This window comes from Arachis stenosperma, chromosome 2, assembly GCF_014773155.1.
Source record: "Arachis stenosperma cultivar V10309 chromosome 2, arast.V10309.gnm1.PFL2, whole genome shotgun sequence".
Taxonomy (NCBI): domain Eukaryota; kingdom Viridiplantae; phylum Streptophyta; class Magnoliopsida; order Fabales; family Fabaceae; genus Arachis; species Arachis stenosperma.
The window spans coordinates 9,228,912-9,295,136 of record NC_080378.1 but is presented as its reverse complement, the minus strand read 5'-3'; the positions used below and the strand labels follow the sequence as shown (position 1 = coordinate 9,295,136).

At 32.4% G+C, this 66,225-nt stretch overlaps 5 protein-coding genes, 1 long non-coding RNA gene and 2 pseudogenes across 6 annotated transcripts; 3 read left to right on the top strand and 5 right to left on the bottom strand.

Annotated features, from left to right (window-relative positions):
• Positions 1 to 19,460: 19,460 nt before the first annotated feature.
• Positions 19,461 to 20,050, bottom strand: LOC130960953 (putative cyclin-D6-1). Its single transcript, XM_057886514.1, has 3 exons — positions 19,933 to 20,050; positions 19,694 to 19,824; positions 19,461 to 19,604 (listed from the first exon to the last, which is right to left on the bottom strand). The coding sequence occupies exons 1-3, from the start codon at positions 20,048 to 20,050 to the stop codon at positions 19,461 to 19,463; spliced, it is 393 nt and encodes a 130-aa protein (XP_057742497.1).
• A 313-nt stretch (positions 20,051 to 20,363) lies between these two features.
• LOC130962501 (uncharacterized) lies at positions 20,364 to 21,826 on the bottom strand. Its single transcript, XM_057888706.1, has 3 exons — positions 21,418 to 21,826; positions 20,708 to 21,327; positions 20,364 to 20,483 (listed from the first exon to the last, which is right to left on the bottom strand). The coding sequence occupies exons 1-3, from the start codon at positions 21,824 to 21,826 to the stop codon at positions 20,364 to 20,366; spliced, it is 1,149 nt and encodes a 382-aa protein (XP_057744689.1).
• A 52-nt stretch (positions 21,827 to 21,878) lies between these two features.
• LOC130962500 (uncharacterized) lies at positions 21,879 to 24,283 on the bottom strand (annotated as a pseudogene).
• A 155-nt stretch (positions 24,284 to 24,438) lies between these two features.
• LOC130962499 (putative cyclin-D6-1) lies at positions 24,439 to 25,202 on the bottom strand (annotated as a pseudogene).
• Positions 25,203 to 27,405: 2,203 nt separating this feature from the next.
• LOC130960300 (uncharacterized) lies at positions 27,406 to 28,688 on the top strand. Its single transcript, XR_009079060.1, has 3 exons — positions 27,406 to 27,420; positions 28,211 to 28,362; positions 28,593 to 28,688. It is a non-coding gene; the product is annotated as an uncharacterized LOC130960300 (long non-coding RNA).
• A 19,829-nt stretch (positions 28,689 to 48,517) lies between these two features.
• On the top strand, positions 48,518 to 49,377 carry LOC130961876 (uncharacterized). The gene is made up of 2 exons (XM_057887913.1): positions 48,518 to 48,729; positions 48,815 to 49,377. The coding sequence occupies exons 1-2, from the start codon at positions 48,632 to 48,634 to the stop codon at positions 49,071 to 49,073; spliced, it is 357 nt and encodes a 118-aa protein (XP_057743896.1). The 5' UTR covers positions 48,518 to 48,631; the 3' UTR covers positions 49,074 to 49,377.
• A 4,144-nt stretch (positions 49,378 to 53,521) lies between these two features.
• Positions 53,522 to 54,720, bottom strand: LOC130962859 (metalloendoproteinase 4-MMP-like). Its single transcript, XM_057889016.1, has one exon. It carries the CDS (start codon positions 54,699 to 54,701, stop codon positions 53,625 to 53,627), a length of 1,077 nt encoding a protein of 358 aa, XP_057744999.1. The 5' UTR covers positions 54,702 to 54,720; the 3' UTR covers positions 53,522 to 53,624.
• Positions 54,721 to 62,940: 8,220 nt separating this feature from the next.
• Positions 62,941 to 65,606, top strand: LOC130962498 (uncharacterized). The gene is made up of 8 exons (XM_057888705.1): positions 62,941 to 63,307; positions 63,404 to 63,430; positions 63,918 to 63,943; positions 64,063 to 64,158; positions 64,255 to 64,374; positions 64,504 to 64,602; positions 64,803 to 64,862; positions 65,565 to 65,606. The coding sequence occupies exons 1-8, from the start codon at positions 62,941 to 62,943 to the stop codon at positions 65,604 to 65,606; spliced, it is 837 nt and encodes a 278-aa protein (XP_057744688.1).
• Positions 65,607 to 66,225: the final 619 nt, after the last annotated feature.

Sequence of the window (66,225 nt, the reverse complement as noted above, 5' to 3'; positions counted from 1 at the left end):
TATTATAAATGAACTGATTACTCTATCATTTTAAAATAATTTTTTGATTTATTTAAATAGTATCTCATAATTTGATAAGTTAAAGATTAATTTGTTACGAATTTGAGTTCTATTTAAAATTTTGTTTCTGATCAATAAATTATTGTATGCACAAAATAAAGTTCGAATTCTCGACACTTATTTAAGCAAATAAATAAGCTGACTACTCGATTAATCCAAGGTGGTTTATCACCTTAAAATAGTTAATCGTCTCAAAGCTAACCACTATAATAATGAACGCCGTTGATTTCACATATAAATTATTAATGATCTTGACTGCTACGGCGCACGTGTTTCGCATGAGATGACCCCACAAAATGTACATAGGACATAGCTTTCCGTCCATGGAATTGTAGAGCACAGTAGTTAAGCCCTCACTTCGTAGTTCTATTTATGGCGTAGGAGACTTTGTAGTCCTATACATGACTCACTTTGTAGTCCTTTCTTTTGTTCCTTTTTCCGTTTCCCTTTTTGTTCATCCAAATTTATTTATTGACGATTACGTCCCTTTTCCAAATACGACAAAACCAACACACCCACTTGTGAACATGATGATCACTTTTTCTTTGGGTATTACCGTCTTTTCGCTCTTTGGCTGGTGTAATAGTTTCACCGTTACGCTTACCGCTTTGTATTTGGCTATTTGCTGGATCCTTTTTCGGTGAAAAAAAATGGGATAATATTAATTGTTTAATTTTATTTTTTATTATTTTTTTATATTTATTTTTTATCTGACTTATAAAATTTATAGTAAAAAATTATATTTTATTTTTTTAAATATTAAAAAAATAGAAAAGATTCATTTTTCACTTTTACGACAAATATTAATGCCTTTCAAAAAAAGAGTATTTTTTAATTTTAAATTATACTTTTTAAATATCAATTATTTATATAAACTATAATAAATAAAGAATTAAAATTTATTTAAAAAATACAGTATTTTTATTTAATAAAACAAAAAATATTTAAAAATAAATTGATAATTATAAACAAATTTACTCGCAATTCATTTTATGGGATTGTTGATTTTTAAATATTTTTATTAATTAAAAAATAATATATTTTTTTATCAATTTAAAAAATTTTAGTTGTTGAATATATTCTTTTAGAAAAAAAAAATAAATCTTTTTATAATTTATTCTTTCTAATAGTAAATTATTTTTTAGAAAACATTCTATTTTTTCCTTTCTATGTAATGTATGTATCTAGTGGGAATATTGAGTCTATTTTTTTCAACCTAAGATACCTGTCTTTCTCTCTTTAATGAAAAATTATACTCCCGCTAAAATTATGTGAATCAACCAGCGAAATGAGAATTTTTTTTCTTTGAACTTTATTTCTTTTTCGAATTATTCGTCAGAGCAAGCATTTCCATTCAAGAATAGTGTCATTGTTCTTCACTTCTTCTCCACAATCATTGATTTGATTCTGTATTTTTTTTATATATCAATTATGATTTCGACACCCGTTTACATCAATTTTATAAGTATATTTAATTACTTATTGTGATGTAACAAAAGTAGCTATTTACTTGCCAAAATTACTATTTCATCCAATAAAAAATATATAATAAAATAATTATATAAAAAAATTTATACTATATTAAAATTATATTCGATCTTTTATGTTATGGTGTCTATGACTATAATAATTAAAATATTTATACTGTATTAAAGTTATATATTTTTTATATTTTATTAACACTTTTTACTTTTATTTTTAAATTAAAAATATTATTTTAATTTTAATAATATTTTTTAAATATTATTAAAATTATATAATTCTCATAACCACTATAACTATATAGATATCATAAATTTCACCTCATATATATATATATATATTTTGAGTGATTAAAAATATATATGCCTATTGTTTCGTGTTAGAAACATGCAGCAGATTGGGGTATAATTTAATTCAGTGAGAATATTGTATGTGGTGTTTGTTTGAAGCTGGACGCTGGTGCTTTGTCCTTCATAATATATATTAGGGTGCGGAGCCGGTGTGTCTGTCATGTATAACTTAACGGAGGTTCAGAGGATTTGTTTCAAGGTTAAAAAATATATTTTTAGAAAAATATATATATATTTTTTATAGATATCAAAATATGAAATTCAAAAAAAAAAAGACAAAAATTATTATAAAAAAATAGTTCCAATAAAGTCTGCATAAAAAATTAAAAAAATATATGACAGAATAAAAAAAAAGAAAATGATATTTCAACTGGAACTCATATCTTTTTTTGTCAATCTATCTGCACAAGCATTCGTTTTTTAGAGTTTATAAACGATATTTTAATTGCTTAACCTACTCCAACAACTTTTAATAGTCGAAACTAATACTCTTATAAAAATTAACTTGATAGTTTTTTTAAAAATAGAGACTTATTGCTACTTTAAAATTTACTTCCATACAAACATTCATGTATCCAAAGTTTAGAGTTAAGTCCAACCCTAATAGAATATTTTAGAGCTCTACTAAAATCATCGTATAGCTATCTAGATTTGCATTATAACAAGTCAAAAACTTATTTTTATGGTCTTTTAATATACCTCTACAAGCCGCTAAGTGCACAGCCAAATCATGAATTTTACCTTCATCTACTGCATTGTCCCTCTAAAAAATATGTTTGTTGCGACGAGACCAAAAAAAACATAGAGTGCAAGTAAACAATAAGGACTAAAGACCGCCTTAGTAATGGAATTAAAATGATAAGTTCTTTAACAATGAGAAAAAGAGGAGTTGACTAAAGAACATACCAGAACTCAATAAAGCGTCAATGCTCTTCTATGTATTCTTTGTGACTTTGCAATCACAAAAGACATGAAGCAAAGACTCTTAAAAAAAATTACATATCGAACAATTAGTATCCTCTTAGGTCATGTACTTGCAAATTTGAATTTTATTTGTCAAAAAAGCTTCATTAGTAATTAATCAAAATAAGGTACACAACATTTTTTAGAAGGCTTCAACTTTTTAAATTCTCAAAAATAAATTAGTTATAGAATTTTCAGGAACGTTCAAGTAAATAGAACATGCTGACTTATATTAAATTGATCGTTAAAATTAAGAAATCATGCTATCTAATCATCTCAAAATTTATTTATAGAGTCTTTAATGATGAAAAATTTGAGTATGTTAAAAAATATTTACTTAAATATTAAAATTTTTTATTTAACTTTACAATTGATCGAAAATTATTTTAATAGTTTCAAGAATAAATTAAAAGTATAATCTTTTCTTTTAAAAGAATAAGTATAAAAAATCGATTTTCAATCAGTAAATATTAACTAATTTTTTATTGTAAAATTATTTTTTTTTCAATCCTCAATTTTTGGAGGATTTAGAGTTTAATGTTAGAATATATAGTTTCAAATTTAAGATTTAAAATTTAGTATTTAAGATTTAATATTTATCATTTAAAATAAAAAATAATTAATATTGGCTGCAAAATAATTGATTCTTTAATTGAGTTTTTTAAATAACCTCAGTGTCAATAAAAATATGAGTTTTTTTGACAAAAGAAATAATAATTTTATATTTTAATTTTTATTCTCTTGACATGAAAATATTAAATATCTAACTTTTATATGGAACAAAAATGTTATATTTTAAGCAATAAAATATTTTTGAAAATAAGTTATTCTTTAAAACTAGATTTTAAAACTTCAAACAAACATCAGAATAATTTACTTTTTATGAATAATTTCTTAAATAAATTGAAATTCCTTGGTAACGCCCACTTAATGTTTTTTTATTTATTTTAAAAGTTTATCTTCCACATGCTTAGTAGTGATCGAGATAAATAATAGGTTCTAATACGTAACTTGATAAACACTATGTGTGTTAGTAAACTTAGTATGAATATGGAAATAAAGAAGACAAAACATGTGTTAGGTTATTTTAGAAATGGAGAGTGGTAGGTAAACAATGACTATCTTGAACAATATGAACAACCACCAATCAAATAAAAATATATTACATCCTAATTTAATACTATTAATTAAATTTAAGATTTATTTACTCTTTTAACTCTATTAATTTATATTATTCATATATTGTTCAAAAATGTTGTTAATTACCTATATTTTTTTTTAGAAATTAATTGAACAGGTAAATTGTATAGACTACAAAACTCAGCATTATTTGGAAGAAGTAATTAAGAGCTCTAATTCAGGCGGACAGTTACATATTTAACATTGTTGATATCCATTGGCGTTGTGACCATTTGATCATAAAATTGATAACCACCATTAACACATGTCGTTTACACTTTAAAATTATTAGTGTGTAATTAAGTTGAGCTAATTATGACTTGTAATAAAATGACAAATTGATGAAACACCCATCAGTAGTGCACATTAAAATAAAGGTGGAAACTCATGTGCAGTTGACTTCACGTGAAGTTGATAGTTGAGAGCCGTTAGATGATTTGACTGATTCCAAAAAAATTTTTCATCTAACGACTCTCAACTATCAACTTCACAGTGAAGTCGACTGTACCTGAGTTTTCACCTAAAATATCATTGTTCTAGTATCTTTCATAACTTAGGGATAAATTATCTTCTCTCCCATAATATAATTTAACATGCCTATTTTAACCATTTTTAACACATAATAAAATAATCAGATATTTAATTAATTTAATACATAATTAAAATTTCGGTAAAAGTAAGTTTTCACAACATACATTAAATGTATTTTAGATAAAAATATGTAATGTACTAACTTAATTATTTATAGTTTAATTTATTTTATATATTAAATACATATAGAAATAGATTTATAATAATAATACATGAAATTCGCTAGTTTATAGAAGATATTGGATTAATTTAAAAAAAAATGCCTGTGGATGGATAACATATTATTTTTACCTTTATAACTGAGTAGGTTTACCTAAGAATTCAAAGACTAGGTAGCTAGTTGGGAAGGCAAGCTAAGGGGGTAATGGAGCTGCTTTATTTGTCATTGAGGGGAGAATGTAAATAGGATGAGGATGATGAGGACGGGTGATATAAATTAAATTCCGTGTTGGGTTGTGAGGCGATGAAGCCAAATTGGTGGATATGTGATCGTTATCATTCATCCTTTTGTTGGCAAACAAGAATCTGCGAATTGCGATGCGTGTTTCACACCCTTCGTACCTAGCTACCATGCCCATTTCATCTTATTAATGCAAATTCCATAACCCTTAAACCGGACAAAAGTGGTTGAAAAGGGAACTATTGCAAAATCACAATAGTTTAAATTGAGAGTAAATGATCAAATTTGTTTTTGAAATATCGTTTGTTATTTAAATTAGTTCTTAAAAGATTTTTTTAATTAAATTTATTTTTAAATGTTTTAAGTTAGTCATATTAGTTATTCTGTCACTTTCGTTGTTCATGACGTGAGAATTGCTGATATAGCATATTAAGTGATGTCACAATACATACTTAATAGTTCTAATTGAGTGTTAAGACATAAATTTATCAAATTAGATCAATTCAACTTTAAATTGAGGGATTTTAATGCCACAAAATTTTTTTCAATTTGGGATTGATTTGATCTAATTGCATAAACTTATCATGTTAATAGCTACTTAAGACTACCAGGGGTGTGCTGTAGTCAGTGTGGTGTTATTTATCGTGTCACATCAGTAAATTTTGACGCTGGCAATACTAAAAATAATGGAAGGACTAATGTAACTAACTTAAAATCTTTAAAAGACGACGACTTTGATTAAAAAAATTTTTCGAGAATCAATTTGGAGAACAAATGATCTTTTAGAGACGAATTTGATCATTTACTCTTTAAATTAAATTAAATAAAAAATAAATTTAAATTGGTATAATACACATCATATTCTTTTGAATAAAATTATAAAAAATGCTAGAAGAACATTACAATTTATTATGTTTTGCCCGCTTTTAGTTATCAATCAATTTTTTTACTCTAATAATTCAATAACACATTTAACCAATACTTTTAATCATTGATAATTAACTGTTGATTAAAGATAATTAATTTTAATAATTTTCTAGCATATTTCTCGTTATATTAAAAAAAATAAACTAATATCACCAAAATCATAACAAATTATATCATTTTTACTTGCTAAACTGATCCAAATCATATTGTAAATAAAATCTTATAATAATACGCATATTTCGTTGTTAATACTAACAATATACGTTTATAGTTTTTGAATACATATGCAAATGAAATAAAGGTAATACTTTTGTTACCATATACGTACGTGTATTAATATCTCGTTTGTAATAAATATTGAAAGAGAATTGAATGTTTGAGCGGAAGCTTAAGAAGCTCATCACGTGGCTTCTCACCTCCTTAGATTCTTTGTTCAATAATTGCATACTTGAGTGTCAGTTTGCTTACTAACTGTTAGAATTATTCTCAAAAAAATAAATAATATTTGATAGTATAAGTCTAAACTTTTTTGTCCGACAATAATTACTATTAGATTTTATAATAGATTACTTGTTTGAAAAATCTGACCACCAGTAGATAGTAATTTATTGGAAACAATGAGTGAAAAACTCCATGAATTAAGTTAAAATTGTATGATTTAGTTTATGAACCCATTATATCGTTATAAATTATATTAGACATCAGCTGATTGGTTTTTGTAAGAGAATTCCGGTGTCATAGTATTTGTCGTTGGAGGTGACGTCACCGAAACAGTGAACTGTTGAGCGGATAAAGATGACGTCTTGCCGTATACACAGAGACATAGTTGGAGTTAGGCATCATGATGAACGGCTGTTCTGATGTATCCGCAATCTGTGACGTTACCGGAGTAGTTGAATTAGAGAGAGAGGATACATAATTCCTAGAGGTATTGGCAGAAATCCTCTTTCAACCACGACCACGACCCCTAGGCTGATCCGCAACACCTCTACCTGTCGTCAGGTCTGCAAAGAGCATACCAATTAAAAATTTGTTAAACATATTCACAACATCATTCAAAATGCTTAATCAAAATAAACTATACTAAATTTAGTTAAAGAAATATATTATCTGTGAAAATCAAATAAAACAAAAGAGGTAAGAGCACATTCCAACTTCACAAACATTTAGCAATATATACTACTAAATGTATAATTTTATTCGTATGCAAATAAAAAGTCATCCATAAATCATTTAAAATGATCTCATATTTGATTTTTTTTTAAATTTACTGTCATTTTAACTCTTAAAACATATTGAAAATTAATGCGACATATTATTGGAGTCTTTAATCAAAACCAACCAAAGAGAAAAAAATCAACAATAATCAACACAAGTAAACAATAATAAGAAATTCAGAATAACAAATCAACCTTATAAATTATAATAACTAGTTCAGAATAAATCAACAATAATAAAAACATGTTTTATTAAAATTAAAACTAAACAAATTCAGCACCTAAGATAAGAATTTTAGAAAATGCTAAGTTCAAAACAAGTTCAGTGTCCTAAGTTCAACACTAAATAAGGAACAGAAATAAGAACATGTTCCAATTAAAATTAAAACGAAACAAGTTCAATACCCTAAGTTCAGAATTTTAGAAAATCCTAAGTTTAAAATAAGTTCAGTACCCTAAGTTCAGAACTAAATAAGGAATAGAAATCGGAATATGTTCTAATTAAAATTGAAACTAAACAAGTTTGGTACACTAAGTTCAGAATTTTAGAAAATTCTAAGTTCAAAATAAATTTAGTACCCTAAGTTCAAAACTAAATAAGGAACAGAAATCAGAATATATTCTAATTAAAATTGAAGCTAAACAAGTTCAATACCCTAAGTTCAGAATTTTAGAAAACCCTAAGTTTAAAATATGTTCAGTACCCTAAGTTCAGAACTAAAAAAGGAACACAAATCAGAACATGTTCTAATTAAAATTGAAACTAAACAAGTTCAGTTCCCTAAACTTATAATTTTAGAAGACCATAAGTTCAAAACAAGTTCAGTACTCTAAGCTTGGAACTAAATAAGGAACAGAAATCAGAATATGTTCTAAGTAAAATTGAAACTAAACAAGTTCAATATCCTAAGTTCAGAATTTTAGAAAATTCTAAGTTCAAAAAACGTTTAGTACCCTAAGTTTAGAATTGAATAAGGAACCAAAATCAGAACATGCTCTAATTAAAATTGAAACTAAACAAGTTCTGTACCCTAATTTCAAAATTTTTAAAAATCCTAAGTTCAAAACAAATTCAGTACCTTAAGTTTAGAACTAAATAATCAACAATAATCAGAAGTCTCAAAATACTAAATAAATCTTATAAATTATATCAACAATTCAGAATTTCAGAAAACCCTAAGTTTAGAAGCATTACCTAAAGAAGAGCACCAAAGATGAGAAGAAGAAGTGGCATAGATGGCAGCGGCGTAGCAACTCATTTAGAATCCGATAGCTACAATGGTGATGACGAAAACAATTAGCAGTGGCTCCTAGAGAGGAGGAGGCTGACGAGGAGATGAGAGGGGTAAAGAGAGAATGGGAGACATGAGGGTTAGAAAGAGAGAAAAATTTGAATGAGGTGAAAGAGGGTTCATGCTTCCAATTTACAGCACAATTACCGTCGCTTTATCGTCAAAAAAATCTGAGGTAACATTTTGCGGGTCGCCAAAACGAAGCATTTCACCAAGTGGGTTTACTGTCAGATTTTTTTGCCCGTAAATCCGACCCTAAAGGATTCGACATTTTTTTTGTAAATCTGACCCTAAAGGACGTGCCATTTTTTTTGTTTTCCCTCCAATTATTATCGGTGAATTTACCGTCGAAAATGCAAATCCACTGGTAATAATTTAACCTAACAAATTCGACGCCTTGGTGCGGATTGAATACCATAAACTAACCAGCAAGTGCACCGGGTCGTACCAAGTAATAGCTCAGGTGAGTAAGTGTCGATCCCACAAGGATTAATGGATTAAGCAACAATAGTTGAGTGATTAGGCTAGTCAGATAAGCTAAATTGAGTGATTTTGAGTTCAAATAGCATAAAGCAGTAAATCAGAGAGTGCAAAAAAAGAAACAGTGAATGGTTGGTGAAATAAATATGAGAAAACAGTTAAGGATTTGGAGATGTTTACATTTCTGGATTAACAATTCTTATCAACTACTTTAATCAAACAAAGATTCAATTCACGGCAAACCTTAAGTGATTAAACCCTAGTTCCTTAGTAATTTAATCTGATCTAACTCAATCAACTACCAATTCTTTAGTCACTTAATTCAAATTAGAATATTAAGTCCAATTCTAGTTTATTAGCTACACAAACCCTAAGTACCCAAAAATAAGGAGATTATATGTCAGTATCCCGTTAAATCCAGATAATTAGAAAGTTGTGAGGAATTGATTCCAAGCTTTAATTCTAGTGATATAACTTTTCCAAGATTCAACAAGAATTTAAATAGAAAAGAGTTATCTTCCAATATACTCTAATTCCTAGGATGAAGAACGAAATCACTCCTTGAATTTAAATCAGTACATTGATTAAGAGTAGATTGACAATAGTATTAATCCACTAAAATAAACAGAGCTCCTAACTTTAACAGTGGAGGTTTAGTTGCTCATGGCTCAGAGAAAAACCTCAAATAAAAGTGTGAAAGTGCGGAATGAGGAAGAAGAAGAGAAGAGAGTTCGAAGGACTGAATCTTTTCTCCTTTTATATCTAATCCTAATTGATACAAAATAATAATTCTCAAACCCTAAAAATTATAAATTTCTAATTTAAAAATTTAAGTTTAAAACCAAATTAAGCCTTCCGAAGAACTTGTGGACATGGGGATGGCGCTAAACGTCGGGCAATGGTGTTTAGCACCACTAAACAAAATGTATCTTCAACTTTTCTGGACCCCTGGCGCTAAACGCCAGGCAGTAGTATTTAGCGCCACCTTCGCAGAGTAATGGCACGAGTTATAATGCGCCTGGCGCTAAAGCCGAGATGTGGCATTTAGCGCCAGCTTCACAGAATCCTCGCACAAAGAACAAGGCCTGTGGCGCTATATGCCGGGTGGTGGCATTTAGCACCAGCTTGACAGCACCAAATTTTCTCCTTTTTCTTCTGCATAAACTCTGTCACACTCGCCTGAATTTCACCTGAAATGAAGAAAACAATAATGCAACTAAAAGAAGCATCTATGATGGTCTAAAACACCAAAATCTCATAAACACTCAAGAAATTCACATCTAAATTATTAAAAAAATTATAGGAAAGATGCTCACGCATCACTTTTACTAGTGGTAAATCTGTCGGTAAATCCATGGCTACTCTACGATGCTAAAATCTGCCGGTAAAATTATAGAAAAAATTTTTCTCTTAGTGTTTGGAGGAGTATTTCTCCAAGATTTCAAAGATCAAGATTCAACAATTGAAAGTTCAACTCAAATCAATTAAGAAATAAGGTTTAACTACTGTTGATTATTTGCAAAAAATTCAACAAATTTGTTGATTCTCTTACTGGTTGTTCACATTCTTTCTCTGGAAGATCATATTTATGTGATATCCAATGATCTAACTGAAGATGCAATGTTTATCTCATCAATTATGGCAAAATCTAGTTCTGTTTCTTTTATTGAAGTTGAGGCGTTCCTTCTAGCGCATGAGTATATGCTTGATCCTTTTCGGAAAATAGAGCTTGGCCTAGTCTTCTCATTAAAGTAATCGATATCTCACTCAAAGAACCCAATTCAATAAAGGCAATTTCGAGAAAAATTTTGGACCAAAAAGTGGTAGATCTGCTTGTTCCGTTAGAGATGGTCAATCTTCATATCAAGTTTTTTGCCCTAATGCCCTGTTTGAAACAAGCTTGGCCACATAGATTTGTCCTACTTCCATAGGTTTGACCATCCTTCCAACTTACACCTTTGAATTCAACCGCTTCTTAATCTTCAACATTGCCTCCTTCTTCATCTTTTTATAATACAAAAGCTTATATTTTCACTTTCTCTGCCATGTCTGATTCATCATGGTTCTTTGAAACTAGTGTTACTTATCATACCAAGGCAGACTAGTAATATTTTCACTGTATTCGAATACATAATGATCTTGATCAGACCTCTTAAGTAATGAGTCAACTATACTTATTGCTCATTTGGTAAAACATATATTGTCTTTCTTTATGATAATCGTACATTTCTTTTAAATAGATTGCTGCATGCTCCCAGATTACACAGAATCTTCTTAGTGTTCAAACAATTCACTCATTGGTGATTAAAAATTAATCTCGAATTATAACAGTAGATGTGTTAGGGTAACTGAGTTTGCTAAGTAATTTTGTTAGTTTGGGTTTGTTATTTCACTAAAATTAGGTTTAGAGTTTCGTATTCAGTGTTTTGATTTGTATATATATATATATATATATATATATATATATACTGTTATAACTGAGGATCCTCGTACCGTTTCCATCAAAATTAGAATGTCGCATAAAGTACAATAATTAGATATGGAAGACCAATAACTGTGATAAAATAGAAACTAAAATAGATCGTATGTAACACCATACCACAGAAAGTCTTACGCTATAGTCGTAAATCAGAGGTGGCGAGGTATTGCAACATCTAAAATGGAAAAGTACATACGTATATTCAAAAGATAATTTAACTAGGAGCCTGTGAAAAAGGATAAGCAAAACAAGAATCGCATCTCACTCGACAACGTCAAAGATAAAAGCGTCGATATACAGAAATGAAATATATATATATATATATACATAGGATCCAAAAGGAGATACATAACAAGTAATACTCTCGACCTACGAAAAAAAAAACCGGCTAAAAAGTATATTACAGAACCAGAAAGATAACCAAGGTACAATACTACTTCTCCAAAATCAACCTCTAAGAGGGGTCTACAAAATACTATACAAAAGTGGAGAAGTAAACATTACTAAACACAAAGTACAAAATATAAAGGAGTCTTCGCTGTCCAAGAGAATCCAGCATGCTCAACGAGGTGCATCACGTCCTATATATGAAAAACAACAAAACCCACAACGGGTGAGAACTCGAAGGTTCCGAGTAGGGTAACAGTTTCAAAATAGAAATGATGTAACAGCACATGAACCCTTTAGGCAATCCTAAACTCCAACTCCCAAGATTCAAGCCTAAGGTCTTGCTAATCCAAACAAGATAAACAAACTAAGTCGTCATCTATATCAGTGGTCCATATCCTCTACTATTCACAACATATCTCAACATTCCTCTATTTTTAGTATCACAACCAATCAGTATATAGTTCAACAGTATATTCAATAGTAGCAAACACAAGTAATAGGGTGCAAACACAACTAAAAGCAATTACATCATACATAGCGATTAACAGTTAAACAGATATATTCACTTAGACAAACCAAACACAAGATGCACACTCAAGCAATTGCACATAGATGCACATGATGCATACCTATCCTACTGACCATAAGCTTACATGTCGGTTAAACTGCCAAAACCCAACGCATTCAATAGCTAACCCGGACATTGTCTCCCTGCCGAGCATCCCCAAGAGGCATAACCTGGACTTATCTCATGCCGGTCTAAAAGGGATAGTGCCTTATCACCTTCTCCGTGGAGGTGGAGGTGTCGCTTTTTGGGAGGCGTGCCCGACACCCTTACCACCAGAGAACTACGAACAAGCGAGATTAACCACCGTTCTTACCCTGGTATAACTCAACTTATTGCACAAATGGGAATCACCACCGTCCTTGCCAAGAGCAAATATCAGTTAGTATGCAAGCGATATTCACCACTGTTCTTGCCAGTACAGTAATTTAGTTCTCAATCAGCCAACATTAAAGTCTTTAATCAGTTTTATATATTCAGCAGGTCCATTAACCACAACCTTTCATCAATTATCATTAACTTCGATCCACAATCTCATTCAATATATCAATTTAATCCATCCCATATACTCACACTCATTTTAAAACCTAGAAACTAGTTATCAAACCTTACACAGGGGTTACAGAATTTTACAAGCTTCCCAGGAAAGCCAAACAGTCAAAAATAGAGAATTTTTGAGAAAACAGGACCTGTGCGTACGCATCACCCTTATGCGTATGCACTGATCAAAAACAATTCCTAGCTTGTGCGTAGGCATCACCTTATGCGTATGCACAACTTGAAAACTCCCCTTGGCATGCGTACGCATGAGCACTTACACTCGCTCTGACTTGTGCATGTGCACACAAGCTAAAATTCTGGTTTTTTGCATAAGTCTCAATTTTCAGGTTTTAATGCCAGTTTTCAATCAGTTAAAACTTTCTCTACAAAATTCTATTTTTCTCAATTCTTAGATAGTTTTAAAGATCTTCACTAGCTTTAATTTAAGAAAAATTTTAGTCAATTCCGAACTACGAGCGCCAAGTTATGACCCGTTGAAATTGGTTAAAGTTTTTACCAATTTTCATAAATCACCAATTTCACCAACTCCTATATTCCATTCCTTTCAAAACAACCCCAAATCATTCCTCAAAACTTATTTATCAATTTCCAACAATTCTAAGCCTATGCAACCCAATTCTAACTCATTTAGCACATCCCATCAACTATATCCATTTACAACAACAACACACAACACTCATACAACAAAGAATTCACATCATTTATTCAATCACAATATATTAAGACTCAATCATGCTCTTTTTTGCAAATTCACACTTTATCTCAACAATAGTTAATCATCAATCAACCAATTCATTCAATCCTATCCTAAGGCAATTAGCCTAGGTTTTCACATACTATTACATAGTGCTTACTCAAAACTAAAACCCATACCTTATCGTATTCTAAATATTTTTATCTCTCCCAATTATAAATTTAATTTTTTAATCGTCTTCACTCATTATCAATTTATTTATTTATTATTTAACTGGATTTTACATCGTACCTCATCAAAGGTTAGGGCATCGATATGTCGACGCAATCATAATATCCTAGCATGGTGATAGTCTCTGCTTTTTTGTCCAAGTCCTACTAACCTACACATGGTGTATAAAGTATACTCAAGATAAGTATTATTATCATTACCTATAAAATATGAATAATAATGATAATAATAATTATAAAATTAATTAAAGTAGTAACTAAATCGTACTTTAATTAAAAGATCTTAAATTATTTTTTTAAAAATTATTAATTACCTGACTGCAAGTGGAAACTTAAGGATGTTATACCCAATCGAACAAAATGACTGGAATCTTTGGTAAATCCAGGATGGTACAAGTGGTATGCACCCTACAACGTCAGTCACATCACGCCCAGAAGCAGTGCAAAGTGAGTGGTCTGTGTATGCTAGGAGTGCAGACTCCCAAGACAACTGCCTGCAACGGTCAAAATCCTCCAGCAACAGTAGCCATCTAAGGGAGACAAGTGTAGCTGACTTGTCTATGAACAAAAACCTCCCGATAAGCATCATTATGTAGCACATGGCATACTTATGGAAAGTATCTGGATCTGTCTCAACTGGAATGTGTGAAACCCTGTTCCTGATCCAAGTCATCCTCAAATCGAAAACCTGCTTTCTGTCCTTTGGGTGTGGTGGCGGCCCATCACCAAGAAAATTCTCAACCTACTCCCAAGTGGGGTGTCCATATTACTGCTGAAAGTCTCTGGTACAACCCGATTAGCTCACCGTCAATGCGAAGACCAAGATGGTAAGCAACTTCTTGGAGTGTAATGCTGATCATACCCTATGAAAGGTGAAAAATGTGGGTATCGGGCATCTACCGCTCCACAAATGCAGAGAGAAAGGCATTGTCAAACATAAAATCCCTCAACTATACTATATATCTAAGTCTATCCTCCTTAATGTAAGGCAATAGAACGTCAGGCGGGGGAGTGGACAAAGTCACACGACGTGGCAATAGCAACCGAGGCCTTTGCAATAGTAGTAACATTTAGTCTCGCAAATTAATCTTATCCAACCCATTACATAAGTCTAATCTTTATTGTATTTAAATATTCTAAACATGATAGATAACTAATTTCGTTAATAAAATATTCTATTTCATGAATAATATATTCATATAACAACATTAATATTAATTATTAATATCGTAAGTATTAAATAAAAAAAGGAACTTCAAGTAAGTATTAGAAAATTAATTGTTCATGCTCAATTATTCTAACCTAACTAATGGTCTTTTAGATAATCTAAATCCAACAATTAATTAAAGCAAAAACATATGATCTAACATGTATTTCAAATAAATAATATATTTATTCTTTTAACTAATATATTTATTTATTTAAGTTAAATAAAAAATATTGCTAAACATTTTAACAGGTACTCTAACTACTTTTTTTATTATCCTAACATGTTCAAAAAATTAGGTACGTATTTTAATAAATATTTTAATTCACTAATTCAAAATACCTAACACGTTAACCAACTTAATAAAGCCTACATATATAAACTAATTAATTACTCAAAATAAAAGAGACAAAACACAAACTAACCTCGAATTCCAACGCTCCGGTAACGTGCCACGTTGCATTTAGCCGTTTGATGTCTTCGTTACGCACATATTGTCCAGGGTCATCTGTATTTCAAGTACTCGAATTAAAGGTGTAAAAAAGTTACTAAACTTTAAAAAATACTTCAAATGAGTGAAGATCTCAACTGCAACCATTATATATAAACATTCGAACGCATCTCGGGTACTGCGATCCCATTTTCTAATCTGAGCGTATCTCGGGTGCTGTTTCCCATTTCTCACTACAAGCGTAGCTCGGGTACTCAGTACTCGTTAATTCATCTGTGTCCTATCCCGAGTGCATCCGGGATACGTTATATTGGCTGCTATCATATGCTGAGTGCTCAGTCATCGGGATATACTCGTTTTTTTGTTCGGGTCCAAAATGCATAAGTTGCCATGATTCTGAGTCCAAATACTCTAATCCTCTTAAGCTTGTATATGGAGATATTTGAAGGCCTGTTAGCTTCAAGAATGGATACAAATATTATGTATGCTTTGCTGATGCTTATAGTAAGTTCACTTGCATTTTGCTTCTTACGAATAAGTCACAAACTTTAATTGCATTTCAGAGCTATAAACCTTTTATGGAGACTCAAACAGGTTGCAAAGTGAAGGCCTTGCAAACTGATCATGGCCTTGAGTTTCTCTCAAACTTTTTTACAACCTTTTTTCAAAATCATGGAATTGCTTATCGTTTATCTTGTCCTTATACACATGAGAAATAAAGAAGTGTGGAATGCAAACATAAACATATCACTAAAATGAGATTGTTTATGCTTGCCACAACTACCTTGCCATTCCTTGTTTGGGATGATGCCTTTATTATTGCAGTATATTTGATTAACAATGATAGAATATAATAGGATCAATTAGCTTTTATTAGAATTATTTAGCATATCTGAATATTTATTATAGAATATTACGTTTTTATTATTTCGATTCTCTTATCGCCTATAAATATCCTTCTATATTGTATTATTCTATACAACTTGAATACACACGAATATTTTTTCTACTCTTCTCTCTTACCTTTTCTAACATGGTATCAGAGCCATGGTATCCTCCTTGATGAGGATAGATTTTTTTTCTGGTGAAATCACCGTATTTTTCTTACTTTTCTTCCGTGCCATTTTTTCCCTTCTCTTTTGTGAATGCTTTGATGCTTTCTCACCTAATCAATTAGCTCATTAACTACTTACTTATTCTCATGGAGAAACCATATATTTTTTGTCACCTTTTGATAGTTTTCCATCTTTTTGCACTTTGTCACTTCTCAGCCGTTTTTCGGCAATTCACCATTTTTTCAGTAGTTTTTCAATAGTTGGTCACTCTTGCAGCAATTCTGTCTGTGCTTTCTTTGCGGCATTTCGTCTGCGTTCCATTTCGACAGTTTTATCTGTGCTTCCTTCCGACAGTTCTATCTACGCTTTTCTTGTGGTAGTTCCGTCTGCGCTTCCTTCTGACAATTCTATCTATGCTTTCTTTTCGCAGTTTTGTCTACACCCATTCTATCAGTTTATGCATTTTTTCATTTTCTTGTTTTAAATAAGTTTCAAACCTAAGTTGTCACTTGAGTTTGAGGGGAGATGTTAGAACATATTAGGATCAATTAACTTTCATTAGAAGTATTTAGCATATCTGAATATTTATTATAGGATATTATGTTGTTATTATTTCGATTCTCTTAGAACTTATAAATATCCTTTTATATTGTATCATTCCATTCAACTTGAATACACACGGATCTTTTTTCTACTCTTCTCTCTTACCCTTTCTAATAAACAGGTTGCTAACATCAATTTTGAATCTTAAATAACCATTTGAAGTTATCTTTCACCTGAAGCTTGATTATGGCTCTTTGAGAATTTTCAGTTATGGTTGCTACCTTTATTTGAGGCCATATAACAAGAGGAAGATGGACTACAAATCTGAGTTATGGCTCTTTTTGGGGGTATGATAGCCAACATAAAGGTTACAAATGTTTATCTAAATCTTGTAAATTGTGTCCTTGCTAAGCATGTGTTGTTTGAAGAAAATTATTCCCTTATAATGATCATTTTGAACATGTCGTAGCTCCAAAGGAGTACGTGCAATCCAAATTACAATCCTTTGTTGAATCCATCATAACTTTACCCCAAACTCCTATCTTAGCTACATCAAATACCAACCATGATCATAATAACAATTCCACCATCAATCCACTTTCATCTATTACACCAGATTTACAAATCTCAGCCACAGTACCTATTTGTGCTATTGAAGTTCATTTACTATTTAGTAATAGTTCAAATCCTCCACAACCTATCACAAATTCTATACCAAACCCTCCACCACCTATCACAATTTTCCACCTTATGATCATTCGTTCCAAGAGTGGTGTCATTCAACAAGAACTTTTTTTTCTACATTCGCTACTGATCTAAAATTCTTGAACACTATCCTAAAAATGTTAAGCAAGCTGTTCAACATGAGCACTGGAGGAAAGCAATGCAAATTGAATTTGATGCACTTATGAGGTGCAAAAACTTGGTCTCTCATTCACGCACCACTAAACTAGCGAGATCTTCTGCTGTAAGGCACAGCTTGTCACAAAAGGGTTTCATCAGCATGAAGGTGTGGACTTTGAGCAAGTGTATAGCCTGATAATTCGGCCACAAACTATAAGAGTTATCCTTTCTATTTCTCTAACTAAGGGTTGGCAAATGCGTCAGTTTGATTTTGATAATGCATTCCTCAATGGAACACTTGAAGAAACTGTATATATGCATCAACTTGAGGCCTTTACTTCATCCAATCCATGTATGGTGAGTAAATTGCAAAAATCCATTTATGTCTTAAAACAAGCCCCAAGGGCATGGTTTCAAACTCTTGCAACAACACTAAAAAACTTTGGTTTTGAAAATACAGAAATAGATCATTTATTATTTATTAAACGCACTGACAACATATATTTATTGGCATATGTAAATGATATTATACTTACTGGAAGTTCTAGTTCTGAAATTGATATGGTTATTAAGCAGTTGAATCAAATTTTTTTCTAAAAGACTTGAGGAAATTGCATTATTTTCTTGGTTTAGAATGAATTACGTCAACAGTGGAAGAGTCATGCTTAGCCAAAGAAAATAAGTAATAGATCTCTTGAAGAAAGCTGGATTGGATGCATCTAAACCAATGCCTACACCGATGATTTCTGGACTAAAACAGACAAAGAATGACTCTGATATGTATGAGGATCCCAAACAATACTGCTCCATTGTAAGTGCACTTTAATATTTAACTATCACGAGACCGGACTTATCATTCTCTGTGAACAAAGTTTCACAATTTATGAAATCACCTACTCTTAATCACTGGAAGACAGTGAAAAGAATTATACGCTATGTACATGGCTTGGTAAGCAATGATTTGTTATTTTGGTTTAATTATTCTTGAGGGCCCTATATTTTCATCGAATTTTCATTAGGTTTCTATAATTTTTTTTCTTTTCGATTGGATCCTTATACATTAATTTTTTTTCAATTTAGTCCCTATTAATGTTAAACGTTAAAAAAACGTTAGTGAATTGTGAAATTACTTGTATACCCCTGTCTTCTACCTATAATAGGTTCATATTTCTATTTCTCTGAGATTTCTCCTCTTCTCCTTTTTCCTTATTCCCAGTTACAAGTTTTTCTCTATATTACAGGTTTTTCTCTAGTTACTCTACATATAATAGTTATTTTAATGATTTCTGAATTTTGATTCTATGCAACAGAAACCAGTAAAATATGAATCTATCCACTCTATTGTCCAAAGCCTTGTCATCCTCTCTGCTAGCCTGAGTTTTAGTCTAAGTTGAAACATTGACACAGGAAAAATATGTACCACAAATGATGGTTTTTTCTTAGCTTCTTTTCTCCTTCACAACTTGAGAAATCTAGAACATGTGTCGACGGTAGAGGCATATTAGATTCTCCGACGCTTGATGCTTCTCTCCAACATGCTCACCGGAGGTTCAGTGCTTAGAAAGCTTGTATCAATGGTTGACTCGTTTGCTTCCGTCAACATAACCATCTCTTGCATTAGGTCAATGCACTTGGTCAATAAATCCTACAATAACCACCATCAACATATTCATTCTATTCCCAAATAAGAATCAAATATTTTCTTCAAATAACATTGATTGAATGCAAACTCACCTTATCTAGATACTCACAAGTTGCAATTGAAGCTCTCAACATAGTATATTGCTGCGGACATAGTTCGCGAGATGTAGAGATAAGAGCAGATGCTGCAATAGTTGAAGGTTTATACTCTAAAAGCTTAATGTTTGCAGCCACATAATAAGATATATGCAAGTCAAAGTTTCATTGAAATTGCACATTAACATTAAATTACATTACATAGTTGAATATATAATTGTATACAAGAAGAGTACCATTGTGAGCATTTATCTTTATAGCTTGCTCTTTAAGCACTTGCTTCAGTGATGGATCTTTGAGTTCCATTGAAAAGATGAAGAAATGCAAGAAAGAAAAAGGTGTAATTAACCTCATACTCCAGAGCACTAAGAACCTTAATAAACCAGCATTATCACAGCAACAACAATCAACAAACAACAAAATTCATAAACCAATTCAACAATTAACAAAACCCCTGCATATATATCCATATTCTAAACCCTAAATTATTATATAAAAAAATATCCAAAAATCAATCCGAGAAATAGATATTCAACCAGTATCATATTTTTTTCTAATCAGCCATAAACCATTATACCAAAACAATTAACATATGATTATACCTAAGGAATCAACCTTGAAAAATTAAAAAAGAATTTAAATCATCACTTGTTATTGCAGAGCCAGTTCAGACCGCTTGATGCTTCTCTCCAGCACGCTCACCGGAGTTTGTGTCAACGGTTGACTCGTTCACTTTCGTCCACATAACCATCTCTTGCATTAGGTCAATGCACTTGGTCAATGAATCCTACGATAACCACCATCAACATATTCATTCTATTGCCAAATAAGAATAAAATATTTTCTTCAAATGACATTAATCGAATGCAATGTTGGATCCAAAAAATTTATATTTGGGGATAAAAATAATACATATTACTATCAAAATATATATTAATTTAAATTTAAAATATAAAAATGCACATTAATTATTCGAATACCAAAAAAACAAAAATTACATTAGCCGCTAACTTTCTTTGCTTCAAATCTTGAAGGTACTTCTCTTCTTGTTTTCATATTTTGAAAATGTTGAATAATTGTTTCATTATCAACTTGATTGAATATCTCTCTTTCTATATATGTAACCAAACAATCATTCAACCACTCATCTCCCATTCGATTACGAAGTCGACTCTTTATGATATTCATAGCAGAAAATGTTCTCTCAACTGATGCCGTTGCCACAGGTAGAATCAAAGCTAATTTCAACAGAAGAAATACCAATAGATAAACAATATGCTTTTTTGTCTCAACTAACTTTTGAGATAGTCCACTGATTCCATTTATATTTGAGAATTGATCATCAAGATGCATATCCAATATAAAATTCTCAAGTTGACTATCAAGTGCCAAAAGTTGAGTAGAAGGGAATTCATGTGGATACAATTCAGCTAAACGAAGCAACTTCTCCTTATCAAATGCAAAAAACGAGTCACTTGGATTCAAACAAACTATACAAAGAAGTAGCTCATTATTTACTTCTGTAAAACGATTGTTAAGCTCTTGAAGTTGTCTATCAATCACTTGATAAAATAATTCAACTTGAAAATTATGCAAGTTTGAGACCTTTTGGATTTTGCGCCTTGATCTTCCTTGTGTTACAAATATGTCATTCATATTTGGAACAAGAATATTGTGACTATCACAAAACAGTGAAACTTCATTGAGCAAAGAGGACTAACCATCGTCTCTTATACTTTGCAATCGTTGCTTGAACATTTTAACCAATGTCATATCATTTATAATGTCTTGATCACTTTTTTGTAGAGCTTGAGACAACTCATTAGTAACTCCTAATATACTTTTCATCAAATGTAAATTGAATACAAATTCAAAAGATTGAATATGATTCAATAATTGACATGCTTCAGCTCTTTGTTCAGGATTATTTCCATCTTCCTCAATGACTTCAAGAACTTCTACCACGAAAGAAAAAATAGAAATCAAGCTAAGTATTGTACCATAATGTGAGCCCCATCGAGTATCACCAGCCCTTTTCAATGTTGTTTCTTGATTTAAGCCACGCCCACTAGAAACATCTCCATTTTTTAATGCAATAATTGTCTTTTGCATTTGACTTTCACGAAGCATGTCTTTACGTTTACAAAAAATTCCAACAATATTGCACAAACTAGCAAGCAAATTAAAAAAGTAGTGCAATTTTGACCTGTTTCTTTGCAACAACCACAAGTGCTAATTGAAGTTGGTGAGTAAAACAATAAACATAAAAAGCACAAGCATTTTCTTTCAAGATCAAACTTTTTAAGCCATTAAATTCTCCCTGCATATTAGTAGCTCCATCGTAACCTTGTCCACGTATTCTTGCTAAACTTAAATTATGCTTTGCTAATAAAGATTCCAAAACTACTTTTAATGACAACGCATTTGTGCTAGAAACATGGACAAGGCCAAGAAATCGCTCCATTACAATCCCTTCTTTGTTCACACACCGCAAACAAACAACCATTTGCTCTTTAACAGAAATGTCTTGAGCTTCATCAACTAATACAGCAAATAAATCATCTCCAAGATCATCAGTAATAACTTTAGTAGTTTCACTTGCAGCAGCTCTAACAATATCTTTTTGAATTTTAGGTGCTACTAGCTTAAGGTTTCCACGAGTATTTTTGAAAACACGATCAATCTCTGTATTATGTTGAGCAAGAAAGTCAAGAAGTTCCAAAAAATTACCTTGATTGTTTGAATTGTGCGATTCATCATCACCACAAAAGGCCAATCCTTATCGCAATAAGAACCTATGCACTCAATTGTTGCTGTTAAGTGAGTTCGGTAATCTCTTTTAGCTTGGTCTGAATGCTTTTGAAAAACAACTTCAATATGTTGCTTTTGCTTCATGAATGCTTCGCATTTTCTTCGAGCTTGATCATGAGCACTATCATGATTTTCAACATGTGTTTGTAATCGCTCCTTCTTTTTCCAATTTGAAGAGCCCTCATTTACAAAAGCATCACCACTCGCACCATCAGGTTTCATAAGATAGCAACAGAGACAAAAGACAGCATCTTTTGAAATACTATATTCCAACCAATTGCCAAATTCATCAAACCAATCAGCATTAAATCTACGAAGAGAAGTTCCAAAATATATTTGTGAAAAATCATGTTCTCTTGGTTGACAAGGACCTTTTTGCAAATAAGCTCATCTAACTTCATCTGTGTCATTTGGATCATAATTTGAAATTTCGGATCGTTGTCCAGGATCAGCTACCAGACTTTCCACATTGAATTCTAAGAACTTCTTTTTATTAGAAGAGACTAATGGAGTGTCTTCAGATTCTAGTGGTAGCTTTTTTTTGAAATATTTTTTCATTACTATTTCTAAAAATAAAAAATATATATTCTAAATTAGTAAATTGATCAATTCACTTTAAAAATTTACATGCAATATAGTTACATATAATAGAATAGAACAAAAGATAAACAAATAAATAATAAGGATCATTAAATTGAGAATAAAATAAAATATATAAATTCATGAAGAGAATAAAAAAATAGATTAATACCTAAACTATAATTGTTTGAATTAAAATTTGCAATTGAAAATATCTAAAAGAGAAACAATGAAATTGAAAGATACATAGAGTTATAGAGAGCTATATAAAATAAAATAGAGAATTTTAAATTTACCTTTTGATGAAGAGAAGATGACCACTAGACAAGGAAAAGAAAAAGAAGGTTGAAAATATGAAACTACGAAAAGGGTTTAAGAGAATAAATGAGTGACGGCTGGGATTTAAAAACAGAAGAAGACTAAATTTAATTAGGTTAACTAATAGTCAAAATCATAAAAAGATAAAACAGGCTTAGACTTTTAAAATGGGGCATATATATATATATATATATATATATATATATATATATATATATATATATATATATATATATATATATATATATATATATATATATATATATATATATATATATATATATTTGGTTTAAAAATATCAAATGACACTGGGGCAAGTGCCCCCCCCCCCCAATTCATAAGCATGGGTCTGTGCCTGATTTTATGCAAACTCACCTCATCTAGATACTTACAAGCTGCAATTGAAGCTCTCCGTATAGTATATTGCTCCAGACATAGTTCGCGAGATGTAGAGATAAGAGCAGATGCTGCAATAGTTGAAGGTTTATACTCTAAAAGCTTAATGTCTGCAACCACATAATAAGATATATGCAAGTCACAGTTTCATTGAAATTGAACATTAACATTAGATTACACTACATAGTTGAATATATAATTGTATATAAGAAGAGTACCATTGTGAGCATTAATGATTATCTTTGTAGCTTGCTCTTTAAGCACATACCTCAGTGATGGATCTTTGAGTTCCGTTGAAAAGATGAAGAAATGCAAGAAAGAAAAAGGTGTAATTAACCTCATATGCCATTCTAGAGCACTAAGAACCCTAATAAACCAGCATCATTATAGCAACAACAATCAACAATAAACAAAAGTTATAATTAGCAAAACCAATTCATAAACCAATTCAACAATTAACAAAACACCTGCATATATATCCATATTCTAAACCCTAAACTATTATATCAAAAAAATATTCAAAAATCAATTCAAGAAATAGATATTCAACCAGTGTCATATTTTTTCAAATAAACTCATAAACCATTATATCAAAATAATTGACATATGCTTAAACCTAAGGAATCAACCTTGAAAAACTAAAAAGAAGAATCTAAATCATCTCCTGCCAGTTCAGGCCGCTTAATGCTTCTTTCCAGCACGCTCACTGGAGTTTTCATGCTTAGAAAGCTTGTATCAATGGTTGACCCATTCGCTTCTGTCCACATAACCATCTCTTGCAATAGGTCAATGCACTTGGTCAATGAATCCTACAATAACCATCATCAACATATTAGTTCTATTGCCAAATAAGAATAAAATATTTTCTTCAAATGACATTGATTGAATGTGAACTCACCTCATCTAGATACTCACAAGTTGCAATTGAAGCTCTCAGCATAGTATATTACTGCGGACATAGTTTACAAGATGTAGAGATAAGAGCAGATGCAGCAATAGTTGAAGGTTTATACTCTAAAAGCTTAATGTCTGCAGCCACATAATAAGATATATGGAAGTTATAGTTTCATTAAAATTGCACATTAACATTAGATTATATTATATAGTTGGATATATAATTGTATACAAGAAGAGTACCATTGTGAGCATTGAAGATTATCTTTGTAGCTTGCTCTTTAAGCACTTACTTCAGTGATGGATCTTTGAGTTCTGTTGAATAGGTAAAGAAATGCAAGACAGAAACAGGTATAATTAACCTCATACGCCATTCCAGAGCGCCAAGAACCTTAATAAACTAGCATCATCACAGCAACAACAATCAACAATCAACAAAATTTATAATCATCAAAACCAATTCATAAACTAATTCAACAATTAACAAAACCCCTGCATATATATCCATATTCTAAACCCTAAATCATTATATAAAAAAAATTCCAAAATTAATTCAAGAAATCGATATTCAACTAGTGTCATATTTTGTCTAATCAGCTCATAAACTATTATATCAAAATAATTGACATATGATTAAACCTAAGGAATCAACTTTGAAAAATTGAAAAAATAATTTAAATCATCACTTGTTATTACAGAGCCAGTTCAGGCAGCATGGGCGAGACGGAGTCGCATCGCGGTGCAGCGAGGTGAGACATGATGAGGCAACGCGAGGCGAGGCAATGGGAGACAATGGGTCCATTGATGGCGGATGAGCAGAGTAGAGATGAGCACCCGTGGACTCGTGGACAATGCAAAAGCACGACGACAACCAAGCGATGGACGACAACGACACCACGGACGACAACGACGCCACTAGAATGCGACGTTGGAGAAACACGGCTAGACGGGAACTTCGGAGAATAACTTAGGGCTAGCTAGGTTCTTTGACTTTGGCATAAAATGCCAAAGGTTCTTTTGGTATTTTAAAAATATGGAGATGTCCTCAATTAGGTAATCTAACCTAATCATGAGAATATTCACCTTTTTAATAGAATATTCTGTTATTTCAAAGGTTTTTCTCACGGCAGGGACTAAATTGAAAAAAAAAACATATAAAGACCCAATTAAAAGGGAAAAATGTATAGGAACCTAATTGAAAATTCCGTGATTTAGAGACCTGTAGAGTAATTAAACCCTTATTATTTTACGAATGCACTACCTATCACTTAATCTATTTTACAGATGCAAATTGGGGTGCTAATTTAGATGATCAAAGGTCGATTAGTGGGTATTGTGTGTACCTGAATAGTAATCTCATTGCTTGGAAGTGTGGAAAGCAATCCAAGGTGTCAAGGTCAAGTACAGAGGTCAGGTATCATGCTATGGCTGCTGTGCAAACTGAGATCATCTCCTTACAACAACTATGGCAGAGCTTCGAGTACCTCAACCTATTCCACCCACCATCTACTCGGATAGTCAGAATGTCTGTTTGCTCGTAGTGAATCCTGTATTATACAGTAGATGTAAGTGCCTTGAAATTAGTCTTCATTTCTTGAGGAATAAAGTCAATGAAAGAGAGCTACACATTGTTAACATCCTGTTATAGATCAAATAGTGGATATTCTAACTAAGCCCTCTCAACTAGCATGTTTTATAAGTTTAAGTTCAAATTTAGAGTGGTTGACAATCCGCTGTTAAGTTTGAGGGGAGGGGGTGTTAGAGTAACTGAGTTAGTTAAGTAATTTTAGTTAGCTTGGATTTGTTATTGTGTAACTAACTCATTGAAATTAGGCTTAGAGTTTGTTATGAAGTGTTTTGATATATATATATATATATATATATATATATACACACTGCACTTGTGTTTATACAAGATATCAATATACATTTGTTCTCTTCACAATTGTGTAATCTTCCTTTCATGCAAGTCCTCTATTCTCCATAAAGTGACTCTTGAGTCTTGGCACATACCATAACAAGATGCTATTTGTAATTATCGTTCATCATAATTTGTTTTTTTTTTACCACAGTCTGGTTATTTCAATACTTACAAAGTGTAGAATAATAACAGGCAATTAATAATTGCGGTACTAATATAGTAAAATTTGTAATGTTAGGAAGACAAAAAAATAGCCAAAACTTGCCTTATTTAGCATTCATTAATTGTCGCAACCATGGTTCTGAAAACCGGACCGGACCGGCCGGTTCAACCTGAATAACTGGGAATCGGTTACCTGGCCGGTCCGGGTAACCTCAAAAACCGAATGGCAAAGAACCGGTGGAAAAACCAGTCGAACCGGCAGTTAACCGGCGAATCGGAAGAACCGTCCGGTTTTTTGGCGGTTTAGTGGTTTGGAAATTCAGATGCCAAACGACGTCGTTTTGGCTTTTTTTTTTTAAAAAAAAAACTAAGGCGTATGCGTTAACCAAACCTAACCCTAATCCACTTTCTTCCCCCATTACCCCAATCACAGCCAATCTCCCCTTTCTTCCCCCCTCACCCACCAAGGCCACCATTGCCACCGCCCACCAAGCTCCAGATTCCAGAAACCACCGAGCCACCCACAGCCATCCACAGCAGCAGCGCTCCTCATTCGCCACCCAAACCAATCCTCACCGCGTTGAGCCCGCCTCCTCGTCGCCGAACGTCGCCGAGCTCGCTAAGCCCACCTCCTCATTCGCCGGTAAGACTCTGTTCTTGTCTTCTTTCTGATTTTGAACTTGCTTCCTTCTGAAATCTGAGCTCGCCTGTTCTGTTTGAAAAAAAAATAACAGGGCATCTGAGTTAAAAAAAATAACATATGAATCCAGTTAAATATGCTTCAGGTTCAATCTGTTTTTCAAGTCGTGTTGAGTCTCGAACACTTTTATTACCCTTTCATTCTGTTTGCTGCTTCTGAATATGTTCTAATCTTGATTTTTGTTTTTGATTTTCTATGTGCCTGTTCTGTTTGCTGCTTCTGAATATGTTCTGATCTTGATTTTTGTTTTTGATTCTCTATGCTACCTGTTCTGTTTGCTGCTTCATGATTTTTGTTTTTGATTTTCTGAGGTTATTTATTCATGATGAATATGTTTGCTGCTTCATGATTTTGTTTTTTGATTTTGTGAGGAGGTTATTTATTCATGATTTTGAATATGTTTTGCTGCTTCTGAATATGATTTTGTGAGGAGGTTATTTATTTGTTATCTGTTCATAATTTGTTTGTTTGCTGGATTCATGATTTTGTTTTTTGATTTTTTGAGGTTATTTGTTCATGATGAATTTGTTTGCTGCTTCATGATTCTGGTTTTTGATTTTCTGAGGTTATTTGTTCATGATGAATTTGTTTGCTGCTTCATGATTATGGTTGCTGAATTATTTATTTGTTTATGGTTTTCTAAAGTTATTTTCTGGTCTTTCCTTCCTTCTATTTTTCCTTTATGTATTGTTTTCTAAATTGCATATTTCCTATTTAATGGTATTTTTCCTAGATGAAGATGAAAAGTCAAACGGTAGATCTGATATCCCGAAGATGCAGATTATTGTTTGCAGCTCAGTCTTATTTATAGGAATGATGATGAATTGATGATCCTCTGCATTTCCTTGATCCTGTATAGAAGAAAGAAAAACCAGAAAAACTATAGTAAGTCATTTCTTTATATTCTTGATTCTTCTATTGAGTAAAAGCTTTTAAAATTTCAAGTGTCTGTTGTTTGGTCCTTCACCGATTAAGTTGGATTCAATAAATAGAATGTATTTTTTGAACCTGCTTTATTTTGGTCTCTCTTAAACTGTTCAAACCTTGTATTAACCTATAGATTTTGTGATTTTTGTTTCATTTGGTCTTTGCACAATGCTTCTTTTGGAGGGAAGAACTAGATCTACCATATTTTGATATGGCTACACTTATTTCTGCAACCAACAACTTCTTGACCAATAACATATTGGGAAAAGGCAGTTTTGGAGTTGTTTACAAGGTTAATACTTAGTCATATAATGCTCAAATCTGGATATTAGCAACATGGTAGGGAATTTTGATTTGTTGAGATAGGTGCTATGGCCAAATAAGTACATTATTTGAAAGAGTCACTATTTTGTGTCTGTAGAACATTATGGGTTTGTGATTATGTGCGTTTTTTTTTTGTTTAGTTATAAATTTTGATATTTGAAGTTTTTTGTGAACCTCTAGTATTAAGCTATGGATAATTTATTATGTGAAATTTTAAATTTTATTAAGTTAGAAATTATTGAAAATTATTTTTAGGTTTTTTAATAATTTTATTTAATATTTAATTAAAACGGTTGAACCCCGTTCGAACTAGTGAACCATTAAACCAGTAACTTCACTGGTTTATTGACCGGTCCGGTTTTTGCAACCTTGGTCGCAACAATTAATAAATACTAAATAAGACAAGTTATGGTTGTTTTTGACTGACTTTTTTTGATTACCAAACATTTTCGAATTTAAAAACATATCTCATTAGAACTCAAGTTTGAATTTTTCGTCATATCGCTATGAGGAATTATTCTGTACAAAATGTTCATTATAGAGCCCAAATTTCGAACCTATTTGTATTTTGTAAGCATTAATTGAGACTATAAATAATGGTGTAAAAAATTTCTTGGCAGTAATTTTGTTTGTCATAATGTACACTTAATTTCTTTACAAATGCTCTCAAAATGCTAAGATTAAATATATCATAAAGCAGACACCAAGAAAAATATATCATAAAGTTATGAACTTCTTCAAATGCCATTAAATTATTAAATTTTTTTTATTTTTTATTACATTTGATGAAATTTTAATAATAAAAATAAAAATACTAAAAAATAATTTTTTATTTTAAATTACAAGTTATATATTTTTTAAATTTTTTTACTTAAAAATATTTTTTATATAATAAATAAACAAAAAAAATTTATACAATTATATATCTAAATATAATTATTAAATAATATTTTTATATAAAATATCTAAATATAAAATTATTTTTATGTTTTAATTTTTGTAAAAAATTACTTAAAAAAATATATTTTCGCAAAAATTTTTACCCGAAGTAGCACTTTATATATTAGAGAGAGTTAAGCTACAGTCAATCTAATTAACGGAAGAGAAAAAAGGAAAAGTGTTATAAAATAAATAAATAAGGAAGAGAAAATAAATATAAAATAAAGAGATATAAATAAATAAATTTAGTATTAATGTTATTAATATCTCAATATAATGATTTTTATATATATATATATATATATAATAAAGAGATATAAATAAATAAATCTAGTATTAATGTTATTAATATCTCAATATAATGATTCATATATATAGAGTAACGTATATATAAAAGAGAGAAAAGAGTGTTTATAAATTATCGTAGCATGTAAAAAAAGAAAAGAGTGCTTTGTTATTGTTGTGTAAATTGCATTAAATTATACTCCTATTTATACATGCCTAAAGTCCTCATTTTCCTATATATATATATATATATATATATATATGTATATAAAAGAGAAAAAAGAATGTTTATAAATGATCATAGCATGTAAAGAAAGAGAAGAGTGCTTTGTTATTGTTGTGTAAATTGCATCAAATTGTACTCCTATTTATACATGTCTAAAGTCCTCATTTTCCACCTTCATTAAATGTGATTTCTCTTGTAACATGGCATTTGACTATGGAAAAGTTGAGCAGCCTATATTAAATGGGCATCCATCTCATACTTATCACAATACTCCCCCTTAAATGACTATTTAGGATTATGCCTCATTAAAATCTTATTAAAGAAAAATTCAATGAAAAAAATTATAGTGAAGAAAAAGTGCAATATCCTTTGTAATGAGAACTGTCTCATTAAAAATCTTGTAAAGAAAAATTCAATAGGGAGAAAAACCTTACCAAGAAAAAAGAGTACAATCTCTCCCTTCTGCCAACATTATTTTATATCTTAAAATCGGCGCATCCCAATCCGATGTACTAATCTTTTAAAGGAGGATTTTGGAAGTAACTTTGTAAATAAATCTGTTAGATTATTGCTTGAGTAGATCTATTGGACAACAATTATTCCTTGATTTTGAAGATCATGAGTGAAGAAGAATTTGGAAAAAAATATACTTTGTTCTATCACCTTTGATGTATCCACCCTTAAGTTGAGCAATGCATGCTGTATTATCTTTAAACAGAACATTTGGAGCTATTTTGTGATCAATCAGTTCACATCATGACAAAATATATTGGATTAAACTCTTAAGCCAAAAATACTCGCGACTAGTTTCATGTATCGCTAGTATTTTTACATGATTATTAGAGGATGTTGCTGCAATCGCCTATTTCGTGGACCTCCATGATATAGCTGTACCACCATATGTGAATAGATATCCTGTTTGAGATCTTCCTTTGTGTGGATCAGACAAGTATCCAACATCTGCATAGCCAACTAATTGTGAGTTGGATTCATATGGATAAAACAAACTCATATCAACTGTTCCATAAAAATATCGAAAAATTTGTTTGATTCTATTCCAATGTCTTCTGGTTGGAGAGGAACTATACTTTACTAGTAAATTCACCGCAAATGATATATCAAGTCGTGTATTATTAGCAAGATACATTAGTGCTCCAATAGCACTAAGATATGGTACTTCAGGACCAAGGATATCTTCATTTTCTTTTTTAAGACGGAATTGATCTTTTTCCTCATCCAAAGACCTTACAATCATTGGGGTACTTAATGGATGTGACTTATCCATATAAAATATCTTCAAGATCTTTTCTGTGTATGTTGTTTGATGAATAAAGATCCCATTTTTTGTATGTTCGATCTGCAGGCCGAGACAAAATTTAGTCTTTTCAAGATCTTTCATCTCAAACTCTTCTTTTAGAGCTTTTATAATTATTGGAATCTCTTTAGGGGTTCTAATAATATTTAAATCATCAACATACACAGCAATTATAATGAATCCAGATGCAGATTTCTTTATGAAAACACATGGGCAGATATCATCATTCTTAAATCTATTTTTAGCCAGATACTCAGTAAGACGATTGTACCATATTCGTCTAGATTGCTTTAGACCATATAAAGATCTTTGCAATTTGACTGAGTATAACCCCAGTGAATATTCATTGGATGAGTTAGATATCTTTAATCCTTCAGGGACTTTCATATAGATATCACGATCTAATGATCCGTATAAGTAGCTTGTTACCACATCCATTAAATGTATATGTAGTTGAAGGTATGGAAATAAACTGATCAAATAACACAATGTTATTGCATCCACTACAGGGTAATATGTTTCATCATAATCTATATCTGGCCTTTGAAAAAAAACTTGTGCCATAAGTCGAGCTTTGTAAAGTACAACTTCATTTTTCTCATTTCGTTTTTTCACAAATACTCATCTGTATCTAACAGGTTTTACATCTTCTGGTATACAGACTACAGGTCCAAAGACTTCACGTTTTGCAAGTGAATCTAACTCAGCCTTCATAGCTTTTTCCCATTTTGGCCAATAATTTTTTTGTTGATATTCTTTGACTGTTCTTGGCTCAAGATCCTTACTTTCATGCATGATATTCAATGCCACATTATATACAAATATTTCATTGATAATTGTATTATTTTTGTCCTATTTTTCTCCTGTAAAGACATAATTTATTAAGATCTCGTTATTTTCACAATTTTCAGGTACCTAAACGTCTACTGGTGTCAAAACTATATCAGAATTTTGGACGACTGTAGGTGTCTTTACTATGTCTTTATCTTTTTCAATAGGAATAGTATTTACCTCTTTTCATTTTCGAGAATTTTTGTCTTTAGAACCGACAGGCCTACCACGCTTCTGATGTGAATTTGTTTCGGTGGCCATGTCCGACTGGGACATCAATTCGAATTAGAGAATTTTTAACTGGTATATATGATTTAGTTATTATCCTTTTTGTATCAGAAAATGCATTAGAAATTTATTTGCTATTCTTTGCAAATATATAATATTTTAAACATCTAGTTCGCATTGCTCTGATCGGAGATCTAAATGCATTAAAGATGATGCGTTCCAATTAAGTTCCTTTTCAGGAAGCTTATTCTCTCCCCCTAATGTTGGAATTTTGATTCATCAAAATGACACTTTGCAAATTAGACTTTAAATACATCTCCAATTTGTATCTCAAGATACCTTACTATAGAAGGAGAATCATATCTGACATATATCCTCAATTTTCTTTGGGGTCCCATTTTGGTGCGAGAAGGTGGTGCAATAGAAACATATATTACACACCCAAATATTCTTAAATGGGAAATATTTGGCTGCTAGTCAAAAGCTAATTGTATAAGAGAGAACTGATGATAACTTGTTGGCCTCAAACAAATAAGTGCTGCGGCATGTAAAATAGCATGCCCCAAGATGAAGTTGGGAGACTTGTTCTCATAAGTAAGGGTCTAGCAATTAATTAGAGGCATTTGACGAGTAATTCTGCTAACCCATTTTATGTGTGAACATGAGCCACTAGATGTTCAACACTTATTCCATTAGCCATACAATAAGCATAAAAGGCTTTGGAAGTAAATTCACCAGCATTATCAAGACGTATTGCTTTGATTGGATTTTCTGAAACTGTGCTTTTAATCGAATAATTTGAGCAAGTAATCTCGCAAATGCCAGCTTGCGAGAAGAAAATAGCACACATGTGACCATCTCAAAGATGCGTCTATTAGGACCATAAAATATCTAAAAGATCCTCATGGTGGATGAATAGGTCCATATATATCGCCTTGAATCCTTTCTAGGAATTTAGGAGACTCAAATCCAATCTTTACTGGAGATGGTCTTAAAATTAGCTTTCCTTGAGAACATACACCACAATGAAATTCACTAGATTTAAGAATCTTTTGGTTTTGAGTGAATGTTCATGGGAGTTTTCAATAATTCTCTGCATCATGGTTGTTTTCGGATAACCCAATCGATCATGCCAAGTTATGAATGCATTTGGACTAGTAAACTTCTGGTTTAAAATGTCATGTGATTCGATTGCACTAATTTTAGTATAATATAACCCAGATGAAAGTGAGGGTAAGTACTCATGATTTTTCTCATTCATTGTTTCAATATGATATCCATTTTGGTGAATAGCTTTAAAAGTCAACAAGTTTCTTAGAGACTTGGTAGACAATACTGCATTGTTTATTATGAATTTTGTTCCTTCGGAAAATAAAATTATAGCTCTTACGGAACCTTCTATCACATTACCCGAGTCAATAATAATATTAATATATTCTTCTTTTGGCACAAGATGAGTAAAATATTTATTACTTTTGAGAATGGTGTGCAAATTTGCACTATCCGTAAGACAAACATCTCCATTATGTATACTTGCCATTTTCTTCAAAGACAAATAATAATATTGGATCATGAAGAGACTCTACTCCACGTGCTGTGCGACTGTCCCTATGCCCACAGTGTCTGGACTAGCAGGTCAACCAGTGTTCTTCCCCGAGGTTTCTTTAATCAACCTTTGCAAGATTGGCTAAAGATAAATCTCTTCAAGATCACTCAAAAAATTAGTGGGACTCCTTGGCCTACCCTCTTTGTTACTGTCTGCAACAATATTTGGAAAGCCCGGAATGATTTAATTTTCAATTCGAAAATCTCTACCAGCTCTCATGTGCATAATCTTTCTAATTATTTGGCAGAACAATACAACAATTTGATGAACCTCACTGAGAGCAGTAAGAAAATTCTTAACTCCACTAAAGCTTACCTAGTCGGTTGGGAATCTCCAGTGGATGGGTGCATAAAGCTAAATGTTGACAGCTCAGATGTAACACCCTACCATACAGAGTCTTATGCTTAAGTCATAATTCAGAGATGGCAACGTGTTACGACCTCTAAAATAAAAATTTAGTACATATAGTAGTATGAATGATTGATTATAACTAGGAGCCTTTGTAGAAAAAGGGGTAAACAAAAATCGCAACTCGAAAGCGCAACACTCCGATCGATAACGTAATGAATAAGGATAAACCAGCGCGAGATTATATATATACAAAAGAGTGTCAAAAACGGGAATATCAAGACTCAAATGCCGGTTGCGAAGATAATCGTCCGAGCATAGCAACATATATATATATATATATATATATATATATATATATATATATATATATATACAAGTAAATAAAATAGGAAACCCCATGGAAAACCCAAAGGGACACAAAACTGAGAACCTATTCTCCAAAATCTCCTATAAGAGGAGTCATCACAATTTGTATTATTTAAGGGAGATAAAAGCATCTAAACAAAACATATGAACCAAAACAGAGTCCCGAGAACAAAGGGTCTTCGCTAAATCGAGAAGTCTCCATCATGCTTAAGCGAGAAGCCTCACGTCCTGCATCTGAAAATCACAAAATCCGCATGGGTGAGAACCAGAGGTTTCCAGAGTGGTAACAGCTTCCACATATATAATACATAATAATAGAGGAAAGCCGAAGGCAATCCTAGAACTTCCTCCAGATAATTCAAAGCTAATAAACAAGCTAAACCATAAAAGGCATCTGACTAAAGATTCTTCAGTCTAACTAATACTTCCCTTTCCAATTCCTTCAGACCTCCCAACCACCAGCAAAAGTATAATATAGCAAACACAATTATATCAGACAAGAGATATACAAATAGGAACAAGTAAGGCATTTAGACAAATAGCAAGTAATATGCAGTCAAATAGGCAATCTCAATCAATCCACATAGTATGCATATGATGAATGCCTGTCCCTAATGGCTGATGATATCATCTGTCGGTTATAGAGCCAACTTGACAAGTCCTGGTAGCTAATCATTGGACTATCCCTCTGTCGTGTCTCCCCAACTCGAGTTATACTCAATATAAATTTGATCATAATCATGATCCATATCCATCACCCTCACTGGTGAATATTTATGGGGGTGAGCTCATCTGGAGCTTTCACAGTGCCTGGCCACCCTGACGACATAGGGTCAAAAGAGCTTCGAGTCTCAACCTAGAGCACGTGGTGGCTAGCCACTGCTTTCTCCCAGGGAAACTCTCATCTCCGATAGTGGAAGCGCCACATTCACAATTCATTCAACAGCATATATGCATTTATTCTTAGCCATAATCATGGATCCGCCGTAACACGGCAATTCATGTCATGTACACTAACGCGTGGATTGAAAAATAGCCAAGCGACGCGCACGTGTCAGCCACGCGTATGCGTGGGTGCTCTCGTGCCCCAGGCACAAATCTGGCACAGTTCTGGCACAACTCTCTGGAAAATGGCTGGGCATTAGGTGCAGCACATCGGCGCGCCCGCGCACACCACGCGCACGCATGGATGGCGCTTTCTAGAAGAACGGCGCATACGCGCTAAGTGCGCCTACGCGCAGGGGGTCATTCTGCTAAAAATTTTCTAAGTTCAAAGCTGCAGAATTCACAGATTCAACCCCCAATCTTCCAACGGACATAACTTTCTCATTTTAAATCGTTTTTCACCCGTTCTTCGAACGGCATGGACATCCCAAATCCAATTTCATTTCTAAACAGATTTGGCATAAAACGGGGATCTGTAGTCCAAGTTATGTCCCATCAAAGTATACCTAAAAACCATGTTTTCATATAAAACCACAAAGTGCCATTTTCAAAACAAGCCACTTTCAACTCTTTTCAAAATCAATCAAAACATGCCAATTTCATCCCTTTTCTTTGAAATCAATCAAAATATATTAAAGTTAACATCAAGCCTCCTCAACTCACACATTGACACTTTGCCATAATTCACAAAAATCACTATCCCATCATTTTAGCCTACTTCATCTAAGTGGCTCAAACTCAAACACATTGACACATCATATACTCTTCTTCATGCCAATTTCAACAACACCATTTCCAATCAACCATCATTATACATAATCAATATCATTCCCACCATCAACATGGTCTCACTCATAATTCAACCTTAATCAATCATCAAGCATATATCACAACATGCATATTTCTCATACATCATACCATCAAGGCATCATTAATCATCATCACATATATGACCACATCATATATATCAAACATTCAACAACATCAACAATTCAATGCCTATCTTAGGGCCTCTAGCCTAAGTATTTCCTACCACATTACATATTAGATACGGGAAACCGAGACCATACCTTAGCCGATTTCTCAAGCTCAACCGGAGCACTTCCAAACCATTTTTTCCTCAAGCTCTTAAGGCCTTAACACTTCCAAGAACAGATTTTTCACCACCAAATCCTTTTTCAAGCTTTTCAAAGTCACCAATCAAGCTCTAATATTCACATACACACAACCTAAGCCACAATCATCATACCCATAAGCAACATCTCAATACCCAAACATCATAGAACAACGAATTACACTAGGTTTGAGAATCTTACCACACCGAAGGTCCAAGGAGGCAAGATTAATCTTCTCCTTCAAGAGAGTTAGGTCCTATAACATCAAAGAGCCAAAAATCTCAACATTTTTGCTCATAAAACTCGAAATCAAAGCTGGGAATTCGAAGAGCAAAACGTGGCTTACCTCATGATTGATTGTATGGGTTTTGTAGAGCTCTCCGCGGTGAACGCGTGGCCACAAACGGTGCAGTAATCAGAGCTCTAGATCAAAAGTTATGGTGGTTTGAAGATCAAATGAGAGAAAAAACTTGAGAGAGTGTTCTTCCCTCCATGGCCTCCATTTCAGCGTGAAAGAGAGTGTTGTGAGGAGAGAGAGTGCTGAAAACTAGGGTTTTGATTTAGTTTAGTTGGGCCAAGGGCCCACTTTGGGTCCAGTTGGCCCGGTTTGGCCTGTTCGATCCAATCTTGGTCCGAATTCCACAAAATTGGTACCAAAATTCTCGTCTCAATCTCCTCTATCATATTAAGCCATAAAAATCACATTTTTGGCTTTCTAGAATAAATTCTCATTTATAGGTTAATTAGATGTTAATTAACCAGATCTTACATTCTACCCACCTAATTGGGAATTTTGCCCAAAAAATTCAAATGCAATTACCTGAGAATAAGTGCGGATAATCCGTTCGCATCTCTGACTCAAGTTCTCAAGTGTGTTCCTCAACACCGCCTCGACTCCATGCCACTTTGACTAATGAAACCTCTTTTCTACGCAACTGTTTGATACTAGTATCATCAATTCTAACAGGAGCCATTGGAAGCGTCAAATCTTCTCTTAACTGAACCGATTCAGGTTCCAACACATGGCTAGCATCAGGAGTGTACTTCCGAAGCTGCGACACGTGAAATACGTCGTGCAGGTTCGAAAGGTGTGGTGGTAGAGCCATCCGATACGCCACCGGTCCAATCCTCTCCAGGATCTGAAATGGACTAATGTATCTAGGATTCAACTTCTTTGCCTTAATCGCCCTACCTACTCCTGTAGTGGAGTAACCTTAAGGAAAACATGATCTCCTTCCCCAAATTCCAAGGGTTTCCGCCTCTGATCGGTGTAACTCTTCTGACGACTCTGCGCCGTAAACATCCTATCTCGGATTTTCTTGACTTGTTCAGTGGTCTCAGCTATCATCTCTGGCCCCAACAAGCCTTTCTCTCCAGCTTCATACCAACATAGCGGAGATTGACATTTTCTCCCATATAAGGCCTCATACGGAGCCATTCCGATGCTTGCATGGTAACTATTATTGTATGTAAACTCCACTAACGGCATATACCAAAACACAAGCTCTCAACATATCCTCTAGTGTTTGGATCATCCTCTCGAATTGACCATCTGTTTGAGGATGGTAAGCTGTACTCAAGCTTAATCGGGTTCCAAAAGCTTTCTGAAATGCACCCCAGAACCTTGAAGTGAAACGAGGATCTCTATCAGAGACTATAGTAGCAGGTACACCATGAAGTCTCACAATTTCCTTTATGTATAACCGTGCTAGCTCCTCAAGGGTGTAAGTCATCCGAATGGGTAAAAAGTGAGTTGACTTCGTCAGTCGGTCCACAATCACCCAGATAGCATCAAAACCAGCCCTAGTCCTTGGAAATCCTGACACAAAGTCCATTGCAATACTTTCCCATTTCCTTTGCGGAATCTCTAAGGGTTGCAACATCCCGGAAGGTCTTTGATGTTCAATCTTTACCTTTTGACAAGTTAAGCACTTTGAAACATATTCCGCCATATCATTCTTCATACCCGGCCACCAAAACATCGCCTTTAAATCATGGTACATCTTAGTACTTCCCGGGTGAATGGAGAATCCGCTTTTGTGTGCCTCCTTTAAGATATCTTGCCTCAAAGTGCCAACATCCGGCACAATGATACTACCCTTGAATCTCCATAACCCATCTTTTTCTTCCGACACTCTCTGTTGTTTCCCTTGCTCAATAGCCGGTAACACCTTCCATAACGCTTCATCATTTTCATGGGCCTTTAGGAGTTTGGACTTAAAGTCACTTGAAATTTCTAATCGGCTCAAACATAAGGTTTCAGATACTTCTCGAGCACCAATTTTCAGACTCTCGAATCCCTTGAGCAACTTCTCCTCTTGAAGCATCATCCAAGCCAAATATAGCGACTTCCGACTTAACGCTTCCGTCACTACATTCGCCTTTCCTGGATGGTAATTCAACTCAAAATCGTAGTCCTTCAATAATTCCATCCACCTCCTCTGCTCATATTAAGCTCTTTCTGATCAAAGAGATATTTCAAACTCTTGTGATCGGAGGAGACTTGGAACTTAACCCCATAGAGATAATGCCTCTACACCTTCAAGGCAACCACAACCGCAGCGAGTTCCAAATCGTGCGTAGGATAACTAACTTCATGAGGTCTCAACTGTCACGAGACATACGCCTCCACATTATGATGCTGCATCAGCACGCACCCTAGACCCTTTAATGAGGCATCACAGTACACCTCAAATGGTTCGTTCGGCTCAAGTAACACCAACACAGGTTCAGTGGTCAACTTTTTCTTCAATGCCTGAAAGCTCTCCTCGCACTCAGGAGTCCAAACAAACGGAGTGTCTTTGCGGGTTAACTTTGTCATTGGCAAAGCTATCTGTGAAAAACCCTTGATAAACCTTCGGTAATAGCCAGCTAAGCCCAGAAAACTCCTTATTTCCATTACTGTGGTTGGTTCCATTCTATCACTGCCTCCACCTTAGATGGATCAACTGATATCCCCTGTTTACTCACTACATGCCCCCAAAAACTTCACCTCACTCTTCCAAAACTCACACTTAGATAGTTTCGCATAGAGTTTCTTCTCCTTTAGAATCTGCAACACGGTCCTCAAGTGTTCCGCATGCTCTTCCTCAGTCTTGGAATAAATCAGTATGTCATCAATGAAGACAACAATGAATTTATCCAGAAACGGACGGAAAACTCTATTCATGTAATACATAAACACTGTAGGAGTGTTCGTCAATCCAAAAGACATCACAGTGTACTCGTAATGACCATAACGAGTCCGAAAAGCGGTCTTAGGGATATCCTCACCCCTCACCCTTATCTGGTGATAACCGGATCGCAAATCGATCTTGGAAAAAACTCCAGCTCCTTGTAACTGATCCATGAGATCATCAATTCTCGGCAATGGGTATTTATTCTTTATTGTGACCTTGTTCAGCTGCCTGTAATCCACATAGAGCCGCATACTCCCATCTTTCTTCTTTACCAGTAACACTGGCACACACCACGGAGAGACACTTGGTCGTATAAAATTCTTACCCAACAAATTCTCTAACTGAGACTTTAGCTCGTCCATCTCTAACGGTGACATCCTATAAGGAGCACTTGAGATTGGTCCCGCCCCAGGCACCAATTCAATAGCAAACTTGACCTCTCGGTTAGGTGGAAATTCATCAATGTCATCGAGAAACACCTCCGAAAACTCACACACTACCGGAATCTGATCTAACCTTTGATCATCACCCGAAACACCCGCTGTTACCAACAGGATACCCTGACATTCGATTCTGGAACAATTCAGCATCATCGAATTCAAGTAATAATTATTCATCACGACCGGCCCTTCTGTATCTTCCGGCATAAAGTACATCGACTTTGTAGAACAATCAAGCAGGACATGGTTCTCAGATAATCAGTCAAATCCAAAGATAAGATCAAGAACGATCATCGGCAAGCAGATTAAATTATGGACAAAATCACGTTGCTTGAACCTAAACGAAACTTCCGGGCATCCTAGCCTAGTTACCATGGCTTCATGGGTAGCATTATACACTTTTAGGTCATAACCTAAGGTTACAATCTTCAATCCTAACTCATGGGCTTTCTCAAATGCAATGAATGAATACGATGCTCCGGAATCAAATAAAGCATTTAAAGTTTGACCGGCCATTTCACAGTTACCTCGAATGAGAATATCAAGACTCAAAAGCCGGTTGCGAAGATAACCGGTCCGAGCATAGCAACATATATATATATATATATATATATATATATATACACATACAAGTAAATAAAATAGGAAACCCCAAGGAAAACCCAAAGGGACACAAAACTGAGAACCTATTCTCCAAAATCTCCTATAAGAGGAGTCATCACAGTTTGTATTATTTAATGGAGATAAAAGCATCTAAACAAAACATATGAACCAAAACAGAGTCCCGAGAACATAGGGTCTTCGCTAAATCGAGAAGTCTCCATCATGCTTCAGCAAGAAGCCTCACGTCCTACATCTGAAAACCACAAAATCCACATGGGTGAGAACCAGAGGTTCCCAGCATGGTAACAGCTTCCACATATATAATACATAATAATAGAAGAAAGCCGAAGGCAATCCTAGAACTTCCTTCAGATAATTCAAAGCTTATAAACAAGCTAAACCATAAAAGGCATCTGACTAAAGATTCTTCAGTCTAACTAATACTTCTCTTTCCAATTCCTTCAGACCTTCCAACCACCAGCAGGAGTATAATATAGCAAACACAATTATATCAGACAAGAGATATACAAATAGGAACAAGTAAGGCATTTAGACAAATAGCAAGTAATATACAGTCAAATAGGCAATCTCAATCAATCCACATAGTATGCATATGATGAATGCCTGTCCCTAATGGCTGATGATATCATCTGTCGGTTATAGATACAACCCGACAAGTCCTGGTAGCTAACCATTGGACTGTTCCTCTGTCGTGTCTCCCCAACTCGAGTTATACTCAATATAAATTTGATCATAATCATGATCCATATCCATCACCCTCACTGGTGAATATTTATGGGGGTGAGCTCATCCGAGGCTTTTACAGTGCCCGGCCACCCTGACGACATAGGGTCAAAAGAGCTTCGAGTCTCAACCTGGAGCACGTGGTGGCTAGCCATTACTTTCTCCCAGGAAAACTCTCATCTCCGATAGTGGAAGCGCCACATTCACAATTCATTCAACAGCATATATGCATTTATTCTTAGCCATAATCATGGCTCCGCCGTAACACAACAATAATCCAGCCATCCGGCTCACGGTTAAATCCATAACCAGCCATTTCATTAATAATTACGGCCTTTCGGCCCATGGCATAACAAGCACTTCCACCGCCTCTCACATAATCATCTTTAATCCTCATTGATCATTCATTTTTTTCCTTGCTTCACTCACAAGTTACCACATCCCCTAGCTCCTTTTCTCATTGTTAGGCATATCATAATGATTTAAGACACAAGTGGTGAGATCGGAGGCTTTGAAGTATGAAATTTGGCTTTTAAAACTCAAAAATCAACTTTGGGATGAAAACAGGGCCACGTGTACGCGCACTCCACGCACACGCGTGGATGGCCACAAAACTCATCGACGCGTATGCGTCATGTACGCTAACGCGTGGATTGAAAAATAGGCAAGCGACGTGCACGCGTCAGCCACGCGTACGCGTGGGTGCTCTCTTGCCCCAGGCACAAATCTGGCACAGTTCTGGCACAACTCTCTGAAAAATGGCTGGGCATTAGGTGCAGCACATCGGCGCGCCCGCGCACACCACGCGCACGCATGGATGGCGCTTTCTAGAAGAACGGCGCGTACGCGCCAAGTGCGCCTACGCGCGGGGGGTCATTCTGCTAAAAATTTTCTAAGTTCAAAGCTGCAGAATTCACAAATTCAACCCCCAATCTTCCAACGGACATAACTTTCTCATTTTAAATCGTTTTTCACCTGTTCTTCGAACGGCATGGACATCCCAGATCTAATTTCATTTCTAAACAGATTTGGCACAAAACGGGGATCTGTAGTCCATGTTATGTCCCATCAAAGTATACCCAAAAACAATATTTTCATACAAAACCACAAAGTGCCATTTTCAAAACAAGCCACTTTCAACTCTTTTCAAAATCAATCAAAACATGCCAATTTCATCCCTTTTCTTTGAAATCAATCAAAATATATTAAAGTCAACATCAAGCCTCCTCAACTCACACATTGACACTTTGCCACAATTCACAAAAATTACTATCCCATCATTTTAACATACTTCATCCAAGTGACTCAAACTCAAACACATTGACACATCATATACTCTTCTTCATACCAATTTCAACAACACCATTCAAAATCAACCATCATTGTACATAATCAATATCATACCCACCATCAACATGGTCTCACTCATAATTCAACCTTAATCAATCATCAAGCATATATCACAACATGCATATTTCTCATACATCATACCATCAAGGCATCATTAATCATCATCACATATATGACCACATCATATATATCAAACATTCAACAACATCAACAATTCAATGCCTATCTTAGGGCCTCTAGCCTAAGTATTTCCTACCACATTACATATTAGATACGGGAAACCGAGACCATACCTTAGCCGATTTTCCAAGCTCAACCGGAGCACTTCCAAACCATTTTTTCCTCAAGCTCTTAAGGCCTTAACACTTCCATGAACAGATTTTTCACCACCAAATTTTTTTTCAAGCTTTTCAAAGTCACCAATCAAGCTCTAATATTCACATACACACAACCTAAGCCACAATCATCATACCCATAAACAACATCTCAATACCCAAACATCATAGAATAATAAATTACACTAGGTTTGAGAATCTTACCACACCGAAGGTCCAAGGAGGCAAGATTAATCTTTTCCTTCAAGAGAGTTAGGTCCTATAACATCAAAGAGTCCAAAATCTCAACACTTTTGCTCATAAAACTCGAAATCAAAGCTGGGAATTCGAAGAGGGAAACGTGGCTTACCTCATGACTGATTGTATGAGTTTTGTAGATCTCTCCGCGGTGAACGCGTGGCCACAAACGGTGCGGCAATCGGAGCTCTAGATCAAAAGTTATGGTGGTTTGAAGATCAAATGAGAGAAAGAACTTGAGAGAGTGTTCTTTCCTCCATGGCCTCCATTTCAGCGTGAAAGAGAGTGTTGTGAGGAGAGAGAGTGCTGAAAACTAGGGTTTTGGTTTAGTTTAGTTGGGCTAAGGGCCCACTTTGGGTCCGGTTGGCCCAGTTTGGCCCGTTTGATCCAATCTTGGTCCGAGTTCCACAAAATTGGTACCAAAATTCTTGTCTCAATCTCCTCTATCATATTAAGCCATAATAATCACATTTTTGGCTTTCTAGAATAAATTCTCATTTATAGGTTAATTAGCCGTTAATTAACCGGGTCTTACATCAGTCATCCAACCCGCTGGTTTTGGAACTTGTCCGTGGCCTCCTTTGTAATGGAGATGGTAACCTCGTGGCGGGTTTCATGATGAAGATCGGAAGAGTCACTATAACGTCTGCAGAAATTTGGGCCATCTACACTGGGATGAAGCTAGTAGTGGAGCTGAAAATCAACAAATTACAGAGAAACTAATTCTTCCATTGCGTTGAAACTAATTGACGGGTCATCTAGTAGCCACCACCATACATTTTCTCTGAGTAGGGCCATTGAGGATCTCCACAGCAAAATGACTTATGTGTCTATTAAACACATATTTTGTGAAGCTAACTTCTGTGCAGATGCACTAGCAAAGCAAGCTCAGTCTCTCCCAACTGGCCTTCTCTGTTTTGCAGCTCCACCCCCTTTCCTGATGCCTTTTCTTGCTAAAGATAGAGGTGGAAGGAAGAGTGTGAGAGTGTTACCAGCGTAATTGGTTTTTGTTTTGGGCCTTGGCCCTCCTGTTAATAAAAAAAATAATAGAATGAGTAGTAATACATGCACAGTAAAATTGTATTCATGATTGAAATTATTTTTGTAAGAAACACTATATATAAAATTAGTGTCATATACTAAAATTTTATTATTATTATTACTATTATTATTATTTTAAAACTTGACACATTTAATGATTTCAAAATTCTTAAACATAAATATTAATATTTTGTTAAACATTATTTATATACATCATACTTGAAATTTAAATGCATTGAAAATAAAACTTAACAAGATTTTTTTCACATTTTTTATTTATATGAGTATTTTAACAAACCCACATATTAAATTTTTTCATCATTGATCAAATGGCCAATATTTTCTTCATGATCCTCAAAGAAATTAGATACTTCATAATGAGTGGTGTAATTTTCAGCAACATCCTTTGAAACAAAATTCGTCTCCTTTCCTTTGTCATTCTTTTTCAAGGATGCTTGATAAAGATCAACTAGATACCTCAGAGTACGACAGGTACGCGACCAATAGCCCTTTCCAACACAATGAAAATATTTATCCTCTATTGATTTATTTTGTCCATTATTTCTTTCTTTATTCCACTTCTGGTGAGATCCTTTCTTATGAACATAATTTTTCTTCCTTCCATAACTTTTTTTTGTTACCAAAACTTTGCCATTTATCTCTTCTGGGGTAATGATTTACCGCATTTGCTTCAGAAAATGGGACGGTGCCAGTTGGGCACGCTTCATGATTTTTTAAAAGCAACTCATTGTTGCGTTCAACAACAACAAGGCAAGAAATTAGCTCATAATATTTTTTAAAATTCTTTTTCTCGATACTGCTGTTGCAGGAGCACATTTGAGGTATGGAAGGTTGAGAAAGTTTTCTCTAAAATGTCATTATCAGTTATCTTTTTTTCACATAATTTCATTCATGAGGTAATTTAGAACATTGATGAATTGTATTCATTTATGGATTTAAAATCCTGTAAACGTAAGTGCGTCCACTCATATCGGGTTTGAGGAAGTATCACTGTTTTTTTTATGATTATACCTTTTTTCCAGGTTTTTCTACAGATCTACAGGATCTTTTAGTGTGAGATATTCATTTTTCAATCTTTCGTTAAGGTGATGACGAAGGAAGATCATGACTTTGGCTTTATCCTCTTGGGATGCATTATTTTCGGCCTTAATGGTATCACCAATATCCATTGAATTAAGATGGATTTCGGTATCTAATATCCATGATAAGTTGTTATTTCCAGATATATCAAGAGCATTAAATTCAAGATGAGAGAGCTTTAACATAATAAAAATTTATTATCCGAGTCTTCCTAAATTTTGATCAGAGTCTCGTGCTGATAACGTGTTATAAAATAAATAAATAAAAAAAATAAATATAAAATAAAAAGATGTAAATAAATAAATCTAGTATTAGTGTTCATCATAATTAATATCTCAATATAATAAAAATGATTCATATATATATAGTAATGAATATATAAAAGAGAGAAGAGTGTTTATATATTATCGTAGCATGTAAAGAAGGAAAAAGTGCTTTGTTATTATTGTGTAAATTGCATCAAATTATACTCTTATTTATACATACTTAAAATTCTCATTTTCCACCTTCATTAAATGTGATTTTGCCTAATAATATGATATTTTACCATGAAAAAATTAAACCGTTCATATTAAATAGACATCTATCTCATTCTTATAAAAAAAGGGGGTTTACACTTACTCTTTATTTGGTATAAAGGAATTTGTAAAGAAAGAAAAGAGAGGAGATGAAAATCGATGAAAAACTTACTTTTTCCCTGTTTGAATTAGCAGAGAACTTGCATGAAAAATAAAAAACCTACGTGGGGTCCAGTTAAAATTTTTCTGTCCAAACTTGCGAAAAAAACTGGAATAAAAGTGTAAAAATGTGTAAAAATACATATACACCCTTTCATTAATAACAAATCAAAATCCCTAATTCTTCTGGAAAGAAAAACACGTATTTTCAATAATATTTTATTTTGTAAATAATATTTAGTAAAATTTTTTTTAAATATGTTTAAGAAGATTTTATTATTTTTTTATGAAATTATTTATTTATATATTTTTAAAAAGAATAATATATATTTTATAAATGACATTAAAAGATAATAGAAAAGAATAAATTTTAAAAAATAAATTTAAAAAATATTATTTTTAATGAAAAAAACACGTTAAAATTTTGAAATATAATTTAGATAATTTTTTTATTAAAAAAATAATTTAAATATATTGATATATTATAATTTATATATAATATAAAAAAAGGTATTAATATAATTTTACTTAGTTATGATTTTCTCTTCTCTTACTTTTTCTTTTATCCAAACACAAAAAAAAAATTCTTTTATTTTCTTTCCATCTATTTTCTCTTCATCCAAATATATAAAAGAAAATCAACTTTTTTTTTGTTTTTTTTTCTTTTATTTTTTTTCTCTCATTTTTCATTTTCCATTCAAATAAAGTGTTAAGGAATTGATGAGGATGGTCGAAGGAAAAAAAAGTGTGATTTGAGTGTATGCTTTTTCTTGTTATAATTAAGTGTTACATGGACTTTTTCCCTTTTCTTTTTATATATGTTACATATTTTTAATTAAAAATAAATCCTACATGGTTAATAATATTGTAGTCAAATATAGTTAACATAAACAAAGAAATTATACAAATTGATTATGTTTTCTTTTCTTTCTTGAAAAAAAGCACAGACAGAAAAAATTTTAACAATTTATTGATGATCACCAATATATATCTTGTTAAAAACAATTATTTTAATTATATATCAAAAACTAACCACCAAATTAATTAATATAAAATATATATTAAAATATATATAAATTAAAAATAAATTAAATAATATATATTTATATACAAATATATAATTAACTTAGTAATTAATTTTTAATTTGCATATAATATTTTTTAAAATTATAAAGTGAGGAGAGAAAAACTATAATGTATTAAGTAATTATTATAGTATTTACATATAGTTATTTAATTTATTAAGAAAATAAAAATTAATATTTAATTTAAAATATATAAAAATAAATAAATTTTAAATATTTAATATTTATTTAAAAAAATAAGTTATAACTTCACACCAAATTTAAAAGTAATAAAGAATTTGCCAATATATTAATACTAAAAAAGGAAGACGTAAACTCTTGAGGTACATAGTGTAAAAATAGTATAAATATCAAATTTTAATATATTTTTTAATGTTATTTAGGTTTCTCTCACTGTACCGGCTGCCCTAACTGAAAGCGACTGCGAGCAACTGTGTCTCTCTCTATCACTACACATTATTTATTATCGAAAAATATTAAAGAATTAATAAAATTTATTATTTTTTAATAATAATTAATTACTAATATTTAAAAATATAAATTAAAAATATTTTATTAATTATTATACAAAAAAATTAAATTAATTATAAAAATATAATTATATTATATATATATGCTAAAATTAATATATATTAAAAATAAATTAAATTATATATATTTATAATATATACAAATATTTTGATATTGTACGATATAAATAATAAATTTTGAATTTTTGATCACTGTTAAATATATTTTATTATTTATTTTTGTTTTTTTTATCACAAATTCATTCATTCACCGACTCATCTTCTCTAGCCGTACCCCCTCTCTCTCTCTCTATATATATATATATATAACAAACACTACCCTTACACTCTGTCTCCTTCTCTCTCTCTCTCTCTCTCTCTCTCTCAAGAGTGCTATGGTGGATCTTCAGACGGTGTGCTGCATGTGCGGCGACGTTGGTTTCCCCGACAAGCTTTTCCGATGCAACAAATGCCGCCACCGCTTTCAGCACTCGTAAGTATACTCCTATCTACGCTACCTCCCTCTCTCAGATTGAAGGATCGGATCATGAATTCATGATATCACTTTTCAATTTCAGGTATTGCAGCAACTACTACGGGGAGTTACCTGAAATACAACTGTGCGATTGGTGCCAAACCGCAAAAACCGTCGCTTCCAATTCCAAGAAACCGCCATCTCTTGCCGGAACAACCAACCGTTCGGAATATTCCGGCGACAAAATCAAGCATCATGATCGCGAAGTAGAGATTACCGCCTCCGAGAAGGGAAAGAGCCCAACGCCCTCGCCGAGAACCGCCACACGCAGGTACAAGCTTCTCAAGGATGTCATGTGTTAAAACAAATAAACAAGAAGCTTAGATCAGATCAACATCAATCACCACCACTACTACCACTACTACTAGCTAGCTAGCTATATTAATTAGTATTAGTCTTAATTAATTAGGTGACTATTTATATTACTCTGTGTCCATGTAGTAGAGCTTTGTGTGCGACGCGAAATTGCATGTGTGTTTATATCTTTGATCTTGGCTTGATGAGTTGCTTTTTCTATCGATCTAAGTAATATAAGTTGTGAATACAGCTATAAAAATATGGATATGTATATTTAATGTATTATCTAGCTTCAACTTTTTCTTTCCCTTTTCTTCCACAACATACTTATATCGTTTTGCGTAAAATCATGTATATCATCATCGCATACGAACAAATTGATTAATGCATATGATATGAGATATATATATATATATATATATATATATATATATATATATATATATATATGAAGTATGGGTTTCGTGCATGAAATTTGTTAACCAAAGTGTTGGTTAGAAAATCATATTATTTGATTGGAATCCAAAATTGATACGCAAAGGTGAATGATACATTAGAAACAGTTACTAAACAGTATATGTTATGGTAGTTATATACGATACGACGTTTAATTTGGTTCTGAATAGATCAATTAAATTAATTAGAGCTTATTAGCATCCCACTAGTTAATTTAGTATTATTTATATGGGAAAAGATAAGGGATTGGATTTAGATGGAGAAAGCTAGGGGGTTTGACTGATGTGGCATGGCATGTCAGGATTCCGCAAATTGAATGCATCGCAGTTGGTTTCCTTTTGGGAGAAGAATTCATAGTACCTGAAAGCCTGCTGCTACCTTTTTCAGATTCATTGAAGGCCTTTAATTGCTACTAGCTAGGCCCTCTATCTCTATTATTGTTGTCCATGTCATAAAGAAAAGAAAACGAAGGCTCTCCATCCATTACAAACAAGTAGCTAACCTAGTAGGAAATTTGTTTGCACCAATTGAGTCATATATACACTACTATACTTATCTTCAAATTAAAGTCCACTAGCTAACTAGTAATAGTGTTTTCGATTTTCATGTTTTATTTTTTCCTTCGAGATATATATATCTCCATGCCTAAAACAGTGACCCTCTACACTACTCTCAACAACTGTATGGAATGGATAACAATAATGTGCACGCAACAAATTTAATTTCTAGGGAAGATTTTTCTTTCCTTTAATTAATTGATATTTGGAATTAGCTAGGACACTTGTTCAATATATAAAATAGTCGCCTTTAAACTTTTTAATGCATTAATATGTTAAACAAATTCTTTATACGGTTAAATTGGTGGTCATTAGTATATATGTTCTACCTCTTTTTTTTAACAAAATAATTAACTATTGAAGTAATTATAATTTATTAGTAGAATTAAATATTAAATATCATAATAATTAAAATTTAATAAATATAAATAACATACATTCGTCACTTTATTTTTATATTTTTATTATAAATATAAATATATATGTTTCGTAGAGTTTAACTAATGTGTTTTAAGTATATAAGATTATTCTTAATAAAATTTTTAAAATTTTTCTTTTAATAAATATAAAATAGATATATTAAAATATAAATTTTTTATATTTTAAATAAAAGTTTTATTAAATTATAAATTTAACGTGGTTTTAAAACAGACAAAATTACTAAATTTTACTTCATAAATAACTAATTTTTGTATATATATATTTGCACATTGAACATGTATTGAAAGTATCAAGACATTAAATTTTCGATCAAACTTTTTTGTTAACTCTTAACTAGTTCTCAGAACATTTATAAACCTTACATTAATATTTTAAGAGAGAAAATGAAAAGAAGGCTTGTCTTGAAACTGGATTTTTCCAATCGTTGGTGGTTGTTTCTAGGCCATACATTTAATACATGAAACAGTAGTGGAGGATATTTTTCTTACATTGTTTGTACACTGTTGACTCAGCTCGTGAAATATCCCCAAAGAACACGTGTTGGTAAGGCATCCTCCATTGTGCCTGTTTTGACCATTTTTCAGAAATCGACAAAAACATATTTAATTTCATTCGGTTTTGACTTAATTGGCGATCCAATGCATGTTATTGTTGTTTATATAACATTGTGAAAGTCATCAATTCCCATGCATTTATCGACCTTACAAGTTGTTTCTAGTCTCCCTCTATATATATTGTTAGAGATTGAAGAAAATTACAGAAAGACACAAATATTTTACAATTTTAATTTACTTATCAGATTTCAAATAAAAATAGTATTTACAAATGTTTTATAAACTTATTAATCACTGAATTGTGTAATATACTTCTTACATATATATTATTGGATGTAAACTGGTGCGAAGATGTCTTTCTCACTATTGTTGGTTAAAAATATAATTATTTATATATTAATTAAAGTTTTTAGAAAAAAGAAAAGTCTAGGGGCCAGCAACTTTATGAAATTTTGGTCAGCATGTAACCAGCAGAGAAAGGTGAGCCATTGGATGAAATCTCACATCAATCTCACACCATTAACTCATCATTGATGGCTATTTGATGGCTACTAATCACAAAAATTGCTGGCCTCTTATTGCTCTTAAAAAAAATGGTAGAAATATTAGAATTTATTGTTTTTGATCATTATTTATCAATTAATTTAATTTTTTTAGTTTAATTTTTTTTAATTTAGTAACCTAATAACATATTTTATTTTATATTTTAAAATATTAATGATTAATTAATGATAAAAATAAAAATTTTTAATAAATATCTAAAATTTTTTAATTAATAATATATTTTTTTATCCATTTAAATAAAAAAAATTGTTTCATAACACGCCAGCTGGTTGTGGTAACTGGTAAGAAAAGTTAAAACCCGCCAATGCATGCGGTGTGTAGTAAAGGAACGAAAGATAATATTTTGCGTTCTAAGAAGATGACCCACGCGCACTTTACGTGTTCCCCATATGTCTATATATCTTGTGAATGATGTAAACTTTAAGATCTATATAAGCATACACTTAACACGTTGAACTCAGATTTCGCTCCACATATACACGTGCATGCTCATCCTTTCGACATATGCTCTTATTGTCATCTCTAATCTTTTTATTTTGTTCCCCACCCATGCCTCTGTGATTATTGCACGAACCAATATTTACTATTATATTTTTCATCCTCGTTAGCGTGTTGCTGGGAACTGATGCTCCCTCAAGTCACGTGTTTGTATCCTCTACATAAATCAGAGATGATCATTACAAAGCATGCATATGTGTGTGTTACGGTACATCTGTTGCAATGTATATATTACTGGTGTCAATCAATAAGATTTTAGATAGTTTCTAAATGTAAGGTATTTTATTTTCATCTTATAAGCTACTTTTAGGATTTGAGTTATTCTCAATAAAAGGAGTAGACTTCATCTTTTAACATTCATATAGATAATTTAAGAAAAAAAATTTAATACCATAGAATTGCCCTAACTATTAAGCATGTTTGTTATCTCATTATAATCAACATGTTTTAAGTAACTTGAATTACTCGAATGGTCAGCTCATTTATAATAATATAAATAATAAAAAATAATCAATGTATCATTTTAAGTTAGAGTTATAAAAATTAACAATTATATAAAAAAAATTAGATTAATATTTTTATTAAAATTTAATCAATAATTTTAATAATAAAAAATATAATATATATTAATAATAAAAAAATATAATATATATTAAATGCAATGAACAGTAAAAATTTATTAAAATACTGTTTCAGGTATATTTAAATTTTTTTTTATATAATATAGATATGTTTAGTTTGGTGCTTTCATGAGTAGAGTATGGGGGGAAGAATTCCTCTATTGATTGATGTTGGATCAGAGATGCTCAGTTATACTGCTGCTCCCGGCCTGCTCTATCTGATGTGCCGAATGGTTCATTTTCAGAGCTAACAATTATTATGTATTTGAATTGAATGTATTTGGTTCGCGGTCGTGCGGTCTGTCATACTATTCCTCAATCTTCATCATCACGTTGTTGACCTTGACCATGATGTTACACCCACCACTACTAATAGATGAACCCACCTTTCATTCTGTCTCTCTTTAATTTCTGTTCGACTCATCTTCTGTTATCAATTTTATATACAAATTCAGTTCTTTAGTACTACCTTATCCATTTTCGTTCTTAACTCTGTTTTAGACTCTATGTATGCATACTAGGAAGCCAAACATTTTCTGATATTTAAAATTGAGTCAACTAACATTTTTTATATTTGAATCAACTTTAGCTTTAGCTAATATGTGAAATATTATATATATACAAAATGTGAATATATAATGACCGATTTAATAATTGAGTTTTTGTAATATAATAAGAAAAAATGTATTGTACTACAATTGTGTATAAATTTTGTGTACACATATCTTCGAATGTGTAATTCACAAGCCAATAAGCCATGCAACCAAATAGCAGACTAAAAACTGAAAAGAGAAAAATAAAAAAAATTTGAAACTCAAATGCAATTGTCTTTGCCTGAAGTTTAAAGAAAAGATGCACGTGAGGTTTTACCTAAAAAAAATTATGAAGAAAGACAAAAGGTATGCACAAGAGAGAAGAATACTGAATGGTGGAAAGCGAGGAGGAGCATGATTTGCGGAGATAGCAGATTGAAGCGACGAGACATCAGAAGATCTGAAATGAGGGTTGGAGCCATAAAGAGATTGGACTCCCATGACGTCATCAATATGGAGACGATATCTCTTCTCTCTCGGCCTCAAGCTGGGATACATAACTGCCTCTCTAACCGAACTGTGAGACAGACCAAGCACGTGTCCAATCTCGTGCGTTGCCACGGACTCCAAATCCACCGCTACCTCCGACCAACTCTCCCCGAAGTCCACTGCCCACGTCTCCGCCGCATCCAGGTGTAGCCGCCCGCTCTCCGGCGAGAATGAATGCGCCAGCACTCCAAGAACCCCGTCGAAAGCCTCTCCATCGCCGTGGTCGCCGCTGTAAAACCCTATCTTGATCTCAGCAAAACCGTAGTCGTCTGATTCCACAAATGTGAGAGGAATGACGTTAGACCAGCGCGTGAAGGCGCGTCGGAACGCTCTCCGGATCTGGCGAAGGGTCAAGGTGTGGATGGTGTATTCCGGGGAGAAAGCGTAGGTGAGTGTCGTCGGCATTGGACCCGACCACCGTGGCTTCCCCGGAAAATACACAAAGTTCTTTGTGGAGTGCATGTGAGTGTGAGGATGATCATTACTGTCTGGAACTCCGCATCTCGGTGTGATCATCTCAGAAATGGTGATGGAATCGAGTTTGCCAGTGACTTGGAGTCCAAGCTTGCGTTGGTATCTAACGAGAGCAGATTCTAACATGGCGTCAAACTCGTCGCTGAAACAAGTACATGTGGTATTAATATTATGGTTGAGGTACCCGAAACGACATAGATATCTCTTGAACTCTGATATTCCGGTGATGTTGCTGCCTCTCCCAGCATTGCTGAACCTTTCCATGTCTGCCATTGATCTCGATGAGATGGAAATGGAATGCGCAAGTGAATGTGATGATGTGAATGTCATGAGGACAAGAGTAGTCGTAATGAAGAAGAAGAACGAGACTGTGCATCTATGCAACATGGTATTGTTAGATGGGCAATTAATGCATTCAAACAACCTTTCATATGAACAAACCAATACATATATATATATAGACTCAAGATAAGCTTTCTCATCAACAAACCTGCATGCATGATGCATGTATCTTAACTAATCCCAATTTAGTTAGTTAATTAGTTAGTTGATCATATATCTAGATCTTCATGTATGCAATTCTGCATATCTTTGGCTAGTATCATACTTTATCTATTACTTTTCAAAATGTATGTATGTTTACAGGAGGACTATTCATTATCTAAAAAACTCAGTTGTTATGAATATATATAGTTCAAATAATTCATTTATTTATTTTTTGGAAAAAGCTTTCCAATAAAGCAATTTCATGGTATCTACTATCTTCTACTTTATGTCTAACTTTTACCAAATTAAATATTAATTATTTAATCTTATTGATAATTGAATATCAATTTTTAGGTATCATACTTTACCCTTTTCAATAATATTTCAGTATTAATAACTATTAGAGTCTTTTTAATTACTTTATATATATATATATATATATATATATATGAGTGACAAAATGGTGTCATCTTCCGAATTGTATGCATTATATATTTATGAAGTAACTTAAAGAAGAGAGCAACTATGGGAGAAGTTGAGGTAGGCCGATCTTGCATATATATATAACTACTGTTTCAAGAATAAAGAAATAAAGATGTGATGTAACAGACACTACTACTACACTGAGAAGACTACTAGCTAGCTCAACTTGAAGTTGTTATCCTCTTAGCTTAGCTTGAAGAAGGAGAAACCACACACACAATACTGCTTCAACAAATTAGTAGTTACATTCCATCATTATTGGTGGTTGTTGGCTCAGTCTGATATTCAATCCTCTTCTCTGCCACATCTCATCTTAAACGTATTCTTTACTCAAAGTAGTCTCTCTCAAAAATCACAAAAGCCAAAATGCGACAATCCATCTCTCTTTAATTTTGTGGCTTCCAGCGTACGTGAACAACAATAAAAATAATATTTATTTAATACAACAAAATTCACATAATAATTAGATCATAATTAGGACTAGAAGTAAGTTAATTACAGAAGAGCTAAATCAATAAATTCCGCTCACTCAAATTTAAATTTAACTTATTTAATAAGTAAATTTAAATTCAGGCACACGTTTGACTTTAGACGCTGATAAACTCAACTTATATAACTGTATGTTCACGAGTTGAATTCAGAATGGATTATGAGTTGGTTTTACTCTTTTCCGCACTTAATAATCATAATATAGTCTTCTGATCTTAAAGGCATTACTACTTTAATTTGAGCTAACATTAATGTACATATCACAGAGAGTTAGTTGCTTGCAGAAGTTCCCTGCTACACAATCATATTGACTTATTGAGTAAAGTATTTTTTTTAAAAAAAATATTTAACGCAGAAAAACATAAAGAAAAAAAACTTTATAATATTCACACTTAAAATTTAAAAAATTGCATAAAAAAAATCTCTTAGAAATATAATTATTTTGTATCTTTTTCTATTAATTTGACTTTTTGAAATAAGTAATTTTATGACAAATTGTTTTTGCCATTGGTTCCTCCATTACAAAACCTCTCATCAACATACATAAACAATACAATTATCGGGAGTAGATTTTGAAGAACAAAGAATTAAAGAAGAATTAGGGAATTGAATTTAGCATTTAATTTAAGGTTGTAACAATATGAAGAAGAAATGTTGAAAATAATGTACTGAATAAAATCAGGAAGATGATGGAGCTACAACACCTTTAACGAGAGAATGTGTTCTTATGCTGTATAGCATTTTGAGGTATATCACATTCTTGATGAAGCAAAGTTCATCTTTTTTCGATGGATGAGTTATATTTCGACAACTTGAGAAAGACATTTTGACATTCAAACCAATATGCGTATTTCAAGTATAAAAAATAAATAGGATTCAAAAGCATATCTTATAAAATTTAGATGTTGCTGTTAGAGATATTATTATCCATGTTATTTCATCTTAGTTTAAATTTTTGGGATGATTTATTTTATGACATAGTTTCAAAACTCATATCTAAAAAGGCTAAAGTTCCATCCTTGATAAATCTTAAAAAAAATAGCATAAAAGAAAAGAAGAATACCTATACTATACAAAAAATCAAACAAACCTAACGAAGTTCTTATTTGAAGAGGAATATTGATGATATAACTATTTATGTTGTCTCTTTAACTTAAAGTTTTGGATGAGCTATTTGATGATTGTTTTTTATAGAGATGACTTAGCAAGTAAGTGAACGCACGGTCATTATCCAAAATGTTTGGTTACCAACTTAAGAGACGGGTTAGAATGAAAAACTCCCATTAATTTCAAGATCAGATCAGTATATATATGTCTATTACAATTGTGTAGTGCTATATTTATATCTATATATATATTCCCATAATAACTTATAATACTGATTTACTAATTACTCCCTGATTCACAAAATTTATGAGACAGTAGTAAACTCGAGAAAGAGAAGGTTATGCAGAAGTGTTATTCCTATTGGACTTAGTTACATTCTATAGTGCTAGACCTATATAGTGAGAGTGATCAAGAAAAAGAGAGGAAAAACCGTTGCAATCCTAACTACATTTACAGCTTAGTTAGATAACTCCATAAACTCTGTATTACTTAGAATCCAAGTAACATTTGCTGCAGCTCATTATACTTCATTACTGATTAACCTTATTAGGTTCGTATTTAAGCAATGTGTTACATATGTATACATGTGTGTACAACAACTGTGACAGGCAGCACTACCATGCCATCACATGTTTGCAGGAAAAACTACTACTTCAATTCTGATCTTACCATGAATTGATGATGATGAATGTGTGTTCCTTACTCCATATTCCATATATATTGATATATTCATTCGAAAATATTTAATAACAAAAAAGATTAGCCAAAAATAAATCGAATTTGTTTTATTTGATATTCATTAATGCTAACAACAATTAATAAATATTAATAAAACCAATTTTGACTATTTTTTTTCTTAATATTATCGATATTCCACCTTTATTCCATATATATAATGTCAGGAAACAAATCAGAGTCTATGAAAATGTTTACATATAAAAATGATATTATAAGTCGTTAGATAATTTGACATGTTTAATTAAATTATTAAAATATAATCTTCACATCAAAATATCTTTAGAGAAGTATCCCCATTCGTCTCAGAGTTGAGGAATGCATTTCATGTGGACAGCCAAGGTAATGATGAAACTTAGCTTATTTCCTGCAACTTAACTCTAATTTGGTCTTTTTACTCTTTTAATGTTCTATTTTTTTTTTGTTTAATCGTATGGTTCTTCAATATACATATTATATGTGCGTGTGTGTGATATGTAGTGTAAATAAAATCGTATACATGTGAGTACATGACTAGTACGTATATTATAGGTAGTCAGATTCCTTTTTGTCTATATAATATAATCCAATGCATGCAAGTATAGTATAATAATAGGAGGAAATAGTCAAACAAAAATAATGGTCCCCCACAATAAGTGTTGATGAGTCTTGAATGAGCGAGTGAATGCATGTATGTCTCATTAAAAGAAACCAAATCCACCCATGTCTCTCAATTTTCCCACTCCCTATTAATTAGTACGGTGGTAACGTTAACGGTAACGCCAACTATAACTTCTAAATCAAATTTAGTTTAAAGCGTATATATGTACCAATGTGCCTCGCAGGATGGATTCAGTTATATTTGTACGAATTGAATGCATCGGCTAACTAGCAATGCTATATAATACTCACTTTAACAACATAGAACTTTGACATTGAATAAGTTTTCAATTTTCTATTTCAGTTTTCAATTATTTTTTGTTAGATGTCTATGAACGTACCAAAAAAAGAGTAGGGTCGCATTTACAAAAGATACTTCAATATTCAATTAAATGTTTAAAAGAAATAATAATTTTATGAATATAAAATGTTAAAAATAAAAATATAAAAAATATAAAATATAAGATGTAATTTGAAAATTTTGATGAACATTCTCTTTGTTGAGAAATAAAAAATGTCTTATATATAGACGTTAGATTGATGAATGACATACGTTAATATTATAATAATTTGATCATTAAAAGACAATAATAAGTAATTATAAATTAAAAATAAACATAAAATTAAAGTCGAATGATAACTAATCATGAACAATCAAGTCGAGTTATAACTAATAATCGATCATATAATTTATATGTTGATTTACTACAACAAAATCAATTCAATCAAATGATTAGATAAAGAAAATCACGTTTCTAATTGTCCTTTTGTGTTGTTGTGAAGGAAGACTACTTACAAGAGCCATATTGTGAGTTGATATTCGAGTTTATCTTTGCTCCATTTGCACTTATGAGGGTGGAACCCACTCATGATGTGACACGTGACAGGTGTGTGGCTCTTAACCAACAATAGTGTTTCTATTTTCTTCTCATCTCTGATCTGCGGCACACCATCCTTTAGGTGCTAGCAGTGCTATCCCTACTGCTAGAGATTACTGTCACTGCAATAATATGTGAAGCAACTAATTATAATTATAATTATAATAAGACTTAATTATTCTGTTTTTTCATAGTTTTATTAAAATTTTTAATTAGTTTTCAATGTTTACACAAATTTGTGAGTGGGTTTGTATATTAGAAAATAATTAAGTAAGCCCTTGTTAATTTTTTATTAAGAACAAATATATTGAAGGTATTAATGTATATATTATAATCGTTGTTTATAAGTTAAATGTGAATAATAATTAATTATTTAAGATTAATTAAGAAAAAATATATTACCTAAAATCAAGAGATCACATGTCTAATTTTTTATAAATTATATTTGATGGAAGATATTTTGAAAAATAAAATTTAAACTATCTCTTATAGGTTAATTTTTTTAATATATTGGTAAAAAATATATATTACACCAGGTTATTTAGTTTTAGACTTTTAGGTAAATTTTATTCTGCTATAGAATTTTTTTTTTAATTTTTAGAAGACACAAAACGTCATTAACGTTTTGTCTAAAAAATATTTTTTAAAAATTTTAAAATTATTAAAATACAAAAGACGGTGTCATTTTGTTTATATATATATTTTTTAAATTATTAAAATAGAAAACGCATCACCACTTTGTTATTTTAACAAATTTAAAAAAGAGAAGTGTTAAGAGTCAGCAACTTTTGAGTTTTGTAACTATTAATTGACCATTAATAGTATTTGTAATTGTGTGAGATTATATCCAATAGTAAAAGATCATTCATTTTTTTTATGATTAAGTGCAACCACAAAACATAAAAATTGCTGCCCCATAGACTTTCTCTTTAAAAAATTAAAATTACGACGCCCCACCATTTAGTACAACACATATAATGGGTCATTTTAGAGGATTATATCTATCTGAACCATAGTTATCAGAACCGAATCGGTCAAATTACTGAATTATTGGGTTACTGATTTAACCGATGGGTCAATAGTTGAACCGGTTGACTCGGTAATATGTAAATAAAAAATAAAAATAGTCAAAAATTTAAAATTATAATTTAAAATACATATTTTTATTAATATTTTAAGAATATCAAGCTATTTTAAAATAATATAGACCAGAAATAATAAGTATTTTGTTATTTTTATTCTATCATAAATATTTTTATTTTATTTTTATATTAAAATAACTATTATTTTAAATTTTAATAACTTATTAATTAGTTTATATCTATTATATTATTATATATTATAAATATTTATTAAAAAATAATATTAATAGATATTATATAATTATGAAAAAAATAAATTAATTTATAACTAAATTTAAATAAATTATATAGAAGTAAATTATTTGATAAAAGATATATATATATATATATATATATATATATATATATATATATTATAATTTGTATGAATTTTAATGAAAGTCATCACAGCTTGGCTATGCATAGCCCTCTTGAATTCGAACCTCGTATGTAACATTTTATTTAAATTTAGTTCCTAACCGGTTTAGTTGGACCGAACATTACCGAGTTCGACCAGTTTTTATCGGTTTGCAATGGATTTATCGGTTTGCAACGGGTTTATACCTTATTCGGTCTAAACGACCGATTTTTATCGGTTTGCAGCGGGTTTATACCTTATTCGGTCCAAACATTGAATCGGACTGGTAAAAGATTCGGTTCATCGATTTTCCGGTTGAACCAGACGATCCGATCCGATTTTAATAACACTGATCTGAACCCAATATTTATAATGAGGAGTGTACAACACATATAATGGGTCATTTTAGAGGATTATGCTTATCTGAACCCAATATTTATAATGAGAAGTGTTAGGTCAATAAATTTTGTGATTATAACTATTAATTAATTATTATTGGTATTTTTAATGGTGTAAAATTTTATTTAATAGTGTGAAATTATTCACTTTTTTTTGCTAGTTAAGTACTGGCCAAATTTTAATAAAAGTGCTAGTCCCTAAATTTTTCCTTAAAGAAATCCCTCTTTTATGGGAAAGTATGAGGAGCCAATGGAATATTTGTACAATGTATACAATGGAGGTTTATGGAGTATTAAAGATATAACCATTAGTGTTACCTTTTGCCATCAGCTGAAACTTTTGGGATGAGTGGTATCATGACATGGTATTAGAGCGCTAAATCCGAAAGGTCAAGAGTTTGATCCTTGGTGAACCCCAAAATCAGATAATTATTCTAGATAGTATGGGGGATGCTCATTTTGTAACTCAATAGCCATTGTACAGATTGTACAAATAATCCATTGTCTCCCTAGCGGAATCCCTCTTTTATATTTTTATTTCGGTCTTGTTACACATCCAAATTTTTTTAGCAACCAAATCTAACCAAGTTAGTCGTCCAAACCCAACAAAAACTAATTTCGTTACATGCAGCGTGTACACATGCGCGCTTCACTAACGTAAACATATTCTTCTTTGTCTTTGCATTCCTTTTTCTTCTTCGCGTTCTTTTCTCTTCTTCTTCGCAATCTTCCTTCTTCTTTGCGTGTTTTTTCTCTATCATTATTCTTTTATTACTGCTGTGTGTTGCTGCATTTTTTTTTCTTTTTCTTCTAGTAATTTTTGCAACATTGATTTTTTTTATTTCTTTTAAAAGAGTGAAATAAGAAGAATTATAAGAAAATGAAATAATAAGAAGATGATGAAAAAGAAATAGCAGAATATGAAAAAAAAAATTTTAAATTATGCAAAATTTATCAAAATAAAAATACACTGAAATTTCTTAACAAATATATATATATATATTTCTTTCATTGCCCCTTTCTCTCACTTTATTCTAGTTTAATTCTTATCAATGGCCGACTAAACAAAATAATTATGGAATTCACTTATATTGACCTGAGTATTAAAATATTTTTTTGCAGATATTTACTCTTTATATTTTTGGTTATTCGAGTTATTTCTATCTTATTTAATAGAAAATAAGATTATCTCAAAATTACTCAAGATAAATTATATTTCAGATAGATTATCTACATAAAAATAATTATACTTTTTTAAAAGATAAAAATAATAAAACTTAGTTAAAAATTTAATAAATTTATAAAAGCTAATAAGATGATTAAACTTTATAATTTCAGATTCCTAACAATATATGGATCAAATCAACGGTGGACATTGACTATCAAAAACCAAACTGAGAGCTTACAAGACTACAAGAATAGCTTCCTTAGCTTCTATCTGCAGGGCCCATATATAGGTGATACGTACAAGTTCAATCAAACTTGTTTAAAGTTTCTGTGTGACTCGACTTAAGTTGCGTTTATATATGGTAACCTGCTTCTACTTTAACCTATGTGGAGACAAAATTCAATTGGAGCAAAGCAGAATTCCTCAACAGTAGGCATAGCTAGTGCTTCTTAACTCATTAGCTAGTTATATTGTTCATGAACAATGCAACTTTTCATCGTTTCCTTAATTTGTTTATTCTATTTCTTATCTATACATACTAGAATTCAGGAGGAAACATCACTGACGTGGAATTTTTTTGGATTTTTGAGTTTTCTTTAAAATAAAAAATAGAAAGCACATGGTCTGAGTCAAAGAAAGTGGTTTCCTTTCACATCAGTCTCAGTTCCAATCTTGTGTTTCTCTTCTTCACTTCACAAACCACTCCAGCCAAGGGTTTCCGATCAAAGAATCAAGAACCCTCCAATTGTATTAGGTACCCAAAAATGGCATCACACTCACCAACCCGTTTCTGTTTCTTTCTCATTGTTCTCTGTGCAGTCTTCATCTTGGGAGCTAACGGAGCCTCACCGTCCCACTCGCACAACGCTGCCCCAGCCCCCGCCGTGGATTGCTTCTCCCTGGTTCTAACCATGGCGGATTGCTTGTCCTTCGTCACCAATGGCAGCACCACCACCAAGCCGGAAGGTAACTGCTGCTCCGGGCTCAAATCGGTTCTGAAAACGGCGCCTCAGTGTCTGTGTGAAGCCTTCAAGAGCAGCGCTCAGTTCGGCGTCGTTCTCAATGTCACCAAGGCCCTCGCTCTCCCCGCTGCATGCAAAGTCTCCGCCCCTTCCGCTTCCAACTGTGGATGTCAGTCAAATTATAACTTCCTTCTTCCTGTTTTCGAATCTTCTCTCAGATAAAGTTTTCATTTTTATGTGACTTTTTTTTGTTTATTTTTTGCAGTGTCTGAAACACCTGCCGCCGCTCCTGGTATGTTTCTTTCTCACTTATAATCCATTTTTTATTTTAGATTCTTAGCAGCATTTTATGGAATATGGATTTGTGGGATTTAATTGAAATTTGATTCGATTTGTAAAATGAAAAGAAGTTTGGGAGGGATCACATGCTTAGACATATATAAGAGGAGCCATACCTGATTTTGTAGTTTTATTATTATTTTTTTTTGTTGTTAATTTTTCACGGACTGTGGATAATGGAAAATTAAACGTGAATTTTTTTTTCCTCTATAGTGTTTTCATTCTATATGCTCTACATGCGTTCTGATTTTTGGGTACCTAATACAATTGGAACTATCTACCAATTAAAAACAGAGAGACACTTTGGTATATCTACCAATTAAATGATATACAGATGTGTGTGCAAAATGATATATATGTATCTATGTTATACTACTTATTTAATAGTAGCATTTATCTGTTTGTGTTGATGTTTGTTATACTTTTTATTCAAACTGCAGTGTATCTAACAGGACTTCTAATGGAGGTAGAAGAAGCAGAAGAAATGTAAGTCTTCTGGATGCTTACCTTTTTTGAGAAAAAAATGAAGATTTGATTAAAATGAGGGTTTTCTAAATTTGAATTGAATGGATTTGCTTTTTTCAGAGTTTGGAATCAACTAGCACCTTTGGGGGAAGCAGGTGGAAGAAGAAGCAGCAGCTGAGATTCACCAGCCAAAAACCATTCAAGCTAAGAACTGAGGTAATGCCTATTCTGATGCAACAAATTGATTGATTGAATCAATTTTCCATTGATTTTTGAATTGGATAATAACATGGATACTGTAATTCAATGCAGGAAAGGGGGAAGGTGAAAGAGGAAGAATTTGTGAAGAAGATACATGAAATGATGACAGAGGAAGAGAAGCAAAGGATACCAATAGCCCAAGGGCTTCCATGGACAACAGATGAACCTGAGGTGCCCATTTTTCTCTCAAAATCTTGTGTTCAGTTCACAACTCATACTTTTTCCATTTCAGTGACATGCTTGCATTTGCTGTATAGACTGTATTGAGTTACTCAACTATCTTCTGTGCTAATATTTCAGTGTTTGGTAAAGCCTCCTGTCAAAGAAATCACACAGCCGATTGACCTGCAGCTTCACAGTGATGTGCGGGCAATGGATCGTGCTGAGTTTGATCATCAGGTACCAACTCTTATTTTCATTTTGTTTAATTTTGCTTCATTAAGTGTAATATTGTGTCATGAGCAGCATCATTGTAAATTCTGGATCCATATTTCATAGATTTGTTGCTACTGCAAGCATCTTTCATTTTTAGAAAAATACTAATCGGTAGACAATAGAACACTGTTTGATAAATGTTGAACCATTCATGAATCATGTAGGTTGCAGAAAAATTGAGTTTGATAGAGCAGTACAAATTGGAGAAGGAGAGGCAACAAAAGGTACTATATTACTATTCAGATAACTCCTGTGCTAATCTACCATTGACATCATCGCCATCCCCTACGGTGCTGCCGTTACCGACTTACCGGCGCCGCAATGGGCTTCTTCCTTTATTGTTCTGAGATCACTAATCGTTATGATCCCCACCCACAGTCCTAACCGTAGCTACTCGAATGCATCGTCTGAGAGCACAATGATGGCGACGACGCCGGTGGGATTCTGGGGACTCTGAACGAGTGACGCTCTTTGGAACCTCAAGAACCTGGTTGATACATTCTCCTCCTCCTCCGAGATCAACCGGCGCACCCTCATGTACGGATCTTTTCGAACCCTGCTTCTGAATTTTTTTTATCTTTTTTTAATTTAGGGTTTTCAGCTGCGTTTTCTTTGGCCAGGCTTTGCGCTGTTTTATTTTATAAAAGTTAACTTATATCAAGGCTAATAATTGTCGGTTGCATCCTGATTCCATTGAATTGGTTTCGTTTCTTATGGGAGTTGCTAATTCATTTAGTTCTATTTTGTGTTTGAATCCTGTATTTCGTCAATTTTCTATTTCTTTAATAAGTTGATGTTGCGCTTTATAAACTGATAGAGTGATAGAATCATAAATGCTCTTTGCAAAACTCATCAATTTTTGTGTGGAAGGTTTTTCATTAAGCATAAAGCTGTTGAGTGATGTTTGTTGTTTTATAATGCTTCAGGTATTTTTGTCTCTTTCATTTGATGAAGATCTTGGGATGTAATTGCAGTGATTTCGCACAGAAGCCTCAAGGAGGATCAGGTAATACAGACACCTCAGCCCCATTTTGATTTCTATTTACTCAGAAGTTTGATATTTTTGCTGTTGTTTTCTTCTGTATTGGATATGTATTCTTTGATTGGTATCTATATGATGTGGATATGTTTGGGTTAATATGTTATTTGACGTGTTATATAATTCACCAATAGTAATATTTGATATGAAGTTTTGGTTGCAATGAGTTCGAAGGACACAAAAAATAATAATGGATAATTATGAACACGTGGAAATCAGAATCTTAGGAGTGTAAGGAACAACATAATATTTCTGTATGAATTTATTTAGAAACACATTTAGGTCTGCACATCAATTTGATTCATTAAGTGCGTGCTTAGTTTTTAAACTTTAGGGGATCATTTAAAATGTTTCAGGAATTTTTTAATTGAAAGTTGCTTTAATTTGAGCTTGCAACGGAGATGATGGCTGAGTGATTGATATTGTCCTTGGTTTTAATAGCTGGAGTACTTGGAGGAGAGGAGGATTAAGGATCTTGTGAAGAAGCACTCGGATATGAATGCTGGGTTGGGTAGTTTTGCTGTAGCTATTCAATCTCCCATGTTATG

What these genes read in the sequence shown, in the direction of transcription:
- LOC130960953 (XM_057886514.1), bottom strand. Translation starts at nt 20,050, where the DNA reads ATGAGGTTAATTACACCTTTTTCTTTCTTGCATTTCTTCATCTTTTCA. An exon ending in AAAGATAAATGCTCACAATG is followed by an intron (nt 19,825 to 19,932) that starts GTACTCTTCTTG and finishes ATGTGGCTGCAA; the next exon opens with ACATTAAGCTTTTAGAGTAT. An exon ending in CTTGTGAGTATCTAGATAAG is followed by an intron (nt 19,605 to 19,693) that starts GTGAGTTTGCAT and finishes TGGTTATTGTAG; the next exon opens with GATTTATTGACCAAGTGCAT.
- LOC130962501 (XM_057888706.1), bottom strand. Translation starts at nt 21,826, where the DNA reads ATGCTTCGTGAAAGTCAAATGCAAAAGACAATTATTGCATTAAAAAAT. An exon ending in GCAAAGTATAAGAGACGATG is followed by an intron (nt 21,328 to 21,417) that starts GTTAGTCCTCTT and finishes TTGTAACACAAG; the next exon opens with GAAGATCAAGGCGCAAAATC. An exon ending in CAAGATTTGAAGCAAAGAAA is followed by an intron (nt 20,484 to 20,707) that starts GTTAGCGGCTAA and finishes TGGTTATCGTAG; the next exon opens with GATTCATTGACCAAGTGCAT.
- LOC130961876 (XM_057887913.1), top strand. Translation starts at nt 48,632, where the DNA reads ATGGTGGATCTTCAGACGGTGTGCTGCATGTGCGGCGACGTTGGTTTC. An exon ending in CGCCACCGCTTTCAGCACTC is followed by an intron (nt 48,730 to 48,814) that starts GTAAGTATACTC and finishes TTTCAATTTCAG; the next exon opens with GTATTGCAGCAACTACTACG.
- LOC130962859 (XM_057889016.1), bottom strand. Translation starts at nt 54,701, where the DNA reads ATGTTGCATAGATGCACAGTCTCGTTCTTCTTCTTCATTACGACTACT.
- LOC130962498 (XM_057888705.1), top strand. Translation starts at nt 62,941, where the DNA reads ATGGCATCACACTCACCAACCCGTTTCTGTTTCTTTCTCATTGTTCTC. An exon ending in TAACAGGACTTCTAATGGAG is followed by an intron (nt 63,944 to 64,062) that starts GTAGAAGAAGCA and finishes TGCTTTTTTCAG; the next exon opens with AGTTTGGAATCAACTAGCAC. An exon ending in GGACAACAGATGAACCTGAG is followed by an intron (nt 64,375 to 64,503) that starts GTGCCCATTTTT and finishes CTAATATTTCAG; the next exon opens with TGTTTGGTAAAGCCTCCTGT.